This window comes from Somniosus microcephalus, unplaced genomic scaffold (genome assembly GCF_052327205.1).
Source record: "Somniosus microcephalus isolate GS21.2 unplaced genomic scaffold, FLI_Smic_1.0 unresolved_chr5, whole genome shotgun sequence".
Classification (NCBI taxonomy): Eukaryota; Metazoa; Chordata; class Chondrichthyes; order Squaliformes; family Somniosidae; genus Somniosus; species Somniosus microcephalus.
This window is the reverse complement of record NW_028225183.1, coordinates 31,245,013-31,317,101: the sequence shown is the minus strand read 5'-3', so window position 1 is coordinate 31,317,101 and position 72,089 is coordinate 31,245,013. Positions and strand designations below refer to the sequence as shown.

Here is a 72,089-nt window from a genome sequence, read left to right as displayed (position 1 = left end):
TTTCAAGCCAAATGTATGTTGAATGTTTAAATGCCTTAATCTAAATGTACACTCTCAGGAGCCGCAAGCCTAAATTTCGTTGTGCTGCACTTGTGCACTAACAATGACAATAAAAGTTGATTTGATTTGATTTGATAAAATTGCATTGGAATATAACTTCACAATATAATAGTCATTTGCAATGCAATAGCACATTGAAATTGAATAGCACCTTGCAACAAGATCGTCATTTGCAATGCAATAGCACATTGCATTGTAATATCAGTCTGCAATATTATAGTCATTTGCAATGCAATAGCTCATGGAAATGGAATATCACCTTGCAATATGATCAACATTTGCAATGCAATATAAAATTGCATTGGAATATATCTTTGCAATATAATAGTCATTTGCAATTTAATAGCACATTGCAATAGAATATCACTTTGCAATATCATAGTAATTTGCAATGCAATAGCACATTGAAATGGAATATCACCTTGCAATACGATCACCATTTGCAATGCAATATAAAATTGCATTGGCATATAAATTTGCAATATAATAGTCATTTGAAATACAATAGCACAACGCAATCGAATATCACTTTGCAATATAATAGTCATTTGCAATGCAATAGCAGATTGCAATGGAATATCACTTTGCAATTTAATGTTCACTTGCAATGCAATAGATCATTGCAATGGAATAATAATTGGCAATTTTATAATTGCAAAATACTGTGGATGCTGGAAATCTGAAATAACAACAGAAAATGCTGGAAATACTCAGCAGCCCAGGCAGCATCCGTGGAGAGAGAAACAGAGATAACATTTCAGGTCTGGGACCCTTCATCAGAACTGGAAAAAGCTGGAGATGTAACAGATATTAAGCAGGTACAGAGACAGGGGGGAGGGTTAGCAGGGGAGGAAGAAATAGAAAGAACATCCTGTACTTGTGTAAGAGGCAGGAAAGATAAAATGTTGCAAATGGAAATGGCAAAAATCATACTGCATGAAAAATGGGGGCAGGGTTAATTATCTGAAATTGTTGAACTCAATGTTGAGTCCGGCAGGCTGCAAAGTGCCCAATCGAAAGATGAGGTGCTGTTCCTCGAGCTTACGTTGAGCTTCATTGGAACAATGCAATAGCCTGAGGACAGAGAGATCAGAGTGGGAGTGAAGCGGTGAATTGAATTAACAGGCAACCAGAAGCTCAGGTCAACCATATGGACTGAACGGAGGTGTTCTGCAAAGTGGTCGCCCAATCTGCATTTGGTCTCCCCAATGTAGAGGACAAATGTAAAAAGTCACACAACACCAGGTTATAGTCCAACAGCTTTATTTGAAATCACAAGCTTTCGGAACGCTGCTCCTTCTTCAGGTGAAGTGGAGAAATGCATAAAGACACAGCTTATATAGTCAGAGAATCATGTCTGATGTTTACAGGTAACCTTTCCAACTGCCATTAATCAAAACTCGGCAGAGAGATAATCACAGCAGTCAAAGGTGTGAATGGTGTTCAAACAGGTCAGTCAGGGAAACATTACATCAAAGAACAATGAGGTGGGGTCACAAGGGGTCAAATATTGCAGATGCTGGGGTCTGTATGAAAAACAAAAAAACAGACAATAAACATTTTTTTTTTTGGCTGGAAATCACAGCAGGTCCGGCCGCATCCGTGTAGAGAGAACAAGCCAATGTCGACTCGAGTCTGGATGACCCTGCATCAGGTGGGGTTACATGTAGCGTGACATGAAACCAAGATGTCTGTTGAGGCCGTCCTCATGGGTGCGGAACTTGGCTATCAGTTTCTGCTCGACGATTTTGCGTTGTCGTGTGTCTCTAAGGCCACCTTGGAGAATGCTTACCCGAAGATCGGAGGCTGAATGTCCTTGACTGCTGAAGTGTTCCCCGACTGGGAGGGAACAGTCCTGCCTGGTGATTGTTGCGCGGTGTCCGTTCATCTGTTGTCGCAGTGTCTGCATGGTCTCGCCGATGTACCATGCTCCGGGGCATCCTTTCCTGCAACGTATGAGGTAGACAACGTTGGCCGAGTCACATGAGTATGTACCATTTACCTGGTGGGTGGTGTCCTCACGTGTGATGATGGTATCTGTGTTGATGATCTGGCATGTCTTGCAGAGGTTGCTGTGGCAGGGTTGTGTGGTGTCGTGGTTGTTGTTCTCCTGAAAGCTGGGTAATTTGCTGCGAACGATGGTCTGTTTGAGGTTAGGCGGCTGTTTGAAAGCGAGTAGTGGAGGCGTGGGGATGGCCTAAGCGAGGTGTTCGTCGTCATCGATGACATGTTGAAGGCTGTGAAGAACATGGCGTAGTCTCTCCGCTCCGGGGAAGTACTGGACGACGAAGGGTACTCTGTTGGTTGTGTCCTGTGTTTGTCTTCTGAGGAGGCCTCTGCGATTTTTCGCTGTGGCCCATCGGAACTGTCGATCGACGAGTCGAGCATCATATCCCGTTCTTACAAGGGCATCTTTCAGTGTCTGTAGGTGTCCATCGCGTTCCTCCTCGTCTGAGCAGATCCTGTGTATTTGCAGGGCTTGTCCATAGGGGATGGCTTCTTTAACGTGGTTAGGGTGGAAGCTGGAGAAGTGAAGCATCGTGAGGTTGTCCGTGGGCTTGCGGTAGAGTGAAGTGCTGAGGTGTCCGTCTTTGATGGAGATTCGTGTGTCCAGGAATGAGATTGATTCTGAGGAGTAGTCCATGGTGAGTTTGATGGTGGGATGGAACTTGTTGATGTTATCGTGTAGTCTTTTCAGTGATTCTTCGCCGTGGGTCCATAGGAAGAAAATGTCGTCGATGTATCTGGTGTATAGCGTTGGTTGGAGATCCTGTGCAGTGAAGAAGTCTTGCTCGAACTTGTGCATGAACATGTTTGCGTATTGGGGTGTGAATTTGGTCCCCGTGGCTGTTGGGGACCAAATTCGCACCCCAATGCGCAAACATCTTCATGCACAAGTTCGAGCAAGACTTCTTCGCTGCACAGGATCTCCAACCAATGCTATACACCAGATACATCGACGACATTTTCTTCCTATGGATCCACGGCGAAGAACAACTGAAAAGACTACACGATAACATCAACAAGTTCCATCCCACCATCAAACTCACCATGGACGACTCCTCAGAATCAATCTCATTCCTGGACACACGAATCTCCATCAAAGATGGACACCTCAGCACTTCACTCTACCGCAAGCCCACGGACAACCTCACGATGCTTCACTTCTCCAGCTTCCAACCTAACCACGTTAAAGAAGCCATCCCCTATGGACAAGCCCTGCGAATACACAGGATCTGCTCAGACGAGGAGGAACGCGATGGACACCTACAGACTCTGAAAGACGCCCTTGTAAGAACGGGATATGACGCTCGACTCGCCGATCGACAGTTCCAATGGGCCACAGCGAAAAATCGCATAGACCTCCTCAGAAGACAAACACGGGACACAACCAACAGAGTACCCTTCGTCGTCCAGTACTTCCCCGGAGCGGAGAAACTACGCCATGTTCTTCGCAGCCTTCAACATGTCATCGATGACGACGAACACCTCGCTAAGGCCATCCCCACGCCTCCACTACTCGCTTTCAAACAGCCGCCTAACCTCAAACAGACCATCGTTCGCAGCAAATTACCCAGCTTTCAGGAGAACAACGACCACGACACCACACAACCCTGCCACAGCAACCTCTGCAAGACATGCCAGATCATCAACACAGATACCATCATCACACGTGAGGACACCACCCACCAGGTACATGGTACATACTCATGTGACTCGGCCAACGTTGTCTACCTCATACGTTGCAGGAAAGGATGCCCCGGAGCATGGTACATCGGCGAGAACATGCAGACACTGCGACAACGGATGAACGGACACCGCGCAGCAATCACCAGGCAGGAGTGTTCCCTCCCAGTCGCGGAACACTTCAGCAGTCAAGGACATTCAGCCTCCGATCTTCGGGTAAGCATTCTCCAAGGTGGCCTTCGAGACACACGACAACGCAAAATCGTCGAGCAGAAACTGATAGCCAAGTTCCGCACCCATGAGGACGGCCTCAACAGAGATCTTGGGTTCATGTCATGCTAGATGTAACCCCACCTGATGCAGGGTCATCCAGACTCGAGTCGACATTGGCTTGTTCTCTCTACATGGATGCGGCCGGACCTGCTGTGATTTCCAGCCAAAAAAAAAAATGTTTTTTGTCTGTTTTTTTGTTTTTCATACAGACCCCAGCATCTGCAATATTTGACCCCTTGTGACCCCACCTCATTGTTCTTTGATGTAATGTTTCCCTGACTGACCTGTTTGGACACCATTCACACCTTTGACTGCTGTGATTGTCTCTCTGCCGAGGTGTGATTAATGGCAGTTGGAAAGGTTACCTGTAAACATCTGACATGATTCTCTGACTATATAAGCTGTGTCTTTATGCATTTCTCCACTTCACCTGAAGAAGGAGCAGCGCTCCGAAAGCTTGTGATTTCAAATAAAGCTGTTGGACTATAACCTGGTGTTGTGTGACTTTTTACATTTGTCCACCCCAGTCCAACTCCGGCATCTCCACACCAATGTAGAGGAGACCGCATCATGAACAGCGAATACAGTATGTTGCAAGAAGTACAAGTAAATCGCTGTTTCACCTGGAAGGGGTGTGTGGGGCCCTGGACAGTGGGAAGGGAGGAGGTAAAAGGGCATGTGCTGCAGCTCCTGCGCTTGCACGGGAAGGTGCCAGGTGATGGAGCAGGGCTTTTGGGTGTGATTGAGGAGTGGACCAGGGTGTCACGGAGGGAGTGGTCCCTTCGGAATGCTGAAAGGGGAGGTGAGGGGAAGAGGTGCTTGGTGGTGGGATCACGTTGGAGGTGGCGGAAATGGCGGAGGATGATCGGTTGAATGTGGAGGCTGGTGGGGTGAAAGCTAAGGCAAGGGGAACCCTACCGTGGTTCTGGGAGGGAGGTGCAGGGCTGAGAGCAGAAGTGCGGGAAATAGAATGGACATGGTCAAGGGCCATATAAACCATGGTAGAGGGGAATCCTCGGTTGAGGAAAAAGGAAGACATGTCAGAAGCACTAGTATGGAAGGTGGCATCGTCAGAACAGATGCGGCGGAGACAGAGAAACTGGGAGAATGGAATAGAGTACTTACAGGAAGCGGGGTGGGAGGAAGTGTAGTCCAGGTAGCTGTGGGAGTCGGTGGGCTGTTAGTGGATGTTTGTTGAAAGCCGATCGCCGGAAATGGAGAGGGAGAAGTCAAGGAAGGGAAGGGAAGAGTCAGGGATGGACCATGTGAAGGTGAGGGTAGGGTGGAAATTGCAAGTAAAGTGAATGAACTTATCTAGTTCAGGGCGGGAGCAGGAAACGCCACCAATGCAGTCATCGATGTATCAGAAAAAGAGGGGAGGGAGGGGACCTGAGTAGGAGTGGAACAAATTTTATACTCATTTGCAATCGAAAAGCTCTTCGCAATGGAATAATGGTTCGCAATATGATCGTCATTTGCAATGCAATATGACATTGCAATGGAATAGAACATTGCAGTGAAATATTACCTCGAAGTATAATACACATTTGCAATGCAATAGCGCATTGAAATGCATAATCGACTTGAAATAACATCGTCATTTGCAGTGTACTTTAAAATTGCATTGGAATATAACTTTTGAATATACAAGTCATTTCCAATGCAATAGAACATTGCAATGGAATGTCGCTTTGCAATATGATATTCTTTTAAAATGCAATAGGACTTTGCAATGGAACATGACTTTGCAATATTGTTGTCATTTGCAATGCAATTGCACATTGCAATGGAATAGCACTGCAATATAATCGTCATTTGCAATGCAATAGAACATTGCAATGGACTATTAGCTTGCAATATAATAGTCATTTGCAATACAATAGCACATTGCAATGGAATACTAGACTGCAACATGATTGCCATTTGAAATGCAATAGGCCATTGCAATGGAAGATCACTTTGCAACTTAGTAGTCCTTTGTAATGCAACAGAAAATTGCAATGGAATATCGCTTGGCAATATAATATTCAGATGCAATACAATAGCACATTGCAAGGGAATCTTGCCTTGCAAAGTGATTGTAATTTGCAATGCAATAGAACATTGCAATGGAGTATCAATTTACAATATAATAGTCATTTGCAATGCAATAGAACATTGCAATAGCATAGTAGTTTGCAATGTAATAGTCATTTGCAATGCAATAGAAAATTGCAATGGAAAATTAACCTGCAATATTATATTCATCTGCAATGAAATAGCACATTGCAATGGAATATCCCTTAGCAATATGATTGTCATTTGCAATGCAATAGGACTTTGCAATGGAACATCACTTTGCAATACAATAGTCATTTGCAACATAATAGAACATTGCACTGGAATATTACCTCGCAATATAATAGTTACATGCAATGCATTAGCACATTGACATGGAATATCGCCTTGCACTTGATCATCATTTGCAATGGACAAATCATTGCAATGGAAAAGCACTTTGCAATATAATAGGAATTTGCAATGCAATAGAACATTGCAATGGAATTTGACTGCAATGTTATTGTCAATTGCAGTGTGATAGAACATTGGTATGGATTTTTAATTTGCGATACAATAGTCATTGCAATGTCATGGAACATTGCAACAGAATATCAGTTTGCAATATAATCGTCATGTGCAAAGCAATATTACATTGCAATGGAATATATCTTCGCAATATAATAGTTATTGCAATGCAATGCAAAATTGCAATATCAGTTTGCAATATGATTGTAATTTGCAATGCAATAGTATTTTGCAATGGAACATCGCTTGGCAATATAGTAGATATTTGCAGTGCAGTAGAATTTTGCAATGGAATGTCACTTTGCAATATAATAATAATCTGCAATGTAATACATCATTGCAGTGTAATATCACTTTGCAATATAACAGTCATTTGCAAGGCAATTCCACATTGCAATGGAATATTACTTAGGCAATATAATAGTCATTTTCAATGCAATAGGACATTGTAGTGGACGATTAACTTGCAATATAATAGTCATTTGCAATGCAAGGGAACATTGCAATGGACTATCAACTTATAATATTTTCATTTGCAATGCAATAGCACAATGGAATAGACTATCACTGCAACATAAACATTATCTGCAATGCAACAGAACATTGCCATGGAATATCACCTTGCAATATTTTAATCAGTTGCAATGCCACAGCACATTGCAATGGAATATTGCGTTGCAATGTGAACGTCATTTACAAAGCAAGAGAACATTGCAATGGAATATCAGTTTGCAATATATTAGTAATTTGCAATGCAATGTAACATTGCAATGGAATATCGCTCTGCAACATAATCGTCAATTTCAATGTAGTAGAACATTGCAATGGAACATCGCTTTGCAACATAATAAGTCATTTACAATGCAATAGCACATTGCAAGATCACTTTGCAATATAATTCAATTCCAATGCAATAGCACATTGCAATATAATATCACTTTGCAATATAATTGACATTTGCAATGCAATAGAACATTGCAATGGAATAGCACTTTCCAATATAATATTCATTTGTAATGCAAAAAGTTATTGCAAATGGAATATCACTTTGCAATATAATAGTATTTAATGTAAAATAACATTGAAATGCAATATAGTTTTGAAATATAATAGTCATTTGCAATGCAATAGCATATTGCAATGGAATATCGCTTTGCAATATAATAGTTATTTGCAATGCAATAGAACATTGCAATGGAATACTGCTTTGTACTTTGATCGTCATTGGCAATGCAATACAACATTGCAATGGAATGTCGCTTTGCAATATGATATTCTTTTAAAATGCAATAGGACTTTGCAATGGAACATGACTTTGCAATATTGTTGTCATTTGCAATGCAATTGCACATTGCAATGGAATAGCACTGCAATATAATCGTCATTTGCAATGCAATAGAACATTGCAATGGACTATTAGCTTGCAATATAATAGTCATTTGCAATACAATAGCACATTGCAATGGAATACTAAACTGCAACATGATTGCCATTTGAAATGCAATAGGCCATTGCAATGGAAGATCACTTTGCAACTTAGTAGTCCTTTGTAATGCAACAGAAAATTGCAATGGAATATCGCTTGGCAATATAATATTCAGATGCAATACAATAGCACATTGCAAGGGAATCTTGCCTTGCAAAGTGATTGTAATTTGCAATGCAATAGAACATTGCAATGGAGTATCAATTTACAATATAATAGTCATTTGCAATGCAATAGAACATTGCAATAGCATAGTAGTTTGCAATGTAATAGTCATTTGCAATGCAATAGAAAATTGCAATGGAAAATTAACCTGCAATATTATATTCATCTGCAATGAAATAGCACATTGCAATGGAATATCCCTTAGCAATATGATTGTCATTTGCAATGCAATAGGACTTTGCAATGGAACATCACTTTGCAATACAATAGTCATTTGCAACATAATAGAACATTGCACTGGAATATTACCTCGCAATATAATAGTTACATGCAATGCATTAGCACATTGACATGGAATATCGCCTTGCACTTGATCATCATTTGCAATGGACAAATCATTGCAATGGAAAAGCACTTTGCAATATAATAGGAATTTGCAATGCAATAGAACATTGCAATGGAATTTGACTGCAATGTTATTGTCAATTGCAGTGTGATAGAACATTGGTATGGATTTTTAATTTGCGATACAATAGTCATTGCAATGTCATGGAACATTGCAACAGAATATCAGTTTGCAATATAATCGTCATGTGCAAAGCAATATTACATTGCAATGGAATATATCTTCGCAATATAATAGTTATTGCAATGCAATGCAAAATTGCAATATCAGTTTGCAATATGATTGTAATTTGCAATGCAATAGTATTTTGCAATGGAACATCGCTTGGCAATATAGTAGATATTTGCAGTGCAGTAGAATTTTGCAATGGAATGTCACTTTGCAATATAATAATAATCTGCAATGTAATACATCATTGCAGTGTAATATCACTTTGCAATATAACAGTCATTTGCAAGGCAATTCCACATTGCAATGGAATATTACTTAGGCAATATAATAGTCATTTTCAATGCAATAGGACATTGTAGTGGACGATTAACTTGCAATATAATAGTCATTTGCAATGCAAGGGAACATTGCAATGGACTATCAACTTATAATATTTTCATTTGCAATGCAATAGCACAATGGAATAGACTATCACTGCAACATAAACATTATCTGCAATGCAACAGAACATTGCCATGGAATATCACCTTGCAATATTTTAATCAGTTGCAATGCCACAGCACATTGCAATGGAATATTGCGTTGCAATGTGAACGTCATTTACAAAGCAAGAGAACATTGCAATGGAATATCAGTTTGCAATATATTAGTAATTTGCAATGCAATGTAACATTGCAATGGAATATCGCTCTGCAACATAATCGTCAATTTCAATGTAGTAGAACATTGCAATGGAACATCGCTTTGCAACATAATAAGTCATTTACAATGCAATAGCACATTGCAAGATCACTTTGCAATATAATTCAATTCCAATGCAATAGCACATTGCAATATAATATCACTTTGCAATATAATTGACATTTGCAATGCAATAGAACATTGCAATGGAATAGCACTTTCCAATATAATATTCATTTGTAATGCAAAAAGTTATTGCAAATGGAATATCACTTTGCAATATAATAGTATTTAATGTAAAATAACATTGAAATGCAATATAGTTTTGAAATATAATAGTCATTTGCAATGCAATAGCATATTGCAATGGAATATCGCTTTGCAATATAATAGTTATTTGCAATGCAATAGAACATTGCAATGGAATACTGCTTTGTACTTTGATCGTCATTGGCAATGCAATACAACATTGCAATGGAATAGCACTTTCCAATATAATATTCATTTGCAATGCAATAGACATTGCAATGGAATGTTAACTTGCAATATTATATTCATTTGCAATGCAATAGCACATTGCAATGGAAGTGCAGTTGGCAACACAGTAGTCATTTGCAAAACAGCAGAACGTTGCAATGAAATATCACTGCAAAACAATCGTCATTTTCAATGCAATAGAACATTGCAATAGAATATTTCTTTGTAACAGAATAGTCATTGCAGTGCAATGGTATATTGCAATGGAATTTTAGTTTGCAATATCAATGTATTTTGCAATTCAATAGAACATTGTAATGAAATGTCACTTTGCAGTATAACAGTCATTTGCAATGCAACTGCACATTGCAATGGAATATCACTTTCCAATAAAATAGACATTTGCAATACAATTGCACATAGCAATTGAATATCACTTTGCAATATGATCGTCATTTGCAATGCAAAAGCACATTGCAATGGAATATTGCTTGGCAATATCATCGTCATTTGCAATGCAATAGGACTTTGCAATGGAGCATCACTTAGCTATACAATAGTCATTTGCAATATAATCGAATATTGAAATGGAATATCGCCTTGAATATCGATCCGCGCATTGTTTCAATACCTGTGTTAGAAGGCGCTGGTATAACTGTTGAGTTTGTAGTGAACACGAAGCAGGCAGGATAGTGTTGGCCAGCTTCAGCACCACTGACACTAATTCAGGACGCACGTTATCATACAATATATCCCCAGGTCGGGTGAACACCAGCCCACTAGCAGGTCCCTTTGTCATGGGGGGGCATGTCAGTGGTTCGCGCTCCGGGGAGGATGGTGTCACGGAAGCCAGTGGGGGTGGGGGTGTGGGTGGGGCGGGGTGTGGGTGGGGCACCCCAGTAGCATTCAATCACAGGAGGTTTCCCGGGATCCTCGTATTGTTCTGTAATCCTGAAAGTTTCACATCTCTGGGGTGTACGTACATAAGGGGTCCCAACGCCCGGCATTATTCTGGCAGCATATCCTGCCCTTCCTTCCTGTGATTTTACTGGTACAGACCCCCTTGTGTGTTTTGTGTGGACCAGTAGTCATCTCACAGAAAAAGGGGGCTCCCGGCCGGTCGACGCTGAACCCCAGCACCATGGAGGGTGTTGTTTGTTGGCTGAACAGTAACCCTATCATTCCCAAGATAAGCCACCCCATCGTTATTCTATACCACCGCCATGCATAAGGAGTCCAGTTCATTTAGCATTCTCGGCACTAGCTTGTGGTAACTAACAGGCTCTCCCTCTCTCACCCTCTGTCTGCCTCCAAGCCCCTTTCGGTCTGCCCTGCTATTAGCCGTGGGCGCAAGGCTCAGAGCGGTGTTAAGGCTACTGCATACCTGGCATTGCGGCAGAGGCGGTGGCGTTGTGACAGTAGCTCAATATAACTTACTTGACTTTTCGTAATTCGGTGAGGGTTAGCAGCCATCAGACGGGAATGTGTGAAGACAGGTTGCACTGCCCTCCTTCGGAGGCAGGAGGGCCTATAAAATGGAGTGGATATCCCCTCGGGAACGTCCTCCAGTCCCGACACCAGCAGTTCCCAAAGAGCAGCTGTGTGTCGGAACCGGTCTATCTCCTCTGTGCGGGGTAGGGTAAATAAAAGATTCTGAGTTTTGTTGGGATGTATAACGAGGGGTCCGGTAGTGCTACGAAAAAAGGGAGATAATCGGAACTCTGGAGTGAAGGGGTGAGTTCCGAGGAAGGTTAGAGTCGTATAGTAGTGAGAGTTCGCAGGATCTCTGGTTAAGTCAAAAAACTGGACTGCAGAAAGGTCGACATCCCCGGAAGTGGTGGCAGTACTGAGGTCGGGCCCGCTCATCTGTAAGAAAGAGACAGGTAAAATAGCGACCCGAAGAATCGAATTAGTTCTTCGAAATCCGGCCCTGATCAAATATAGGGGAGAAAAGAGAGGTCAATACTCGTTATTATTTCCTTTTAATCATAGGGTCCCCAAGAGATGAGGAAATCTCTTCCCCGGGCTCCATCACTGGCTTGCTCTGGCTCCAGTGCCTCCATTTTTCATCCAATTTTTCCTGTAGGCAAACGGTGGATCCTGTACTTAGGAGGCTCTGGAAGGGCCGATCCCACCGTGGCTCAAAGGTACCTGGAACCGGTCGCTGAACTATCACCCACTGTCCTACACGAGGGGGCGCTTCCCAAATTCCCCTTTGTCTTTTGGCATCATGTGCCTCCTGTAAGTGTTGAACCCGAAAGTGGGTGGCATGATTTGCCTCACTGATCAGGCATAGATATGTCAGGAGAGTTGTCTGGAATTGGGAAGTGTCCCCGTACCCTGACGAGGTGCGTCATGTGGTGACACCATAGCTCGACCTGTCATTAGTCCAAACGCGGTTAAGCCAGTGCCTTTGGCTGGCGTGGCTCGTAAGCCACAATAAATGGCGGGGAGGACTGCGTGCCACCCCTTTCTGGTCTGTAAATTGGCCTTCGTCACAGACTGAATTAAAGTGCGGCTCATCCGTTCCACCATTCCTGAGGATTGTGGATGGGATGTTGACCAGTTGTCAAACACCCAGGAGGGCTAAAGCCTGTTTAATGGCCTTGCCGGTGAAGTCGGTTCCCTCGTCGGAATCTATCTGGTAAGGCACCCCCCCATCGGGGAATGTCTTCCATCGCTAGGATTTTCGCAGCTGCTTCGGCTATATTACTCCTAGTGGGGAAAGCCTCGGCCCAACGGTTAAAAAGATCGATGACTACAAGGACATGGTTATACCCGCCGCTGGGGGGTAGGAGTCCTTTGAAATCCATTTGTAACTGCGTCCAGGGTCCCCTGGGACACCGGGCGTGCCCCCTACGTATACATATGTGACTCCCGATTCCCGTTTGGAGGCAAGGTAGACATAGGCGCCCATACTCGTGGAACTTTCTGGCCATGCTGGGCCACCACCAGGTGTCAGCTATAATCTAATATAACTTATACCCTCCGAAATGCACGGGCTCGTGGGAAGATTGTATCAGGGCATGTTGAATCGATGTAGGAACCACGTACTGGGCCTCGTGACGCCAAAACCCACTAGTGTCCGTTGAGCTTCTGATCGGAGCGCGGATTGTCGGTGGGCCTCGTGTTAGGGACCGTGGAGCCTCACTGGATCCATCACTGCTCTACCACAGTCTAATTTGTGAGTGGCCCATGTAAGTGTGTAAGCCTCGCAAACTCTCCCCAATGGTCCTTCCTCCGCCCATGTGCACTTAACCGGGTGGAGGGCTTGGACTCTGCATTGACCCACCATATATGAACTCATAGCGACAGTTGCCGGGGAAGTGGAACACTCCGATGGAGGATCACCCTTTCTCCACTAACCCCAGTTATCTGAATGCTTTGAGCTAAGGTGGGAAATTCTGTGTCAGTTATCGACACCGATGCCCCCGTGCCTAAAATGGCGCAGTACTGCCGGCCTCCTAACAGTACATTTAGACACGGGCGTTTGGACTTCGATTCCCCGGCCGTGGAGACCGTCACGTCCTAGTAGCTGGCGAGGAGGGCTCGGAACGCCTCCATCTCTTGGTGAGACAAGCCTCTCTTGGGTATTCCCTGGGGGGCCTAAAGCGGGCCGGTTCGATCTCTGCCCCTCTCTCCCTCCACCCTGTCGGTAACAGTCGGCCTGTTGAAGCACTGTCCGCCCGCAATTAGTAAACCATCTCTCGGCTGGTGCATTCCTTAGCCAGGTGGGCCGGTGCATTATAATTGTAACAGAGTCGAGCCTCTTGTATGACTGCTACAGGTTCTGTTTTAATGCCCGGGGCTGCTATGGTGGACCATAGTACTGATTTGTACTGGTCCAACCTCCCCCAGAACCGATTCCCATGTCCCAGGAATTTGCAACCCTCCCCCTTGCACCATTCCTCCAGCAACGTATTCATCTGAAATATCCTTCTATTTCTACTCTGACTAGCACGTGGCACTGGTAGCAATCCTGAGATTACTAACTTTGCGGTTCAATTTTTATTTACCTCCTAACTCCCTATATTCAGCTTTTTGGACCTCGTCGCGTTTTTACCTATAAAATTGTTACCTATATGCTCCACGACAATTGGCTGTTCATCCTCCCCTTCCAAAATGTTCCGCAGCCAATCTGAGACATCTTTGACCCTTGCACCAGGGAGGCAACATACCATCCCGGAGTCACGTTTGCGGCCACAGAAACAGAAAGTTTAAGAAGTGAAATAGATATTGGTAAAACTAGCCAGTCTGCAGAATATAACGCTTTTTGTGAACCAACACAATTTAAAAATGCCGCAATAACTTGCAGCGGTGGGATTCGAAGCCTCGCCTCAGAAAAAATGAGAGCCTAAAATCCATTTCGTTACACCATTCGGCCACGCTATCAGAGAAACAGTATTAGCGTCTGAAACTAGTGACTGGTGATTCAAAAGTGGCATTGTGTTTCAAAGGGTAACAAAGGAAATTCAAGTAGTCGACGGCAAACTCTCTTCTGATATTGCAACACACTAGATCAGACGAAACTACTTGTTCACAGGGCAACACCCATAAATAGATGGATGTTTGAACACACCAATTGCAAATTTAATTCAAAATTGATCCCGAAAGCAACAGTACGAACAAAACTAGAGATATCTGGTCATTATCACGTTGTTGCCTTTCGGAGCTTGCTGTGCGCAATATGGCTGCGGCTTTTCCTGCATTACAACAGGGATTACACTTTAAAGTACTTCTTTGGCTGTACAGCGCTTTGGGCCGTGTTCAGGTCGTGAATGGCGCTAAAGTAATACAAGTTTGAGCAGAGCGTGCGAGCCTGAGGGGAAACAGTGAAAGAGGACAGCAAATGAAAGTGGGAGAACCGGCGGCAGAGAGTCAGCGAGAGCGGACAGAACGAGCCTGAGGGAAGAAAGAACCAACGGTAGAAAGCAAGAAAAATAATCAATTCCATATGGAAATATTTGAGAATTTTGCCAATTGTGGGAATAACTTTCCGAGTAAAGGCGTCATCTTTTCATCTTTGCTCAAATGCTCTCTCTGAACTGAACTATTCCGGCCGCATTGAGCCTGAAATTTACCATAATTAGAAGAGGAGAGAATAATATGGGATATTTGACCTCCTAATCACAATTTCCGCAGACTAATGGAATTTAATCCAGTATGATCCACTGCGCCACTCTGCTAGCGGTTGGTGCAGGAGCCTGGCTGGTGTTTAGGGTCCGATGCTCCACAGTGCTGCGTGTTAGCGAGACAAATTACAGTATCCAGGCTGTGTTGAAAGGTATAGCCTGGCCCGCAAACAGCCCAGAGACCCGGATCCCGCAGCAACTGTGTTGGCAGCCTCACATGGCTGCACAATATCACAAGGACATTCAGAATTACACCACCCACAATGGGACAGACACAGACAACCAGCAAGGGTCTTGTTAGCCACACAGAGGGAGCGACAGAGAAAGACATCGAAGAAACCAGAAGGAGAGAGAGACAAACAGACTGAATAACATGAGGGGGAGACCGAGACTGAGGGAAAGACCGAGACTGCGAGAGAAACAGAGAGGGATGTAGACAGACAGGGAAACGGAGACTGAGATGAAGAGGCAGTCTTGCATGAAGGTGCTTTCTGCTGTGTAAAGAAATTCCCTGTTGTGTAAAGATGTCCCCTGTTATATAAACGTGTTCTCTGTTGTGTAAAAATGTTCGCTGTTGTGTAACGGTTTTCCCTGTTGTTTAGAGATGTTGTCTGCTTTGTAAAGATGTCCGCTATTGAGTAATATGTTTCCTGTTGTGTAAAGGTTCTCCGTGTTGTGTAACGGTGTTCCCTCTTGTGTGAAGCTATTCCCTGTTGTGTAAAGGACAAGAGCACCATCTGGTGCTGGAGAGGCGGCGCTGCAGGAATGCGTGGAGAGAAAGAGGAAGGGCAAGGCTGCTGCAAGTATGCAGCATTTGCAACTTATGTTGGTGCATATAAATTGATTCGAAATTTGGGTTGTAGGTTATTGTGTTTATTGCAAGAAGGAAGTTGCTGTAAGTAAAGCGTAAAGTGCGATAAAAATATCTGCCGCACTGAGCCTGAAATTTACCATAATTATAAGAGGAGAGAGCAATAGGGAATATTTGCCCTCCTAATCACAAGTGTTTCAGACTAATGGTATGAAAAACACATCTGACTAACATCCTGAACACAGAGTCCTGATCCCCCCAAGTTTTTTTACATTGAAGAATGGATCATCTTTTAACAATTTCTTAATGTAATGTCTGGATAGGTTAGATTGAAAGAATATATTCGTGTTATATTAAGCGGATTGGAGCACAGGAGCAAATGGGAGGTGCTGCTGAACGTTTTGAAGGGCGAACGGGGAAATGACAGAGAGATGGTGGGTGTGAGAGTGACAGCAATGGGGGGCGCGGTCGATTGATTGCAAGAAATGGAAGAAACACAAATGTAAAAGTGCTGTATATCTGAATAAGTGAGGTGTGGAGAAGAGTGAGAAAACTGCCTGAATTCAGTTTCTTGGGTGACGGTGTATCTAATGTTCGCTGCTGGGCTCAGGCCAATTATGGACCAGGGGAAATTCTTCAAATCGAATCTGCCTTCTAACAACCACTAAAAGACAGTCATGAAGAAATGGCATGATACGAACAAGCCTCCCTGTCTGCATGGTTAACTGCTCTGGATGAAGCAGCGAAATTTATAAAAGCCACAATATCGAGCAGCGGTGGGATTTGAACCCATGTTTCCGCAGGGACGAAAACCTGAATCCAGCTCCTTCAACCGCTCGCCTTGGCTACCACATAAACTACCCGCGGTTTTGAAACTAGTAACTGATGATTGAACTGTGTCTTTGTCTTGATAAATAAAGGGGAAATAAAAGGAATTTAAATTAGTAGACGGCAGAATCTCTTCTGATGCAACCCACTAGATCAGAAGAAGCAACGTGTTCACCGGGCAACACTAATACATAGATGTTTGTTGGAGCACAAAGATTGTAAATTTAATTCATAACTTATCCCAAAATCAACAGCACGAATAAAACAGTTGAGCTGATCATTATCACATTGCTGCTTGTGGGAGATTTTGTGTGCAAATTGGCTGCGGCGTTTCCAACATTGCAAAATAAAAACACTTCAAAATACTTCATTGGTTGTAAAGCGCTGTGGGTCGTCCTGAGGTGGAGAAAGGCACTAAGGCAATACAAGTCTGAGAAAAGCGTGCGAGCCTGAGGAAAACAGTGCAAGAGGACAAAAAATAAACTGTGGAGAACCGACGGTAGAGAGTCAGTGAGAGCAGAGAAAGAGAGCCTGAGGGAAGAAAGAAACAACGGTAGAAAAAATGAAAAATTATCATTTCCATATGAAAATATTTGAGAAATTAGCCAATTGTGGTATTAAAATTCTGAGGATAGGCGGCACATTTTGAGCTTCCTGCTAGCTCTCTCTCAACTGACTTATTCCTGCCGCATTGAGCCAGAAATTTGGCATAATTATAAGAGCAGAGAATAATAGGGAATATTTGCCCTACAAATCACACGTTCTCAGACTAATGGAATAGAAACACATATGACACTCATCCTGAACACAGAGCCCATCTCAACACCTAATTATACAGAAGGGATCTTCTCTGATCCTTGCCTGAATATAACTTTCACTGTCTGGATAGGTTAATTTGAAATAAAGTATTATTGTTATATTGTATCAGGGCGTCCAGAGGCGCTGAGGGCGAGGGTCTACCAATGAGAATGTCATCTACTTATTGAAGACAGGCAGGATCTTGCATTTGGGTATCAGCCAATGCCGGCTGGAGAGCCTTTTCCAGGCTCTCGTGAAAAATAGTAGGGGCATTGTGAAATCCCTGAGGCAAACAGGTCCATGTATATTGAATGGACCGTACAGTGAAAGTGAAACACTCTTGGGATCCAGGAGCCAACGGACATGTCCTAAATCCGTTTCGGATGTCCAGCGCCGAATATGGACAGGGCTGGGTGGAGGCCGTTATAAAAAAGTGGCGGGATTCCCCACTAAGGCATGGAGCTTGGGCGTGACCCGATTTAGAGCCGTATAATCAATGGTCATTCTCCGGAATCCATCTGGTTTCTGCACTGGCCATACCGGTTTGTAATAAGTCTGCTATTATTGGCTCAACTGCCCGTTAAGCTTCTGATCGGAGGGGGTCCCTAAATTCACTCTGCTACAGTCTAATTTGTGGTTGGCCCATGTGAGATGGTAAGTCTAGCAAACTCCCCCACATGACCTTATTTCCACCCATGAGAGAGAAAAAGTCGCACAGACTCTCCCATCATCGCCCTTTCTCTGCTTATGGTGAGAAGGTAAGTCGGTCGGGATTCGAACATGCGCGGGGAAGTCCCAGCGGATTTATGAGTCAATTTCCTGAACCACTCGGCCACGACAGCCCCGACGATCGCTTAGAGCCACACAGCTTCGCATTTGCTGCAAAATGGGTGCCTCTGCTGTGAAATATCTGGTATATAATCAGTGGGTTCCTGTGGAATAATTCCAATTGCAAAGTATTGCTCGTCTGTTTCTGTGGCGGAATGGGCTAGCACGTTCGGCTGCTAACTGAAAAGTTGTTGGTTCGAGCCCACCCAGGGACGTGAGTAGCTTTTAATTTTCGCAAACATATCTATTGTATAAAAATGGAATCTTTGATTCCGTGAAAGGAACAGTGGTGAGCTTGCTGCTGCTGCCTTCCTGCTTAGAATGGGAACAATCGCTTCATCGATCAGTCTTCTGCCAGGCAGCCTGGATATTCTACTTCCCTTATACCAATATTACTAGTGCAGCGTTCTTGCCATGAAAGTCAAGTTGGAAAATCGGCCACAGTAGATAATCCATTCTGAAAAACCTTTTCTACACTTTCCTCAGTTTTACAATTACATGGATAAGAACGGAAAGCTTGAAGCAATAGCAATTGCCAGACAACTTCAGCTTCCTTGCATCGCCCCGCACCCTGATCACGTGACAACACCCATTCAATCAAAAACAGCGGCGCGAGAACGCCCCCATTTGAATATGTCCATTCAGGGCCTGAGGAATGAGCTGCTCCGTCACAATCAGCTCCAGTAAGTTGGAGGACTCGGTTGTGAGCGGTTGACTTGTTCCTGTCGCTGGCGCCGCGGCCGAGAAGCGGCAATGTCTTGTTTTAAGCCAAACGCTAGAGTTATGAATTTCCAATCACAAAATCTTTGACGCGAGCTGATTTGGTTGCTGCGTTTGAATGCGGTTTAGTGACTCGCACGGGCCTTGTGCTTTTCTTTTTGCAGTGTGTGATCGGTTAACGTTTTGAGACTGAAATGAAGTGCAATGTCTGATTCAAATTGCTGCTTCATATGGCGTTCGGCCAAATTGAGGCAATTCGACACTACGAATGGGATTCAAATTGCCTTTTCTCTCGTGTGCTGCTTTTGTCCCTTTATACGGCCACGTGCCTGTCAGAGAATATGGTTGGAGAATAAATCTGCGGCTGCATTCTATTTCCTGCTGCTTGTCTATCCAGTTAAACATTGTTTGCTGTGGTGAAAAGAAATCAGCAGATTGTACGAAGGTAGAACAGTTAAATTATTTCAGTGCTTGACTGGGCGGATGCTGAGAGATTGTGTACCCTGACTGTGGAGTCCTGAACTAGGGGTCAACGTTTCAGAATAAGGGGCCGGCCGGTTAGGATTGAGATGAGGAGAAATTGCTTCATTCTAAGAGTTGTGTATCTTTTGAATTTTCCACCGCAGAAGGCTCTGGCTTTTCAGTCGTTGAGTACATTCATAACCGAGATGGATTTGTACATTACGGAAATCAAGGTATATGGGGTTCGGTAGGTAATTTTCAGTTGAGGTAGAGGATCAGCTACGATCTTATTGAAAGGCGGAGCAGGATCGATGGCCGCATGGCCAAATCCTGCTCCTATTCCTTTTGATCTAATGTACCGATCTTGGCCGGCGGGGTTGAGAACTGTGGCCGGTCTGGCTTAGTTCATTAATAAGCATCGCAGTAGGAAGTAGCATAAACTGGAAAATGGCTGCTCGGACGACATGCATTTTCTTCAATGGGTTACCAAATAAATATTTTCGACGGTTAAAATTGCTATCACGGTTTCAAGAGCATTAAACAATGTAGTATTTCACCTGTGGTCTAGGCCTCTCGTGATGCCGTGATGTAATAATGGGGTGAAGTGCTTGTTTTACTTTCTGCTTGAATCTTTGTTTGATTGTAGACTTGATTGTGTCTCGGGAACCGAAAGGCAGCGGTTAAATTGCAGTAAAAACGGGTCATATGGGACGACGTTCTCATTTCCATATGTTGAACAGAATCGAATCTCCGCGGGGAAACACCAATGGATTTGCAAGTCCATCGTCTTAACCACTCGGCCACGACTACCGCGTTAGGCAGTTGGACACACGCACCTTCACCTTTGCTGCAAAATCGGTGCCTCTGCTGTGAACGCTCTGTTACATAATCACTTGGGTTCCTGTGGAATAATTCCAATTGCAAAAGTTTTTTTTAGCTGTCCCTGTGGCGCAATAGGCCAGCGCATTCGGCTGTTAATTGAAAGGTTGGTGGCTCGAGCCCATCCAGAGACGTAACCAGGTTTTACTTTTTGCAAACATATCTATCTATTGTATATAAATGGGGTCTTTGATTCCGTTAAAAGAACAGTGGTGAGCAAACTGCTGCTGCCTTCCTGCTTCCAATGGGAACAATGGCTTCATCGATCAGTCTTCTGCCAGGCAGCCTGGATTTTCTACTTCCCTTATACCAGTATTCCAAGTGCAGAGTTCTTGTCATGAAAATCCAGCAGGAAAATCGGCCACAGTAGACAATCCATTCTGAAAACACTTTTCTATACTTTCCTCAGTTATACACTTACATGGATTAGAACGGAAAGCTTGAAACAATAACAATTGCCAGACAACTTCAGCTCCCTTGCATCGCTCCACACCCTGATCACGTGACAACAACCAACCAATCACATACAGCGGCTCGAGAACTCCCCATTTGAATGTGTCCAATCAGGGCCTGAAGATTGAGCTGCTCCGTCACAATCAGCTCCAGTAGTTTGGAGGACTCCGTTGTGAGCAGATGACTTGTTCCTGTCACTGGCGCTGCGGCCGAGAAGCGAGCAGCCCCTGCAATCTCTTGTTTTCAGTCGAATTCTAGAAGTATGAATTTCTAATCACAAAATCTTTGAAGCGAGCTGTTTTGGTTGCTACGTTCGAATGCGGTTTAGTGACTCTCACGGGCCTTGTGCTTTTCTTTTTGCGTGCGGTTTGCAGTGAGTGATCGCTTAACGTTTTGAGACTGAAACGAAGTGCAATGCCTGATTCAAATTGCTGCTTCATATGGCGTTCGGCAAAATTGAGGCAATTCGACACCAGGAACTGGATTCAACTCGCCTTTTCTCTCATGTGCTGCTTTTGTCCCTTTATACGGCCGCGTGTGTGTCAGAGAATGTGGTTGGAGAATAAATCTGAGGCTGCATTCTATTTCCTGCTGGTTGTCCATCCACTTAAACATTGTTTTCTGTGGTGAAATGAAATCAGCAAACTGTTCGAAGGAAGAACATATTAATTCTTTCAGTGCTTGACTGAGCGGATGCTGAGACGCTATTTACCCTGGCTGTGGAGTCCTGATCTAGGGGACAAAGTTTCAGAATAAGGGGCCGGCCATTTAGGATTGAGTTGAGGAGAAATTGCTTAATTTTAATGATTGTGTATCTTTGGGATTCTCTACAGCAGAGAGCTGTGGCTGTTCATTCGTAGAGTACATTCCTAACCTAGATGGATTTTTACATTACGGAAATCATTCTATATGGGACTAGGTCGGTAATTTTCAGTTGAGGTAGAGGATCAGCCATGATCTTATTGAATGGCGGAGCAGGATCGAGTGCCGCATGGCCAAATCCTGCTCCTATTTCTTATGACCTAATGTACCGATCTTGGCCGGCGGGGTTGAGAACAGTGGCTCGTCTGGCTTAGTTCATTAAATAAACATCGCAGTAGGAAGCAGCTTCAACTGGAAGATGGCTGCGCGGACGACGTGCATTTTCTTCAATGGGTTGCAAAATAAATATTTTCGATGGTTAAAATTGCTTTCACGGTTTCAAGAGCATTAAACAACATAGTATTCGCCTGCGGCCGAGGTCTCTATTGATGCCGTGATGTGCTTGTCATACTTTCTGCTGGAATTGTTGTTTGATTATAGCTTTGAGTCTCGGCACAGAATTAAGTAAACACGGATCATTTGGGACGACGTCCACGGTGCCGTAGTCGGCAGAATTTGAACCTGCGCGGGGAAACCCCAACTGGATTTTTAGTTCATCGCCTTAACCACTCGGGCATGAGAACGCTGACGGTGGATTGGACCCACGCAGCTTCTCATTTGCTGCAAAATAGGTGCCTCTGCTGTGAGCGCTCTGCCATATAATCACTTGGGAGGCTGTGGAATAATTCCAATTGCAAACAATTTTTCATCTGTCCCTGTGGCGCAATGGTGCCAGCGCTGTTCGCCTGTTAACTAGAAAGGTTGGTGGTTCGAGCCCACCCAGGAACGAAAGCGTATTTTAATTTTTGCAAACATATCTATTGTAGAAAAATGGAGTCTTTGATTCCGTGAAATGGACAGTGGTGAGCATACTGCTGCTGCCTTCCTGCTTCCAATGGGAACAATCGCTTCAGCGATCAGTCTTCTGCCAGGCAGACTGGATATTCTACTTCGGTTACACCAATATTCCAAGTGCAGCGTTCTTGCCATGAAAATCAAGTTGGAAATTCGGCCACAGTAGATCATCCATTCTGAAAACACTTTTATACACTTTCCACAGTTTTACACTTACATGGACAAGAATGGAATGCTTGAAGCAATAACAATTGCCAGGCAACTTCAGCTTCCTTGCATCGCCCCACACCCTGATCATGTGTCAACAACCATTCAATCTCTTACAGTGGCGAGAGAACACCCCCATCTGAGTGTGTCCAATCAGGGCATGAGGATTGAGCTGCTCCGTCACAATCAGCTCCAGTACGTTGGAGGACTCGGTTGTGAGCGGATGACTTCTTCCTGTCGCTGGGGCCGCGACCGAGAAGCGAGCAGCCCCTGCAATCTCTTGTTTTCAGCCAAATGCTAGAGGTATGAATTTGTAATCACAAAATCTTTGACAACTGATTTGGCTGCTGTATTTGAATGTGTTTTAGTGACTCGCACCGGCCTTGTGCTTTTCTTTTTGCGTACGGTTTGCATTGTGTGATCGCTTAACGTTTTGAAACTGAAATTTAATGCAATGTCTGATTCAAATTGTTGCTCCATATGGCATTTGGTCAAATGAAGGCAATTCGACACTACGAACGGGATTTAAATCGCGTTTCCTCTGGTGTGCTGCTTTTGCTCTTTACAGGGCCGCGTGCGTGTCAGGGAATGTGGTTGGAGAAAAGATCTGCGGCTGCATTGTATTTCCTGCTGGTTGTCCATCCAGTTAAACATTGTTTTCTGTGGTGAAATGAAATCAGCAGACTCGACGAAGGAAGAACATGTAAATTATTTCCAGGCTTGACTTAGCCGATGCTTAGAGGTTGTTTACCCTTGCTGTGGAGTCCTGAACTAGGGGTCAAAGTTTCAGAATAAGGGGCCAGCCATTTAGGATTGAGAGGAGGAGAAATTGCTTCATTCTAAGGGTTGAGTGTCTTTGGAATCTTCTACCGCAGTGGGCTGTGGAAGTCTGAGTACATTCCTAACAGAGATCGATTTTTCATTACGGAAATCAAGGTATATGGGGCTAGGTCGGTAATTTTCAGTTGAGGTAGAGGATCAGCCATGATCTTATTGAATGGCGGAGCAGGATCGAGTGCCGCATGGCCAAATCCTGCTCCTCTTTCTTATATTGTAAAGAACCGATTTCGGCCGGCGGGGTTGAGAACTGTGGTTGGTCTGGCTTAGTTCATTAATAATCATCGCAGTAGGTAGTAGGATGAACTGGATAATGGCTGCGCGGACGACGTGCATTTTCTTCAATGGGTTGCAAAATAAATATTTTCGACGGTTAAAATTGCTTTCACGGTTTCAAGAGAATTAAACAATGTAGTATTTCTCTTGTGGCCCAGGCCTCTCATGATGCCTTTATGTAATAATGGAGTGAAGTGCTTGTTTAACTTTCTGCTTGAATCGTTGTTTGATTGTAGCTTTGAATGTGTCTCAGGAACCGAAAGGCAGCGGTTAAAATGCAGTAAAAACGGGTCACTTGGGAAGAGGTCCTCATTTCCGTAGTCGGCAGGATTCGAATCTGCAGAGGGAAACCCCAATGGATTTTAAATCCATCGCATTAACCACTCGGCCTCGACTACCCCGATAGTCGATTGGACCCAAGCACCTTCTCATTTGCTGCAAAATCGGTGCCTCTGCTGTGAATGCTCTGTTACATAAGCACTTGGGTTCCTGTGAAGTAATTCCAATTCCAATTGCAAAGCGCTTTTGATCTGTCTCTGTTGCGCAATAAGCCAGTGCGTTCGGCCGTTAATTAAAAGATTGGTGGCTCGAGCCCATCCAGAGACGTGACCAGGTTTTACTTTTTACAAATATATCTATTGTATAAAAATGGAGTCTTTGATTCCGTGAAAGGAACAGTGGTGAGCATGCTGCTGCTGCCTTCCTGCTTCCAATGGGAACAATCGCTTCATCGATCCGTCTTCTGCCAGGCAGCCTGGATATTCTACTTCCCTTATACCAATATTCCAAGTGCAGATTTCTTGCCATGAAAATCCAGCAGGAATATCGGCCACAGTAGATAATCCATTCTGAAAACACTTTTCTATACTTTCCTCAGTTATACACTTACATGGATTAGAACGGAAACCTTGAAACAATAACAATTGCCTGACAACTTCAGCTTCCTTGCATCGCTCCGCACCCTGATCACGTGGCAACAACCAACCAATCACATACAGCGGCGCAAGAACGCCCCCATTTGAATGTGTCCAATCAGGTCCTGAGGATTGAGCGCTCGGTTAGCGTCAGCTCCAGCAGGTTGAAGGACTCGGTTTTGAGCGGATGATTTGTTCCTATCGCCGGCGCTGCGGCCGAGAAGCGAGCAGCCCCTGCAATCTCTTCTTTTCAGCCAAATTCTAGAGGTATGAATTTCTAATCACAAAATCTTTGAAGCGAGCTGATTTGGTTGCTCTGTTTGAATGCACTTTAGTGACTGTCACGGGCCTTGTCCTTTTCCTTTTGCGTGCGGTTTTCAGTGTGTGATCGCTTAACGTTTTGAGACTGAAATGAAGTGCAATGTTTGATTCAAATTGCTGCTTCATATGGCGTTCGGCCAAATTGAGGCAATTAGACACTACGGACGGGAGTCTAATCGCCTTTTCTCTCGTGTGCTGCTTTTGTCCCTTTATACGGCCGCGTGCGTGTCAGAGAATGTGGGAGGAGAAGAAATCTGTGGCAGCTTGTCCATCCAGTTAAACATTGTTTTCTGTGGTGACATGAAATCAGCAGACTGTACGAAGGAAGAACATATATATTCTTTCAGGGCTTGACTGTGCGGATGCTGACAGGCTGTTTACCCTTTTTTTTTTATTTCATTGATGGGATGTGGGCGTCGCTGGCCGGCTAGGCCTGCATGTAGTACCAATCCCTAATTGCCCTTGAGAAGATGGTGGTGAGCCGCCTTCTTGAACAGCTGCAGTCCTTATGGTGTAGGTATAACCACAATGCTGTTAGGAAGGGAGTTCCAGGATTTTGCCCAGCGACAGTGAAGGAACGGTGATACAGGTCCAAGTCAGGATGGTGTGTGGCTTGGAGGGGAGCTTGTAGGTGGTGATCTTTCCATGTGTCTGCTGCCCTTGTCCTTCTAAGTGGTAGAGGTCGCGGGTTTGGAAGGTGCTGTTGAAGGAGCTTTGGCGTGTTGCTGCAGTGCATCTTGTAGATGGTACACACTGCAGCCACAGTGCACCGGTGGTGGAGGGGATGAATTTTGAAGGTGGTGGATGGAGTGCCAATCAAGCGGGCTGCTTTATCCTGAATGGTGTCGAGCATCTTGAGTGTTGTTGGAGCTGCACTCATCCAGGCAAGTGGAGAGTATTCCATCACACTCCTGACTTGTGCCTTGCAGATGGTGGAAAGGCTTTGGGGAGTCAGAAGGTGAGACACCGACGCAGAATTCCCAGCCTCTAGCCTGCTCTTGCAGCCACAGTATTTATATGGCTGGTCCAGTTCAGCTTCTGATCAATGGTAACCCCCAGGATGTTGATAGGGGGGGATTCAGCAATGGTAATGCCATTGAATGTCAAGGGGAGATGGTCATTGCCTGGCACTTGTGTGGTGCGAATGTTACTTGCCACTTGTCAGCCCAAGTCTGAATTTTGTCCAGGTCTTGCTGCATATGGACACGGACTGCATCAGTATCTGACGAGTCTCGAATGGTGCTGAACAGTGTGCAATCATCAGCGAACTTCCCCACTTCTGACCTTATGATGGAGGGAAGGTCATTAATGAAAAAGCTGAAGTTGGTTGGGCCTAGGACACTGCCCCGAGGAACTCCTGCTGTGATGTCATGTGATTGAGATGAATGACCTCCAACAACCATAGCCAACTTCCTTTGTGCTAGGTATGATTCCAACCAATGGAGAGTTTTCCCCATGATTCCCATTGACTTCAGTTTAGCTAGGGCTCCTTGATGCTACACTTGATCAAATGCTGCCTTGATGTCAAGGGCAGTCACTCTCATCTTACCTCTTGAGTTCAGCTCTTTTGTCCATGTTTGGACCAAGGCTGTAATGAGGTCAGGAGCTGAGTGGCCCTGGCGGAACCCAAACTGGGCGTCAGTTAGCAGGTTATTGCTGAGTAAGTGCCGCTTGATAGCACTTTCGACGACACCTTCCATCACTTTGCTGATGATTGAGAGTAGACTGATGGGATGATAATTGGCCGGGTCGGATTTGTCCTGCTTTTTGTAGACAGGACATACTTGGGCAATTTTCCACATTGCCAGGTAGATGCCAGTGTTGTAGCTGTACTGGAACAGATTGGCTAGGGGCGCAGCTAGTTCTGGAGCACAAGTCTTCAGTACTATTGCCGGAATGTTGTCAGGGCCCATAGCCTTTGCAGTGTCCAGTGTCTTCAGCCGTTTCTTGATATCACGTGGAGTGGATTGAATGGGCTGAAGACTGGCATCTGTGATGCTGGGGACCTAAGTAGGAGGCCGAGTTGGATCATCCACTCAGCACTTCTGGCTGAAGAGAGTTGCAAATGCTTCAGCCTTGTCTTTTGCACTCACGTGCTGTGCTCCACCATCATTGAGGATGGGGATATTTTTGGAGCCTCATCCTCCTGTTAACTGTTTAATTGTCCACCACCACTCACGACTGGATGTGGTAAGACTGTGGAGCTTTGACTTGTTCCGAAGGTTGTGAGATCGCTTAGCTCTTTCTATCGCATATTGCTTCTGTTGTTGGGCATGCAGGTAGACCAGTGTTGTAGCCTCACCAGGTTGCAACCTCATTTTTCGGTGTGCCTGGTGATTTTCCCGGCATGCTCTCCTGCATTCTTCGTTAAACCAGGGTTGATCTCCCGGCTTGATGGTAATGGTAGAGTGAGGGATATTCCGGGCCATGAGGTTACAGATTGTGGTTGACTACAATTCTGCTGCTGCTGATGGCCAACAGCGCCTCATGGATGCCCAGTTTTGAGTTGCCGGTTCTGTTCGAAATCTATCCCATTTAGCACGGTGGTAGTGCCACACAACACGGTGGAGGGTATCTTCAACATGATGACGGGGCTTCGTCTCCACAAGGAGTGTGCGGTGGTCACTTCCACCAATGTTGTCATGGACAGATGCATCTGCAACAGGTTGATTGGTGAGGACGAGTTCAAGTAGCTTTTTCCCTCACCACCTGTCGCAGACCCAGTCTGGCAGCTATATCCGTTAGGATTCGGCCAGCTCAGTCAGTTGAGGTGCTACCGAGCCACTCTTGGTGATGGACTTTGAAGTCCCCCACCCAGAGGATATTTTGTGCCCTTGCCACTTTCAGACCTTCTTCCAATTGGTTTTCAACATGAAGGAGTACTGATTCATCAGCTGAGGGAGGGTGTTAGGTGGTAATTAGCAGGAGGTTTCCTTGCCCATGTTTGAATTGATGCCATGAGACCTCATGGGGTCCTGAGTCAATGTTGCGGTCTCCCAGGGCTACTCCCTCCCGACTGTATACCACTGTGCCACCACCTCTGGTGGGTCTGTCCTGCCAGTGGGACAGGGCATACCCAGCGATGGTGATGGTGGTGTCTGGGACATTGGTTTTAAGGTAAAATTCGGTAATTATGACTATGTCAGGCTGTTGCTTGACTAGTCTGTGGGACAGCTCTCCCAATTTTGGCACAAGCCCCCAGATGTTGGTAAGGAGGACTTTGCAGGGTCGACAGGGCTGGGTTTGCCGTTGTTATTGTCGTTTCCGGTGCCGAAATCGATGCCGGGTGGTCCAACCGGTTTTATTCTTATTCTTTTTTGTAGCAGTTGTTTACAGCTGAGTGGCTTGCTAGGCCATTTCAGAGGGCATTAAGAGTCAACCACATTGCTGTGGGTGTGGAGTCACATGTGGGCCAGACCAGGTAAGGACGGCAGATTTCCTTCTCTAAAGGACATTACTGAACCAGATGGGTTTTATGCAACAGTCGACAATGGTATCATGGTCGCCTTTACTAAGTCTAACATTTTAATTCCAGAATTAAATTTAAATTCCTCCAGCTGCCGTGGTGGGATTTGAACCCATATGCCTCAAAGCATTTCGATCGAGTTTCATGGCTTCCAAATCCAGTGACATAACCACGACGCCACCGATATTTCATCGCAATGCTATATATTTCATTGCAAATTACTACGATATTGTTTAGTGCTATTCCATTCTGATGTCCCATTGCAATGCTAATGACTGTTATATTGAAAAATGATATTCCACTAAAATTTTCTATTGCATTGCAAATGACTGCGATATTATTAATTGGCATTCCATTGCCATGTCCTATTGCACTGCAAATGAATATTATATTGCAAATTGATATTCCATCGCAATGCTCTATTTCATTACAAATGACTACGGTATTGTTAAGTGGTATTCCATTCTAATGTCCTATTGCATTGCTGATGACTGTTATATTGCAAAATTCTATTGCACTGCAAATGACTATTATATTGCTAAGTGATATTCCATTACAATGTGCTGTTGAATTGCAATGCTGATTTTATTGAAAAATCGATATTGCATTGTAATGTTCTCTTGCACTGCAAATGACTATTATGTTGCAAAGTGATATTCCACTGCTATGTTCCATTGCATTACAAATGACTACGATATTTTTAAGTGGTATTCCATTGTAATGTGCTATTTCATTGCTAATGACTGCTATACTTCAAAATGATATTCCATTGCAATGTTCTATTGCATTGCAAATGACTATATTATTCCAAAATGATATTCCATTGCAATGTGCTATTGCATTTTAAGTGACAATTATATTGCTAAGTGATATTCCATTGCAATATGCTACTGCATTGCAAATGACTACGATATATTAAGTTGTATTCCATTGTAATGTCCTATTCCATTGCTAATGACTGTTATATTGCAAAATGATATTCCATTGCAATGTTCTACTGCACTACAAATGACTTTATATTCAAAATTAATATTCCATTGCATTGTGCCATTGCTTTTCAAATGATTATTACATTGCTAAGTGATATTCCATTGCAATATGCTTTTGCATTGCAAATGACATTTAAATTGCAAAGAGATATACCATTGCAATGTTCTATTGCATTTCAAATGACGGTTAAATTGCAAAGCGATATTCCATTGCAGTAATCTATTGCATTGCAAATTACTATGATATTGCAAAGTGATATTCCATTGCTATGTCCTATTGCTTTTCAAATGACAGTTGTATTGCAAAATCTTATTACATTCCAATGTGCTATTGCATTGCAAATGACTATTATATAGCAAAGATATATTCCATCATAATATACTATTGCATTGCAAATGACGTTTATATTGCAAAGCAATATTCCATTGCAATGTTCAATTGCATTGCAAATGACTACGATATATTAATGGCCCAGAAATTCGGGTCAGAGGCTTCCCGCGGGTGCAAGCCCCCGATGTGCACTTACCTTGTGTGCCGGCTGTTGAGCTGCGGGTCCCCATGGAATTCCGATCCTGGGCCTGGTCCAGCAGCCAGTGCGCAGGGCTTGCGTATCCCAGGGTCGCAGTTAGTTCGATGCATCCCCTGGGATCACGTGGGCCATGGGCAGCCAATCGGAGCAGGTAATGCTTCATTCATAATCTGACAGGAAGAACTGTCAAGACTTATAAATACTATGCCGCCAAAATAGCACTAAACATTCAAATACATTTTAAAAAAACATCTCATTTTTTAAATAAACTATAAATTACATGAAATAACTATTTTAAACAATAATTTAAATTTTTGAAAAAAGTAATTTTATATTCTAACGGAGCTAAATATAAACTTACCTTCCGTTAAAGTATTTAAAAATAATAAACCTGTGGAAAAAGGTTTAATTATAATTTTTCATCACTTACCTTTTAAAAAGCAGGCCGTATGCCACTTTTTACATTTTTAAATCCTGTAGGTTTTCGACCCAGGGAAAACGAGTAAAAAAACGTAAGTTTGATGCGCACGCGCAGCCTCCCCCGCGCACGCATTCGACCTCTGAACCCCTTCCTTCAGAGGAATGGAAGTGCCGGTTTCCCGCGCATGCTCAGTGCATGCAGGAAACTGGCACTTCCATCGGGCCTACGGGTGAGTACCCCGTGCGTACTCACTCGTGGAGACCCGAATTTCTGGGCCATTAAGTGGTATTCCATTGTAATGTCCTATTGCATTGCTAATGACTGTTATATTTCAAAATGATATTCCATTGCAATGTTCTATTGCATTGCAAATGACTATGATATTCCATTGCAATTTGCAATTGCATTTCAAATGACTATTACATTGCTAAGTGATATTCCATTGCAATGTGCTTTTACATTGCTTATGACTATTATATTGCAAAGAGAGATTCCATTGCAATGTTCTATTGCATTGCAAATGACGATTATATTACAAAGCGATATTCCATTGCAATGTGCTATTGCATTGCACATGACGATTATATTGCAAAGAGATATCCCATTACATTCTTCTATTGCATTGCATATGACTATCATAATGCAAAGAGATATTCTATTGCAATATTCTATTGCATTGCAAATGACTATTACATTGCAAAATGATATTCCATTGCTATATGCTATAGCATTGCAAATGATTACGATATTTTAAAGTGGTATTCCATTGTAATATTCTATTGCTTTGCTAATGATTGTTATATTGCAGTGTGATATTCAATTGCATTGTGCTTTAGCATTGTAAATGACTATTATATTGCAATGTGATATTCCATTGCAAGGTTCTACTGCATTGCAAATTACTATTATATTCCAAAATGATATTCCATTGCAATGTGACTATTATAAGAACATAAGAAGAACATAAGAAAAAGGAGCAGGAGTAGGCCAATCGGCCCCTCGAGCCTGCTCCGCCTTTCAATAAGATCATGGCTGATCTGATCCTAACCGCCAATCCACTATCACAGAAACATCTCCTGAATCTAACAGAATTAGACACACTAATTAGGATCCAGATCAGGCTACACAGCCCATGGGCGCGCTCCGCTACCCACAGGGCCATGACCGATCCGAACCTAGACTCATGTCCAAATTCCTGCCCGCTCCCCGTAACCCTTAATTCCCTTTGCTTCTAGGAAACTGTCTATTTCTGTTTTAAATTTATGTAATGATGTAGCTTCTACAGCTTTTTGGGGCAGCATATTCCATGGACTTACCACCCTCTGAGTGAAGTAGTTCCTCCTCATCTCAGTTTTGAAAGAGCAGCCCCTTATTCTAAGACTATGCCCCCTAGTTCTAGTTTCACCCATCATCGGGAACATCCTCCCCGCATCCACCCGATCCAACCCCGTCACAATCTTATATGTTTCAATAAGATCGCTTCTCATTCTTCTGAACTCCAATGAGTAGAGTCCCAATCTACTCAACCTCTCCTCATATGTCCATCCCCTCATCCCCGGGATTAACCGAGTGAACCTTCTTTGTACTGACTCGAGTGCAAGTATGTCCTTTCTTAAGTATGGACACCAAAACTGTACGCAGTATTCCAGGTGCGGTCTCACCAATACCTTGTACAACTGAAGCAATACCTCCCTATTTTTATATTCTATCCCCCTAGCAATGAAAGCCAACATTCCATTGGCCTTCTTAATCACTTGCTGTACCTGCATACTAACCTTTTGAGTTTCGTGCACCAGGACCCCCAGATCCCTTTGTACTTCAGTACTTTCAGTTTCTTGCCATTAAGATAATAACTTGCTCTACGATTTTTCCTGCCAAAGTGCAAAACCTCACACTTTCCAGCATTGTATTCCATCTGCCAAATCTCTGCCCACTTACTTAGCCTGCCGATGTCCCCTTGCAGGTTTTTAATGTCCTCCTCACTCACTACTTTCACTCCCATCTTAGCATCATCTGCAAATTTTATATGTTACACTCGGTCCCCTCCTCCAAATCGTTAATATAGATTGTAAAGAGTTGGGGACCCAGCACTGGCCCCTGCAGAACACCACTAGTTACTGATTGCCAGTCTGAGAATGAACCATTTATCCCAACTCTCTGCCTTCTGTTAGATAGCCAATCCTCTATCCATGCCAGAATATTACCCCCAATCCCGTGATTTTTTATCTTAAGCAATAATCTTTTGTGTGGCACCTTGTCAAATGCCTTTTGGAAGACTAAATACACTACGTCCACTGGTTCCCCTTTATCCACCCTATACGTTACTTCCTCAAAGAACTCCAGCAAATTTGTCAAACATGACTTCCCCTTCGTAAAGCCATGCTGACTTTGTCCAATTAAATTATGATTATCCAAATGTCCTGTTACTGTCTCCTTAATAATGGACTCCAAAATTTTACCTACCACAAATGTTAGACTAACCGGTCTATAAATTCCAGCCTTCTGTCTACTGCCCTTTTTAAATAAGGGTGTTACATTAGCAGTTTTCCAGTCTGCCGGGACCTTTGCCGAGTCCAGGGAGTTTTGGAAAATTATTACCAATGCATCCACAATCCCTACTGCCACTTCCCTCAAGAGCCTAGGATGTAAGCCATCAGGTCCAGGTGATTTATCCGCCTTGAGTCCCATTATTTTACCGAGTACCACTTCCTTAGTGATTTTGATCGTGTTTAGCTCCTCCCCCCCTGTAGCCCCCTGTTTGTCCAGTGTTGGGATATTCTTAGTGTCTTCTACTGTAAACACTGATATAAAATATTCATTCAGTGTTTTTGCCATCTCCATATTTCCCACCATTAATTTCCCGGTCTCATCCTCTAAGGGACCAACATTTACTTTAGCCACCCTTTTTCTTTTTATATAACTATAAAAGCTCTTACTATCTGTTATTATATTTTTTGCTAATTTACTTTCATTATCTATATTCCCTTTCTTAATCCATCTTTTTGTTATTTCTTGCTGTCTTTTAAAGTTTTCCCAATCCTCTATCCTCCCACTAGATTTGGCTACCTTATATGCCCTTGTTTTTAGTCGAATACTATCCTTAATTTCTTTACTTAGCCACGGATGGCTGTCTTTTCTTTTACTCCCTTTTCTTCTCAGTGGAATATATATTTTTTGGAAGTTGTAAAATAACTCCTTAAATGTACACCACTGATCATGTATCGTCTTACCCTTTAATCTATTTTCCCAATCCACTCGACTCAACTCCGCTCTCATACCTTCATAATCTCCTTTATTCAAGCTTAGCACGCTTGTTTGAGATCCATCCTTTTCACCCTCTAATTGAATATGGAATTCAACCATGTTATGGTCACTCATTCCAAGGGGATCCTTTACTAGGACATTTTTATTTAATCCTGTCTCGTTACACAGGACCAGATCTAAGGTTGCCTGCCCCCTGGTCGGTTCAGTTACATACTGCTCAAGAAACCCATCCCTAATACACTCAATGAACTCATCCTCAAGGCAGCCCTGCCCAATTTGATTTGTCCAATTAATATGGTAGTTAAAATACCCCATAATTATAAATGCTCCCCTATTACAAGCCTCAACTATTTCCTGATTGATACTCCGTCCAACAGAGTTGCAAATGTTCGAAGGCCTATAGACTATGCCCACTAGTGTTTTTTTTCCCTTATTATTCCTTACCTCCACCCAAACTGTTTCATTATCCTGATCTTTTGACCCAATATCATTTCTGTGTATTACAGTGATTCCTTCCTTTATTAACATAGCCACCCCACCTCCCCTCCCTTCCTGCCTGTCCTTCCTGATCGTTAAATAACCTGGTATGTTTAGTTCCCAGGCATTGTCACCTGCAGCCATTTTTCTGTAATGGCCACAAGATCATACCCATATGTAGTTATTTGTGCCATTAACTCGTCTATTTTGTTATGAATGCTACGTGCATTCAGATAGAGAACTTTCAAATATGTTTTGTGACTTCCTGCTTTTGCCCTTTTTATTACCTTAACTTTTACTCCATACCTTCTGCCCCTTCCTGACACGCTCTGGTTTTTAATTTCCCCACTACTACCTAAGTCTATGACCTTCTCTGTTGTCATTTTTATTATTTGCTCTCTCGGAACCTCCCCCCCACTAGTTAGTTTAAAGCCCTCTCTACAGCCGTAGTTATATGATCCGCCAGGACTCTAGTCCCAGCACTGGCCAAGTGAAGCCCATCCCAATGGAACAGTTCCCTCCTGCCCCAGTACTAGTGCCAGTGTCCCAGGAAGCAAAACCCATTTCTCCCACACCAGTCTTTGAGCCACGCATTTAAATCTCTAATTTTATTTGTCCTAGCCAAATTCGCTCGTGGCTCAGGTAATAAGAGATTATTACCCTTGTGGTTCTGCTTTTTAATTTGGCCCCTAGCTGCTGAAGCTCCCTCAGCAGAACCTCCTTCCTTTTCCTATCTATGTCGTTGGTATCAACATGGACCACGACAACTGGATCCTCCCCCTCCCACTCAAAGTTTCTCTCTAGTCCAGAGGAGATGTCCTTAACCCTGGCACCGGGCATTCAACACAGCCTTCGGGACTCTCGCTCTCGGCTGCAAAGAACTCAATATACAGCAAAGATATATTACATCCTAATATTCTATTGCATTGCAACTTATGATTATATTGCAAAGTGATATTCCATTACAATGTGCTATTGCATTGCAAATGGGGGTTATACTGCAAAGCGATATTACATTACAATGTGATATTGCATTGCAAATGACTATTACATTATAACGGGAATTTCCATTGCAATATTCTATTGCATTGAAATAGACTATTATATTCCAAAATGAAATTCCATTTCAACGTTCTATTGCTTTTCAAATGACAATTATATTGCTAAGTGGTATTCCATTGCAATATTCTATTGCATTGCATATGACGGTTATATTGCAAAGCGATATTCCATTGCAATGTGCTATTGCATTGCAAATGATGATCATATTGTGTAGCGATAATCCATTACAATGTGCTATTGCATTGCAGATGACTATGATATTGCCAACAGATATTCCATTCCAATATTTTTTGCATTGCAAATGACTATTGTATTGCAAAATGAAATTCCATTGCAACGTGCTATTGCATTGCAAATGATTACGATATCTTAAAATGGTATTGCATTGTAATCACAGAAACCCCACAATGCAAATAGAGGCCATTTCGGCCCATCAAGCCATATCCCACCCGATTCCCGTAACCCCTACACCAACACATATCCCCGTATATTTTAATCTCCCTAACACTAATGGTCAATTTATCATGGCCAATCAACCTAATCCACACATCTTTGGACTGTGGGAAGAAACCGGAGCACCCGGAGAAACCCCACACAAACATGGGGAGAATGTGCAAACTTCACACAGACAGTCACCCGAGGCAGGATTCGAACCCGCGTCCCTGGCGCTGTGAGGCAACAGGGCTAACCACTATGCCACTTTGCTGTCCTATTGCATTGCTAATGATTCTTATATTACAGTGTGATATTTCATTCCAAGGTTCTACTGCATTGCAAATGACTATTATATACTGGGGATACTCTCAGGACTCTCGGGAGCTGCAAGCCTACATTTCGTTGTACTGCACTTGTGCACTAACAATGACAATAAAATGACAATAAAAGTTGATTTGATTTTGATTTGATTTGATTTGAAAATGATATTCCATTGTAACGTGGTATTGCATTGCAAATGACTTTTATGTAGCAAATATATATTCCGTCCTAATAATCTATTGCCTTGCAAATTAGGATTATATTGCAAAGTGATATTCCATTACAATGTGCTATTGCATTGCAAATGATTATTATTTTATAACGGGATTTTCCATTGCAATGTTCTACTGCTTGCCAATGACTTTATTTTCCAAAATGATATTCCATTGCAATGTGCTATTGCATTTCAAATGAAAATTATATTGCTAACTGATATTCCATTGCAATGTGCTATTGCATTGCAAATGACTATCATTTTGTTAAATGGTATTCCATTGTAATGTCCTATTGCATTGCAAATGATTGTTATATTGCAAAATAATAGTCCATTGCAATGTACTACTGCATTGAAAATGACTAGTGTATTGCAAAGTGATAAACTATCGCAATGAAATATTGCATTACAAATGACTACGATATTTTTATGTGGTGTTGTGTATGTACCTTTAAGAGAAGAACTGATTTATACTGCAATACCGGCAGTGACCACACCTGTATAAAAAGCCATAGCAGGCTTCTGTACTTCAGTCTTAAGTTTACCCTCTGTTCAGTAAATACCTGTTTCATTGTTCTCCTGCAGTCCGTGTATTATTGATACTCGGACACTACAAGTGGTGTTCCATTGTAATGTCCTATTTCATTGCAAATGATTGTTATATTGCAAAATGATAGTCCATTCTAATGTCCTGTTGCATTGATAATGACAGTTATAGTAAATTGATTATCCATTTCAATGTTCTATTGCATTACAAATGACTACGATATTGTTAAGTGGTGTTCCATTGTAATGTGCTATTTCATTGCTAATGACTGTTATATTGCAAAATGATTTTCCATTGCAATGTTCCATTGCACGGCAAATGACTATTATATTCCATTGCAAAGTGCTGTTGCATCGCAAATGATGATTTTATTGCAAAGCGATATTCCATTGCAATGTTCTATTGCATTGCAAATGACTACAATATTTTTGAGTGGTATTCCATTGTAATAACCTACTGCATTCCTAATGATTGTTGTATTGTAAAATGAGATTCCATTACAAGGTTCTGTTGCATGGCAAATTACAATTATATTGCAAAGTGATATGCCAGTGCAATGTGCTATTGCATTGCAAATGTCTATCATATTGCAAAGTTAATTTCCATCTCTATGTTCTATTGCATTGCAAATGTCTATTACAATAAAATTGATGTTCCATTGTAATGTCTTGCTGCATTGCAAAGGATTACGTGATTGTTATGTGACGAACATAGAGCAAAGTCAGATTCCATTGCAAAGGCAGACTCCACTCCAAAACACTATTATATTGCCAAGGGATATTCAATTGCATTGTTCTGTTGCATCGCAAATGACAATAATATTCAAAATGATGTTTCATTGCAATGTTCTGTTGCATTGCAAGCGACCATTATATTGCAAGGTGATATTACATTGCTTTCTGCTATTGCACCTCAAATGAATAATATATTACGAAGGAATATTCCATTGCAAAGTGCAATTTCATTGCAAATGACTATTGTAATGCAAAGCCTGCTTCCATTGCAAAGGAAGTTTCCACTACAAAGCACTATTATATTGCAAAATGATATTCCATTGCAATGTTCTATTGCATTGCAAATGACTACGATATTGTTAAGTGTTATTCCATTGTAATGTCCTATTGCATTGCGAATGACCGTCATATTGCAAAATGATATTCCATTGCAATGTTCTGTACCACTGCAAATGACTTTTATATTGCAAAGTGATATTCCATTGCAATGTGCTATTGCGTTGCAAATAATGATTCTATGGCTGAAATAAAGAATAGATTTGCCTTTCTAATCTAGGCTTTATTAACTTAAAAATCCGGTAGCACATCTTCAACACCCAGTCCCAACTAAAGGCTGGAAAGAACTGAATTTAAGATGGCCACCACAAATCACATGACATCAACTACCAATGAGATTACAGCATATATCTCAAGGCAGGAAGCAAACAACCAATCACAATACTTCTTACTAAACATAAAGAATAATCATCACATTCACCACTCCTTTTAAAAAATACTCCAACCTAAATAACCTTTACAATTTATAATTAATTATTTACAACTAAAACTATGCACAGACAAAATAAAACTATTCAACATGACACAATACTAAGTGAGCAACAACAAATAATAACATTGCACATAAGTATTAAGTATCTCTCAACTAAAACAATATAATATAATATTTCAACAATTTTAAAACATTACTATCAATTTAAAAGTCCATTTTCAATTGGTCGACCGGATATCTTGTTCGTGTCGACCTTCTTAACCTTGGTGAAATTCCTTGCCCTCCCACACCAGGAGACACAGAAGTATCTCCTGCAGGAAGGCTATCCATATCCCGATTTTCAACGGTTTCCGGATTAGAAATCCCATCAGGAGGTAAACTGGGACGGTCATGAACATCCATCGAGGGCTGACTAATAGAAGTATAATTATCTGCAGTCGCATTGGAAATATTCGTAGTATCTGTAACAGCATCCACATTATCTGAATCATGACTATTGTTAATATCCTCAGAAGAGGGCTGGCCACCACAAGGAGCCAAGTCTTCAATTGAAACGGTACTTTCTTTCCCATCTTGGAATCGAATATGAGCATATTGGGAATTTGCCTCCAACAGCTCCACCTCCTCCACTAAAGGATCATATTTTGACAATCTAACATGGCATCGAAGCAGCACAGGTCCCTGCATAGTAAGCCATGAAGGTACCGAATATCCTGTAGTAGATCTCTGCGGATAGTTAAAGAGCCTTTCATGGGGGGTCACATTAGTAGCCATTGAAAGCAATGATCTAATGGAATGCAGGGCGTCAGGCAGTACCATTTCCCACTGTGTATTCTTAAGGTTCCGGGATGTCAAAGCCAACATAACTGCCTTCCAGATCACCCCATTGTATCATTCGCACTGTCCATTACCCTGGGGATTATACGGGGTAGTTCTGCTAGTAGAAATTCCCCGACTCTGGAGGAATTCCTTCAACTGGGAAGACATAAAAGAACTTCACTGATCCGAATGGATATACGCAAGCATCCCAAAGATGACAAAAAGTTGAGTCAGACATTTGATAACTGTAGCAGCTGATACATCTGCGCAAGGAAAAGCAAAAGGGAACCTTGAAAACTCATCCACAACAGTAAATATATATCGGTTTTGAGCAGTTGAAGGAAGAGGCCCCTTGAAATCGACGCTCAAACGTTCAAAAGGAGAAGTAGCCTTTATAAGATGAGCTTGTTGAGGCCGAAAGAAATTCGGTTTACACTGAGCACAGATAGAACATGATGAAGTCATCCGCTTGACGTCTTCAACTGAAAAGGGCAAATTCTTACTGCGTACGAAGTGTATCATCCTCGTAACCCCAGGATGGCATAAGGCATTGTGAAGATTAATAAGCGTATCTCCGTGAATCACAGAACAATAAGCCCTCGACAGCGCATCAGCAGCAACATTATCCTTCCCCAGACGATAAACTATATCAAAATGGTAACATGCCAACTCAATCCTCCACCTCATTATTTTATCATTCTTAATCTTTCCAAAATGTTTGACATCAAACATAAAGGACACAGACTTTTGATCAGTTACCAACGTAAAATGTCGCACCGATAAATAATGTCTCCATTTACGCAGTGCTTCTACTATTGCATACGCCTCTTTCTCCAATGAAGAATGCCTTTTTTCACTATTGTTCAAGGTACGTTAGAAAAAGGCCACAGGTCTTCCATTTTGGTTCAGAGTGTGGTAAACCACTGTTTGTATTCCACTGTGTACATGCCTGGACATGCCGCGGCTCACTCCTCCCACAAGTCCTAATATAAAGGTGACTGCTCCCCAGCCCTTTGTATTCTGGACCGGTCGACCACTCGAGGCAGACCTTCATTCTTTTGTTAATAATAGCCTTTAGTTACTCTCTTAACTCTCAGTCTTTTATGAGTAATTGATAGCGCATCAATTTAATTAACAAAATTTTTATAATGGAGAAGATCCTCACACCAGCATGCCTGGACTTAGATCACCGGGAGGCGGACTCATCCACCAAGTTTGCTCACTGGCTTAAGTGTTTCGAAAAATTCCTGACCGCCTCCGCAGCAATCAAATTGGACGAGGACAAACTGGATGTCCTGACCTCCAAAGTGAACCACCGAGTGTACTCGGTCATCCAAGATGCGACCTCGTACGCAGACGCTATCAAGCTCCTCAAAGACCAGTACACGCGCCCAGTGAACGAAGTGTACGCCAGGCACCTTCTGGGGAGTCGTAAACAGCAACCTGGGGAATCGACCGTGGAATACCTTCAGGCACTGTCTGTGCTTGGCAGGGCCTGTGGTTGTAAGGATGTAAATGCCGCCGTGTACACAGAGGAACTTATCCGGGATGCTTTTGTAGCGGGCCACAGATCCAATTACACCCGACAGCGACTGTTGGAGCAGAGTGACCTCGACCTCAACAAGGCCTCTGAACTCGCACTATCATTGGATGCAGCCTACCCCAGCAAAACACCCCAGAGAGCGCTGCCCGGCGAAAAACGCGATCTGCTCGGGCTGCGGGAAGAAGGGACACTACGCTAGCATCTGCAGGGCGAAAGCCACCCCGAACCCCAGCAACACCACGTGTGGGCCATGCGGGCCGCCATCTTGGGACTCCCCGGCCATGTGTGAACCACCAGTACAGCAGCCATTTTGGACGCCTCCAGCCACATGGGGATCATGGACACCGCCATCTTGGATGACAGCCGGAATGCAGCAGGCCCCCAACACCGCCTCATCTGATACACCGACCCCTACGCTGGCATCCATTACACTGGACCAAGCGAGACCGCACCAGCTGGCCAGTTCCACAATGGACATTAAGGTGAATGGTCACGATACAATCTGCCTTTTTGACTCTGGGAGCACGGAGAGCTTCATCCACCCCGACACGGTGCGGCGTTGCTCTCTCCCAGTCCTGCCTGCGCACCAGCGGATTTCTATGGCCTCGGAGTCCCAGTCGGTGGACATCGGTGGCTACTGCATGGTGACACTCATAGTAGACGGGACTGTGTACGATCATTTTAAACTTCTGGTCCTGCCCGACCTCTGCGCTGCTGTCCTGCTGGGGTTAGACTTTCAGTGCCACCTTAAAAGTGTTACGATGGCGTACGGTGGACCCCTACCCCCACTCACAGTCCGCAGCCAGCAGCTTCCAAATTGCCCGCAGCGCACCAGGTGCAACCTCTCCACACTCAGAGTCACCCCCCTCCCCCACTGTTTGCTAACCTCACCCCCGACTGTAAGCCCATCGCCACAAAGAGCAGGCGATACAGTGCCGGGGACAGGGTTTTCATTAAAACCGAAGTGGAGCAGCTCCTGAAGGAAGGGATTATTGAGGGCAGCACCAGCCCCTGGCGAGCCCAGGTCATGGTCGTTAAGACCGGCGAGAAGCAGCGCCTGGTCATCGACGACAGCCAGACAATAAATCGCTACACCCTGCTGGACGCCTATCCACTCCCCCGCATAGCTGATATGGTCAACCAGATCGCGCAGTACCACGTCTTCTCGACCATTGACCTGAAATCAGCTTACCACCAGCTCCCTATCCGCCCTGAGGACCGCCAGTATATTGCCTTTGAGGCAAACGGCCGCCTCTATCACTTCCTTAGGGTTCCCTTTGGCGTCACCAACGGGGTCTCTGTCTTCAAAAGGGAGATGGACCGGATGGTAGATCAAAATGCGTTGCAGGCCACTTTCCCATATCTGGACAATGTGACCATCTGCGGCCGTGACTTGCAGGACCATGACGCAAACCTCGAAAAATTCCTCCACACCGCCCAACTCCTGAACCTGACATATAACAAGGAGAAGTGCATATTCCGCACAAACCGCCTCGCCATCCTTGGCTGTGTTGTGGAACACGGAGTCATTACCCGACCCCGATCGGATGCGTCCCCTTATGAAACTCCCACTGCCCCACTGCCTCAAGGCCCTGAAGAGGTGCCTAGGGTTTTTCTCCTATTACGCCCAGTGGGTCCCCTACTATGCGGACAAGGCCCGTCCGCTGATCAAGTCCACCTCTTTTCCCTTGATGGCAGAGGCCCGCTTAGCCTTCCACCATATCAAGGAGGACATTGCCAAAGCCACCATGCACGCAGTGGATGAATCCATCCCCTTCCAGGTGGAAAGCGACGCATCCGACTTTGCCCTGGCAGCTACCCTCAATCAGGCGGGGAGACCCATGGCCTTCTTTTCACGAACACTCCAAGGCCCGGCAACCAGACACTCCGCTGTTGAGAAGGAGGCCCAGGCGATTGTGGAGGCTATGCATCATTGGAGGCACTACCTGGCCGGGAAACGATTTACCCTGCTCACTGACCAGCGTTCAGTTGCTTTCATGTTTAACAACAAGCAGAGGGGCAAAATCAAAAATGACAAGATCTTGAGGTGGAGAATCGAACTTTCCACCTACAATTACGAGATCTTGTACCGGCCCGGGAAGCTCAATGAACCCCCGGATGCGCTATCGCATGGCACCTGCGCCAGCACGCAGATCGATAGACTGCGGGCCCTTCACAATGACCTCTGCCACCCGGGGGTCACCAGGTTCTTCCACTTCATCAAGGCCCGCAACCTGCCTTACTCTATTGAGGAGGTCAGGACCATGACCAGGAACTGCCAAGTCTGCGCTGAGTGCAAACCGCACTTTTATAGACCAGACAGGGCCCACCTGATAAAAGCCACTCGCCCCTTCGAGCGCCTGAGTGTTGATTTTAAAGGGCCTCTCCCCTCCTCCGACCGCAATGTATACTTCCTCAATATTATTGATGAGTACTCCCGTTTCCCGTTCGCCATCCCCTGCCCGGACATGACCAGTGCCACGGTCATTAAATGTCTGAACGACCTCTTCACCCTGTTCGGTTTCCCCAGCTATATCCATAGCGACCGGGGCTCATCGTTTCTGAGCGACAAACTCCGTCAGTTCCTGCTAACTAGGGGTATTGCCACAAGCAGGACCACCAGTTACAACCCCCGGGGGAACGGACAGGTGGAAAGAGAAAATGCGACAGTTTGGAAGGCCGCCCTGCTAGCCTTAAAGTCTAGGGGCCTTCCAACCTCCCGCTGGCAGGATGTGCTCCCCGATGCGCTCCACTCTATTCGGTCACTGCTCTGCACTGCCACTAACGCCACCCCTCATGAGAAAATGTTTGTCTTCCCAAGGAAGTCCACATCGGGGACATCGCTACCGCCGTGGCTGACGTCCCCAGGGCCGGTCCTACTGAGAAGACACGTGAGGACCCATAAAACGGAACCCCTGGTCGAGAGGGTCGAGCTCCTCCACGCCAACCCCCAGTATGCTTACATTGCATACCCGGACGGGCGGGAGGACCAAGTCTCCATAAGAGACCTTGCACCCTCGGGGGCAGCAGTAACCCACTACTCACTACCACCCCCCCCACGATCCGATATCCAGCCCCAGCAGATGGCAGGCCTGGGCCCCGCGACCCGCTTGACATCTACGAGGACGACACGCCGGTGCCACAGCCTACGCAGGACTCGACGCCGGAAGCTCCACTACCCCTGCCGTCGCCACGCCGATCACAGCAGCAGAAAAGACCTCTGGAGAGACTCCAATACACTAACTTTTAATACACTTCACCCCGCCGGACTCAATTTTAAACAAGGGGTGAATGTGGTAAACCACTGTTTGTATTCCACTGTGTACATGCCTGGACATGCCTCGGCTGAGTCCTCCCACAAGTCCTAGTATAAAGCTGACTGCTCCCCAGCCCTTTGTATTCTGGACCGGTCGACCACTCGAGGCAGACCTTCATTCTTTTGTTAATAAAAGCCTTTAGTTACTCTCTTAACTCTCAGTCTTTTATGAGTAATTGATAGCGCATCTCAGAGTAGCCCCAATTGCAAAATCAGAACCGTCTGTCTCAATCACAAAAGGAACCTGCTCATCAATAGAATGCACAACTGCTCCAAGGATATCCTTTTTAAAATTATCAAAACACGTCCTGGCCTCCCATGATAGAGGATATGTCGTCACCCGAATAAGAGGCTGGATCTTCTGTGAAAAATTTGCAATCCAATTAGAATAGTAAGAAAACAGTCCAACAACTCGTTGCAAAGCCTTAGAATTAGTAGGACAAGGTAAATCAATCAATGGTCGCAGACGTTCTGGGTCTGGTTTAATCTTGTTTCCTGAGATAATGTACCCCAGTAGATTTACCTCAGTGGTCGAAAAGGTACACTTCTCTTTATTGAAAGTTAAACCAACTTTTTCCGCAGCTTGAAGGAATCTTTCTAAATTAGAATCATGCTCCACCCTTCAGTTGCCACACACCGTGATGTCATCTAAATATGAAAAGGTGTCAGAGAGAGAGTTATCACTTATAAAAGCATCCATTGCCCGTTGAAAACAAGCAACACCATTAGTAACACCAAATGGTATTCGGCAAAACTGATACAGCTTTCCACCAGCCTCAAAGGCCGGATATGGTTGATCCTTCTTAACAATAGGAATCTGATGATAAGCACTCTTTAGGTCAATAGTGCTAAAAACCTTATACTGTGATACTTTATTGATAAGCTCATCAATCTTAGGCAAAGGGTACGCATCTAATTGAGTATACCTATTAATAGTTTGGGAATAGTCTATCACCATTCGTTTCTTATGTCTCTCGTTAGTCGTGACAACTACCTGTGCCCGCCAAGGCGAACAACTAGGTTCAATGATTCCTTCCAATAAGAGACGTTGAACTTCAGAATTAATAAATTATCTATCCTGACTGCTATACCTTCTTGACTTGGTAGCAATTGGCTTACAATCCGGCATCAAATTGGAAAAAAGTGATAATGGAGAAATGGATAAAGAGGTTAATCCACAAATAGATAAAGGTGGCTTAGTCCCTCCAAATGAAAGACTGAGACTCTCGTATAACTGAAGCACATCATGACCAATCAAAATATCTGCACAGAGATTAGGCAAAACAGATAGGCGTACATCAGTATACGTATTACCTAGAAGAATCAATTTCACAAGGCAACAACCAGCTACTTGTGAAGTGAGAGTCGTCTGAGCCATACACACCTGATAGGAAACAGGCGAAATTTTCAAATGCTTCTTCTTTGCAAACTGAAGACTTATAAAACTCTCAGTACTGCCCGTATCTATAAGGGCCTTCACTTCCAAACCATTAACTTGGACCGTAACTATAGCTTTGTTTATGCCATGAGCAAATGCAGCAGAAATTGATGCAATAAACGCCCTATCTAAAGGCTGAATAGTCACAGAGGAGGTAATTGAACCTGATGATTTACACACACGTGCGTAATGACCTCTCTTGCTGCATTTACTACACACAGCCTCCCGAGCAGGACAATTCAGACGAGGGTGCCGGACGTTCCCACAAAAATAACACTTCTGAATCCTAGAGGCAACAGCCGCTGAAGTAGAAACTGTTTCAGAATCTAGTAAACCACTCCTATTAAGTTCACATAATTCCTTTTCATCCGGAACTGCCGAAACCACAGTCACAGGCTGATTAAAAAGAGCAAAAGAATCCGAACTTCTCTGAGCCACATCCAATGTAGAAGCTTGCTCAAAAGCACTCTTAAGATCAAAAGTCTTATTTTCTAACAACCGCTGATGAATTGATCTAGACAGTAATCCAATAAAAAAAGCATCCCGTACCGATTCTTCCTTATATTTTCAGCCGTCACAGCCTTATAATTACAGTTAACACTAAGGCACCGAAGTGCTTGTAAATAAGTATCCAAAGATTCTCCCACCTGCTGTCTACGGGCAGATAGAAGGTGACGTGCAAATACCTCATTCTTTGGTTTAACAAAAATCTTTTCCAATGTAGAAATAGCCACTTCGTAAGTTTTACAGCCCAAAATATACTTATACACATCCGGAGCAATGTAGTTGATCAGCATATTCAGCTTATTTAGAGACTCTTGATCCAACACGCCCAAAAAGTTTTTAAATGTACAATACCAATGTTTCCATTTATCATCCACTCCTGCCGAATTAGGGTCAGCATTGAATCGTTCTGTTTGAAGATATCGCTCCATTCTGACATAAAGTTAATAAATTGAAATAAAGAATAGATTTGCCTTTCTAATCTAGGCTTTATTAACTTAAAAATCCGGTAGCACATCTTCAACACCCAGACCCAACTAAAGGCTGGAAAGAACTGAATTTAAGATGGCCACCACAAATCACATGACATCAACTACCAATGAGATTACAGCATATATCCCAAGGCAGGAAACAAACAAGCAATCACAATACTTCTTACTAAACATAAAGAATAATCACCACAAAGACAAAGCGATATTCCATTGCAATGTTCTATTGCATTGCAAATGACTACGATATTTTAAAGGGGTATTCCATTGTAATGTCGTATTGCATTACTAATGATTGTATATTGCAAAATGATATTCCATTGCAATGTTCTATTGCACTGCAAAGCAATATTATATTAGAAAGTGATATTCCAGTATAAAGTGCTTTTGCACTGCAAATGTCTATTACATTGCAAAGTGATATACCATCTCAATGTACTAATGCATTGCAGAAAAGATACAAAAAGCTAATTGAAAAGTGATACTTATATCTGTAGGATTACAATATAAGAGGGTGAAATGATGCCACAGCGATATAAAGCACTGGTTAGACCACAGCTGCGGTACTGTGTTCAATTCTTGGCATCACAGCTTAGGAATGTAGTATTAGGCTTAAAAAGTGAAGCGTAGATTTACCAGAAGGAGACATAGAGTCCAAGGGGCAAATTACAACGGGATATTGCACAAACTCGGGTTTTTTTCCCTGGAATTTAGAAGCTTAAGTGGTGATTTGATTGAAGTATTCACGATATAAAGTGGAAATGCTGGTGCAGATAGCGAGAAGCTATTTCTGATGATTGACCCATCTGGGAGTAGGGGCCATAGCCTCAACGTTAGATCCAAGCCTTTCAGGAGAGAAGTTTGCGTTACAGAAATTTGTAACACACTTCCGCAAACAGCAATTAAAGCTGGGCCAATTGTCAATTTTAAACTTGAGATTGAGAGATGTTTGTTAACCAAAGGTATTAAGGGATTTGGAGCAAAGGAATGCAAACGGATGACGATCGATGATTTAATTAAATGGCAGAAATGCTCCAGGCAGTAAAGGGCCTGCTCCTGTTGTTATAGGATCAAAGCACGACTGTAAAATTCAATATCGCGATCTGAAAGCAGCACCCGAACAGGGACTTGAATACTGGACCCTCAGATTAAAAGTCTGAAGCTCTACCGACTGAGCTATCCGGTCTCTTGCAATTCAAAGATCAAAAAATACTTTCATTGGCTGCAGTGCATCATTGCATCTCCGACAAATTCAATTTACTTGTCTATAATCCAGCCTGCACAGCACATTTCTGCCACAAATCCAGACTGACTGCCTCAGAACACCATCACTTGAGAAATATTAACCCACCCACAAAAGACATGCTCGTTAGCAGCGGCGTCAGATGTGACAAGTGCCGTCCCTCAGATATCTGTATTAGATCATCAACTGTTCACCGTATTTATGATTGACCTGGGTGGAGCAATGCAGCACTGTAGATCGTATTTTGAAGATCGCACTAAGTTAGACGGTCCGCTCGTAGTGCAGTTGGGAAATGGAGGAAACCAAATGGACAGAGACAGACACAGTAAGCCGGCTAAACAAAGGCAAATCGAGTTTACTGCAAGCAAGTGTGACACCATCCACTTTGGAACAAAGTAAGATAGTTCTGATTATTTTCTAAATAATGGGAAGCTATTAACTTTTGAGGAGCAATGAGGTTTATGAGTCCCAGTTCACAAATTATTATTAGCTTGTTGACATGGAGCAAAAGACATTTGATAAAGTCCCGCAGATGGGACATTGGGCTAAATTTGAAACGCATGTAATTGAAGGCAAATTATTGACCTCGTTAGGAAATTGGTGGCACGACAGGTGACAAAGTTTACAGATGATGATCAGGTACATTAAATGGCAGAATATGACGAGTGGTGTCTCTGATTGATCACTTTTGGGAACTCAACTAATCACCGATTTCATTAACGACTTACTTGATGGGATTGAGAGCCACACATCCAAGTTTGAGGATGACAAAAAAGATAGGCGGCATGAAAATCAGTTGAGATGGAAGCAAGACATTTGACCAGACATTCATAGATTAAGTGAATGTGTAATTTTCTGGCAAATTTATTTAAATATTAGCAAGTGTGACGTGATTCACTACCGATCTTTATAGGAGTATTTAGAATACACTCCTTATAATGTTAAGCTGGAAACAGTTGATATCCAAATAGACTTGTGTCCCTGTACATATATCATTAAATGGTCATGGACAGGTACAGAAATGAATCAAAAAGCTAATTGAAAAGTGATACTTATATCTGTAGGATTACAATATAAGAGGGTGAAATGATGCCACAGCTATACAAAGCACTGGTTAGGCCACAGCTGCGGTACTGTGTTCAATTCTTGGCATCACAGCTTGGGAATGTATTATTAGGCTTAAAAAGTGAAGGAGACATAGAGTCCAAGGGACAAATTACAACGGGATATTGCACAAACTCGGGTTTTTTTCCTGGAATTTAGAAGCTTAAGTGGTGATTTGATTGAAGTATTCACGATATTAAGAGGAAATGCCAGTGCAGATAGCGAGAAGCTATTTCGGAGGATTGACCCAGCTGGGAGAAGGGGCCACAGCCTCAACATTAGATCCAAGCGTTTCAGGAGAGAAGTTTGAGTGACAGAAATTTGTAACACACTTCCGGAAACAACAATTAAAGCTGGGCCAATTGTCAATTTTAAACTTGAGATTGAGAGATGTCAGTTAAAGGATCTGGAGCAAAGGAATACAAACGGGTATCGATCGATGATTTAATTAAATGGCAGAAAGGCTCCAGGCATGGAATGCCCTGCCCCTGTTGTTATTTTCTTTGTTAAATGATCAAAGTGCGAATGTAGAGTTGAGTATCGCGATTTAAAAGCAGCACCAGACCATGGACTTGAACCCTGAGATCCTCAGATTAAAAGTCTGATGTTCTACTGACTGAGCTATCCGGGCTTTTGCGATTCTAAACTCACAAAAGTACATTCATTGGCTGCAGTGCATCATTGCATCTCCGACAAATTCAATTTACTTGTCCATAATCCAACCTGTACAGCACATTTCTCCCACAAATCCAGATTGACTGCCTCAGACCGCCATCACTTCAGAAACATTAACCCACCCACAAAAGACACGCTCGTTAGCAGCGGAGTCAGATGTGACAAGCACTGTCCCCCAGATATCTGTATTAGATCATCAACTGTTCACCGTATTTATGACTGACTTGGATGGAGCAATGTAGATCATATTTTGAAGATCGCACTAAGTTAGACGGTCCGCTCGCAGTGCAGTTGGGAAATGGAGGTAACCAAGTGGACAGAGACAGACACAGTAAGCCGGCAAAACAAAGGCAAATCGAGTTCAATGTGCGCAAGTGTGACACTAGCCACTTTGGAACCAAGTAAGATAGCTCTGAGTATTTTCTAAATAATGGGAAAATATTAACTGTTGAGGAGCAAAGAGGTTTATGAGTCCCAGTTCACAAATTATTATTAGCTTGTCGACATGGAGCAAATACATTTGATAAAGTCCCGCATATGGGACATTGGGCTAAATTTGAAACGCATGTAATTGAAGGCAAATTATTAACCTGGTTAGGAAATTGGTGGCACGGCATGAGACAAAGTTTGCAGATGATGATCGGGTACATTAATTGGCAGAATATGACGAGCGGTGTCTCTGATTGATCACTTTTGGGAACTCAACTAATCACCGATTTCATTAACGACTTACTTGATGGGATTGAGAGCCACACATCCAAGTTTGAGGATGACAAAAAGATAGGCGGCATTATAATCAGTTGAGATGGAAGCAAGAAATTTGACCAGATATTCATAGATTAAGTGAATGTGCAATTTTCTGGCAAATTGATTTAAATATTAGCAAGTGTGACGTGATCCACTATCAATCTTTATAGGAGCATTTAGAATACACTCCTTATAATTTTAAGATTGATACAGTTGAGATCCAAATAGACTTGTGTCCCTGTACATATATCATTAAATGGTCATGGACAGGTACAGAAAAGATTCAAAAAGCTAATTGAAAAGTGATACTTATATCTGTAGGATTACAATATAAGAGGGTGAAATAATGCCACAGCTATGCAAAGCACTGGTTAGGCCACAGCTGCAGTACTGTGTTCAATTCTCGGCATCACAGCTTGGGAATGTATTATTAGCTTAAAAAGTAGAGGAGACATAGAGTCCAAGGGACAAATTACAACGGGATATTGCACAAACTCGGGGTTTTTTCCTGGAACTTAGAAGCTTAAGTGGTGATTTGATTGAAGTATTCACGATATTAAGAGGAAATGCTAGTGTAGATAGCGAGAAGCTAGTTCTGATGATTGACACATCTGGGAGAAGGGGCCATAGCCTCAACATTAGATCCAAGCGTTTCAGGAGAGAAGTTTGTGTGACAGAAATTTGTAACATACTTCCGAAAATAACAATTAAAACTGGGTCAATTGTCAATTTTAAACTTGAGATTGAGAGATGTTTGTTAACCAAAGGTATTAAGGGATCTGGAGCAAAGGAATATCGATCGATGATTTAATTAAATGGCAGAAAGGCTCCAGGCATGAAATGGCCTGCTCCTGTTGTTATTTTCTTTGTTAAATGATCAAAGTGCGAATGTAAAGTTGAGTATCGCGATTTAAAAGCAGCGCCCGAACAGGGACTTGAACCCTGGACCCTCAGATTAAAAGTCTGATGCTCTACTGACTGAGCTATCCGGGCTCTTGCAATGCCAAGCTCACAAAAGTACTTTCATTGGCTGCAGTGCATCATTGCATCTCCGACAAATTCAATTTACTTGTCCATAATCCAACCTGTACAGCACATTTCTCCCACAAATCCGGATTGACTGCCTCAGACCACCATCACTTCAGAAATATTAACACACCCACAAAAGACACGCTCGTTAGCAGCGGAGTCAGATGTGACAAGTGCCGTCCCCCAGATATCTGTATTAGATCATCAAATGTTCACCGTATTTATGACTGACTTGGATGGAGCAATGGAGCACTGTACATCATATTTTGAAGATCGCACTAAGTTAGACGGTCCGCTTTTAGTGCAGTTGGGAAATGGAGGTAACCAAACGGACAGAGACAGACACAGTAAGCCGGCAAAACAAAGGCAAATCGAGTTCAATGTACGCAAGTGTGACACCAGCCACTTTGGAACAAAGTAAGATAGTTCTGAGTATTTTCTAAATAATGGGAAGCTATTAACTGTTGAGGAGCAAAGAGGTTTATGAGTCCCAGTTCACAAATTATTATTTGCTTGTAGACATGGAGCAAAGACATTTGAAAAAGTCCCGCATATGGGACATTGGGCTAAATTTGAAACGCATGTAATTGAAGGCAAATTATTAACCTGGTTAGGAAATTGGTGGCACGGCAGGAGACAAAGTTTGCAGATGATGATCAGGTACATTAATTGGCAGATTATGACGAGTGGTGTCTCTGATTGATCACTTTTGGGAACTCAACTAATCACCGATTTCATTAACGACTTACTTGATGGGATTGAGAGCCACACATCCAAGTTTGAGGATGACAAAAAAGATAGGCGGCATGAAAATCAGTTGAGATGGAAGCAAGACATTTGACCAGATATTCATAGATTAAGTGAATGTGTAATTTTCTGGCAAATTGATTTAAATATTAGCAAGTGTGACGTGATTCACTACCGATCTTTATAGGAGTATTTAGAATACACTCCTTATAATGTTAAGCTGGAAACAGTTGATATCCAAATAGACTTGTGTCCCTGTACATATATCATTAAATGGTCATGGACAGGTACAGAAATGAATCAAAAAGCTAATTGAAAAGTGCTACTTATATCTGCAGGATTACAATATAAGAGGGTGAAATGATGCCACAGCTATACAAAGCACTGGTTAGGCCACAGCTGCGGTACTGTGTTCAATTCTCGGCATCACAGCTTGGGAATGTATTATTAGGCTTAAAAAGTGAAGGAGACATAGAGTCCAAGGGACAAATTACAACGGGATATTGCACAAATTCGGTTTTTTTTCCTGGAATTTAGAAGCTTAAGTGGTGATTTGATTGAAGTATTCACGATATTAAGAGGAAATGCTAGTGTAGATAGCGAGAAGCTATTTCTGATGATTGACCCATCTGGGAGAAGGGGCCATAGCCTCAACATTAGATCCAAGCGTTTCAGGAGAGAAGTTTGTGTGACAGAAATTTGTAACACACTTCCGCAGACAGTAATTAAAGCTGGGCCAATTGTCAATTTTAAACTTGAGATTGAGAGATGTTTGTTAACCAAAGGTATTAAGGGATCTGGAGCAAAGGAATGCAAACGGATATCGATCGATGATTTAATTAAATGGCAGAAAGGCTCCAGGCATGAAATGGCCTGCTCCTGTTGTTATTTTCTTTGTTAAATGATCAAAGTGCGAATGTAAAGTTGAGTATCGCGATTTAAAAGCAGCGCCCGAACAGGGACTTGAACCCTGGACCCTCAGATTAAAAGTCTGATGCTCTACTGACTGAGCTATCCGGGCTCTTGCAATGCCAAGCTCACAAAAGTACTTTCATTGGCTGCAGTGCATCATTGCATCTCCGACAAATTCAATTTACTTGTCCATAATCCAACCTGTACAGCACATTTCTCCCACAAATCCGGATTGACTGCCTCAGACCACCATCACTTCAGAAATATTAACACACCCACAAAAGACACGCTCGTTAGCAGCGGAGTCAGATGTGACAAGCGCCGTCCCCCAGATATCTGTATTAGATCATCAAATGTTCACCGTATTTATGACTGACTTGGATGGAGCAATGGAGCACTGTACATCATATTTTGAAGATCGCACTAAGTTAGACGGTCCGCTTGTAGTGCAGTTGGGAAATGGAGGTAACCAAACGGACAGAGACAGACACAGTAAGCCGGCAAAACAAAGGCAAATCGAGTTCAATGTACGCAAGTGTGACACCAGCCACTTTGGAACAAAGTAAGATAGTTCTGAGTATTTTCTAAATAATGGGAAGCTATTAACTGTTGAGGAGCAAAGAGGTTTATGAGTCCCAGTTCAAAAATTATTATTTGCTTGTAGACATGGAGCAAAGACATTTGAAAAAGTCCCGCCTATGGGACATTGGGCTAAATTTGAGACGCATGTAATTGAAGGCAAATTATTAACCTGGTTAGGAAATTGGTGGCACGGCAGGAGACAAAGTTTGCAGATAATGATCAGGTACATTAATTGGCAGATTATGACGAGTGGTGTCTCTGATTGATCACTTTTGGGAACTCAACTAATCACCGATTTCATTAACGACTTACGTGATGGGATTGAGAGCCACGGGGATGGGATACTGAGTGGAACTATAGTAGGGTGTGATGTACAGACAAATATAGAGGAAAAAACAAGTGAGCCCGGAAGGCAGAAGTAATATGTAACAGCACAACGGAGTATGGCAAGGCTGGATGGCATTTATTTTAATGCAAGGAGTCTTGCGAGTAAGGCAGATGAATTGAAGTTGTTGCTATCACAGAGACATGTTTGAGGGAGGGGCAGGAATGGCAGCTCAATATTGCAGGGTATAGAATCTTCAGGCGAGACAGAGGGGGGAGTAAAAGAGGAGGGGGTGTTGCAATATTAACCAATGATTCAATTACTGCTGTATGGATTGATGACGAGTTAGCAGTTTCCTGCAATTAGGCCATATTGGTAGAACTTAAAAAGAAAAAGGGTCAAGCACTTTGCTGGAATGTACTCCAGGCCCCCAAACAGTCAGGGGGAGATACAGTAACAGATATGTAGGCAAATCTCAGAGAAGTGTAGAAATAATAGGATAATAATAGTAGGGGATTTCAACTTCCCGAATATTAACTGGGATAGTCAGAATGTGAAAGGCTTAGAGGGTGCAGAATTCTTAAAGTGCATCCAGTACAGCTTTTTGAGCCAGCATGTAGAAAGTTCTACAAAAGAGGGGGCGGCACTGGACCTAATTCTAGGGATTGTAGCCGGGCAAATGTTAGAAGTGCAAGTAGGAGGGCATGTTGGTGACAGTGACCATAATTCGGTGAGATTTAAGGTAGTCATGGAAAAGGACAAAGATGGACCAGAAATATAAGTTCCAAATTGGGAGAAGGCCCATTTTTAATGAGAAATAGCAGGATCTGGCAAAAGTGGACTGGGATCAGCTACTTGTAGGAAAATCCACATCAGAGCAGTGGGAGTATTTCAGAAAGTAAATAGAGAGAGTACAACGCCAAAAAGTTCCCGTAAAGATCAAGGGTGGGACCAAGAATCCTAAGGAACCCTGGATGTCAAGGGATATACAGGTATGGATTAGGAAAAAACGGGAGGCTTTTGGGAGGTACAAAGAACTAAGAACAATGGAAGCCCTAGAGGAATATAGAAGGGGCAGGGGTCTAATTAAAAAATAAATTAGGAAAGCGAAGAGGGGACATGTAACAACACTGGCGGGCAAAGTAAAGGACAATCCCAAGGTGTTTTATAAATATATTAATGGCAAGATGTAAACTGGAAAGAGAGGACCCCATTAGGGACCAAAGTGCCAATCTGTGTGTAGAGCCGGAAGATGTAGGTAAGCATTTAAATGAATATTTTGCAGCGGTGTTCATTACGGAGATGATCGATGTAGGCATAGTTATCAGGCAGTGGGATTGTGATATACTTGAACAAATTATTATCGAGCGATTTTAGCGGCCTTAAAAGTGGCTAATTCCCCAGGTACAGACGAGTTGTATCCCAGGCTGCGGTGTGAGGCAAGGCAGGAAGTTGCAGGGGCTCTGACACAAATTTTCAGAACCTCTCTGCCCACAGGCGAGGTGCCAGAGGGCTGCAGAATAGATAACGTATTACCATTATTCAAGAAGGTTAGTAGGGATAAAACAGGGAATTAAAGGGCAGTGAGCCGAACATCAGTGGTGGAGAAAATATTGAAAAAATTCTGAGCGACAGAATTAGTCTCCACTTGGAGAGGGAAGGAGTAATCAAGAATAGTCAGCATGGCATTGTCAGGAAGAGATCATGTCTAACCAAGTTGATTGAAATTCTCGAGGGAGTGAATAGGTGTGTGGATGAGGGTAGTGCAGCTGAAGTACTCTACATGGGCTTAAGTCAGGATTTTGACCAAGTCGCACATGGGGGACTGGTAAAGAAAGTAAGAGCCCATGCGATCCACGTCAGTTTGGCACACTGGATACAAAATTGGGTTAGTGGCAGGAGGCAGATGGTGATGGTCGAAGTTTGCTTTTGTGACTGGAAGCCTGTGTCCAGTGGTGTAACACAGGGATCGGTGCTGGGTCCTTTGCTGTTCGTACTGTACATTCATGATTTAGATATGAATGTAGGAGGTATGATCAGTAAGTTTGCAGATTAGACGAGAATTGGTGGAGTGATAAATAGCGAGGAGGGAAGCCTCAGGCTACAGGATGAGTTGGTTAGATGGTCAAAACATTGGCAAATGTAATTTAACACTGAAAAGTGTGAGGTGATGAATTTTGGGCGGACTAACAAAGCAAGGGAGTATACAATGAATGGTAGGACACTTAGAAGGACAGAGGATCAGAGAGACCTTGGTGTGCATGTACATACATCCCGGAAGGCTGCAGGACAGGTAAATATGGTGGTTAAAAAGGACTATGGGAAACTTGCTTACATTAGCCGAGGCATAGAATATAAGAACAGGGGGGTTATGATGGAGCTGTACAAAACACTAGTTAGGCCACAGCTGGAAGACTCTTTGCAGTTCTAGTCGCCACACTAAAGGAAGGATGTGATTACTTCGGAAAGGGGCAGAGGAGATTAACCAGGATGTTACCTGGGCTGGAGAGCTTCAGCTATGAAGAGAGACTGGACAGGCTAGGATTGTTTTCCTTAGAGCAGAGAAGGCTGAGGGTGCAGCTGATTGAGGTGTACCAAATTTAAGGGGCATAGATAGGGCAGATAGAAATTAACATTCGCCTTATTAGAGGGTTCAATAACTGAGGTAGAGAGAGATGGCAACAGAGGTAGAGATAGATGCGGCAGAGGTAGAGAGAGATGGAGAGAAATTTAGAGAGAGATGGAGGGAGACGTTGAGAGAAATTAAGTAAAAGATAGAGAGAGAGAAAGTAGAGGTACAGAAAGATGGATGAAGAGGTAGAGGGAGATGGAAACAGAGGTAGAGCGAGATGGAGGGTGAGGTAAAGAGAGATGGAAGGAGATGTAGAGAAAGATGGACAAAGCGTTACAGAACGGTGAATGAAGAGTTAGAGAGATGGACACAGTGGTAGATCCAGGTGGAGGAACAGTTGGACAGAGATGGAGGAAGAGATAGATAGCGATGGAGAAAGAGGAAGAAGTAGATGGAGGAAGAGGTAGAGAGAGATGGCGGGAGTGGTATAGAGAGATGGAGAAAGAGGTAGAGATAGGTGGAGAAAAAGATAGAGAGAGGTGGAGGAAGATGTAGAGGGAAATGGATGGAGAGGATAAACAGGCGGATAAAGATATAGTGCGAGCTGGTAGAAGAGGTAGATAGCGATGGAGAGAGAGCTAGAGGTAGATGGAGAAATTGGTAGAGAGAGATGGAGGATGTGCTAGATAATGATGCAGAAAGAGGTAGAGTTATATGGTGAGAGCGATGGCGGGAGAGGTAGAGAGAGATGGAGACAGAGGTAGAGAGAGATGGAGGCAGGATTAGGGAATCATGGAGGGAGAGGTAGTGAGAGAAGGAAGGAGAAGTAGAGAGAGATGGAGGAAGAGGTAGAGAGAGATGGATGAAGTTGTAGAGAGAGATGGAGGGAAAGGTAGAGAGAGATGAAGGAACTGATAGAGAGGGGTGGAAGAAGAGTTAGTGAGTGATGTAGAAAGATGTAAATGCTGAGAGATAGACGGAGTTGTGGAAGCAGAGAGTTGGGGATGTAGATAACGCTATGGAGGAAGCAGTAAGAGGAACGAGTTGAAGATGTAGAGAGGCAGATACGGGGGTTACATTGGACGATCGTGAGAATATTTGTGCATATTCAACCCGGGGAACCTCGCTGCCTGTCTCCCATTTTGGAACTTAGCAAAGATTCAAACTCCAGTTTCCCCTCTAAACTCCTCGGGTTCCAAGAGTATGTAGGGAAGGTGAAAGATCAGAACCCTCCTTCAGTGCAGAGACGACAGAATCCAACCCATCTCTCCACAAGTCCAGAAGTAGAACAGTGTCGAGAAAATAACACTCTACTTGTACAAAAAATAATCAGACTGCTTCATTGCTTGGCCTTGTGAGCGCAAACAGAGAGATAACACTTCAAATCACAGCTCTGTCTAAACCCCCGGGTTAGGCGAATCGGTGAATTCTGGTCACGGAGCGGTCAGGAGATGTAAGAGATTAGACTGCGAGTTCATCGCATTTTACGATCATCCATACTCACTGGTCAGGCACTGTTAAAATCGGGGTGGGCTGTCTACCTGATAACTAAAGAGAGACAAAGAAGGTCGGCACACAGATTGAAGGTGACGGCTCTCTCTCTGACTTTCTCTCTGCTCTCTTGTCACTGGAGTCCCTCTGTACAGAATGTGTCTGCCCCAGTGACGAATCGAAATATGTAGAAGTGTTCTTCTGTATCTTATGCTGCTCTCCCAGTGTGGACACAGAGTAAGTAACACGTGTTCCATTGTAAAGTGTGCATCTGTCCCAGTGAAGAGTCCTACTGTATTGCAAGTGCCCCTGTGTACAGTTTTGGTCTCATCCAGTGTGGAGTCGGATTCTGTACCAATGTCCCTGTGTACAGTGTGTATCTCTTCCAGTGTGGAGTCGGACTCTGTACCAAATTACCTGTGTACAATATGTATCTATCCCAGTGTGGAGTCGGACTCTGTACCAATGTTCCTGCGTACAGTGTGTATCTCTCCCAGTGAGGAGTCGGACTGTGTAACAAATGATCCTGTCTACAGTATGCATGTCTCCCAGTGTGGAATCGGACTGTGTAAGAAGTGTCGCTGTCTTCAATTTGTGTCTCTCCCAATGTGAAGTCGGACACTGTAACAAATATTCCTACGTACAATCAGTGTCTCCCAGTGAGGTGTCGGACTCTGTAACAAGTAATCCTGTGTACAGTGTGTGTCTCTCCCAGTGAGGAGGCGGACTTTGTAACAAGTCTTCCTGTGTACCGTCTGTGTCTCCCAGTGAGGAGTTGGATTCTTTAACAGTTGGACCTGACTACAGTGTGTGTCTTTCCCAGTGTGGAGTTGTACTCTGAAATATGTGTCCCTGTGTACAGAGTGTGCCTCTCCCAGTGTGGAGTTGTACTCTGTAAATATCTGTCCCTGTGTACAGTGTGTGTCTTTCCCAGTGTGGAGTTGTACTCTGAAATATGTGTCCCTGTGTACAGAGTGTGCCTCTCCCAGTGTGGAGTCGGACTCTGTAAATATCTGTCCCTGTGTACAGTGTGTGTCTCTCCCAGTGAGGAGTCGGATTCTGTAATTATGTGTCCCTGTATACAGTGTGTGTCTCTCGAAGTGAGGGGCCGGTCGCTGTAACAAGTGGCCCTGTGCTGTGTATATAAATGTGACAGCTTGGTTCAGCTATGTCCTGATCTCGTTCTTGTTTAGAACTGGTGTTATGCTTTTCAGATTTTGAATACGTTTTCCTCTAATTTGTCTCCTAAACCCGGATGATCCGTTTATAGATCTAGGTCTCAAAATAACGTCCTATTATCTGAAACAAATCAAAATGGTGTCCCAATACACGGCATGATACAAAATGGTGGCGCAGTATCTTAAACAAAATGGTTTCCTAATTAATGTAGCAAGATGACGTCCCACTACCTACCACAAAAGGAAATGATGGCTCAGGAACTTAATCGAAATGGCATCCCACTATTACACGAAACAAAATGATCTCCCAGTGTCTTACTGAAACTGGCGTTCCAGTAAGTGATGCCGAACAAAATGGCGACCCAGACACTGACAGAAAATGGTCGCACTTTCTCCACCAGATGACAAACTGCCCGGAAACACAAGCTTTATTTTGAAACTATAGCGGAGCCTTTATACGGGATCACGTTTAGGAGTTCAAAGAGCTCACGGCCCCTGTTTGTAAAGTGCTGTTTACCGTGTTTTTGCAACATTGCAGACCATGCTGCTTTAAACTCAGGCTTTAACTTGTTTCAATCACAAGAGCCTGTGGTGGATGGTGGGGGTGGAGAAAATTGGAGCTCCAGGAACCTGTCCCCAACCCCCACAAATTTCGCAACGTCCCTGAAACATATTATGGGCTAAAAATCCAACTCCATCATCAAGTTTGCTGATGATACTACCGTTGTAGGCCTGATCACAGATGGAGACGAGACAGGCTACAGGGAGGAGGTAAGAGCTCTAGCAGAATGATGCAAATACAACAACCTCTCCCTCAACATCAGCAAAACAAAGGAGATGATCGTGGACTACAGGAAGCGGCAGGGGGAGGGACACACCCCAATTTACATCGAAGGGGCTGAGGTGGAGAGGGTCAGCAGCTTTAAATTTCTGGGTGTATTCATTACGGAGGACTTAACATGGTCAAATCACATCGACGTCGTAACAAAGAAGGCATGCCAATGCCTGTTCTTCCTCAGGAGACTGAAGAAATTTGGAATGACACCCCAGATTATCACCAACTTCAACCGGTGCACAATCAAGAGTATACTGTCCGGCTGCATCACTATCTGGCATGGCAACTGCACTGCCACAGACCGCAGGGCTCTACAGATGGTGGTGAAAGCTGCACAACATACTATAGGAATTAATCTACCTGCTGTCTAGAATATCTACCCCAAGAGGAGCTGGAGGAAGGCCCTTAGAATAAATACATTCACGAGCCACCAAAGCCACAACCACTTCGCCCTGCTCCCATCCGGTAAGAGATACCGAAGCGTATGGTCTTGCACCAGCAGGTTTCGAAACAGCTTCTAGCCTCTGGCCATAAGACTCATGAACGTGTAATTTATTATTTTTTGTTACTGTTGTTTTCTTTTATTATTACTGTATTTCTATTAGTATTTTATCATTGTTATGCCACATTTATTCCAATGTTGGGAGGACTTGTAAAAATGAACATTTCATTGTGCAGTACACACGTCTGCTGCATATATGACAAATAAAATTGAATTGAAATTGTAATTGAATTGAACTGGTGGTGGGCGGTCTACCTCCGAAAAGTATAGGCATCTACCTGATGCCGGGCCTCCTGCTTAAACTTGCGCATTGACGCTGTGAGTAGGAGGGTAATGAATGGCCCACAGATCCCAGGTACTCAGCCTGTGTGGAAGCTTACCTGGGATCACCTGGGCCTGGTTCTCCAATCAGAACACTGATTTTCATTCATTCATTTAAATTACTGCAATACTGCACACTGTGCTGAATGTTGTGAAATATATACTTTATTTATAGAAAAAAATCTGCAGCTTTAACATGCGCTAGGATTTCTTCTCATTAAATCTTTTAATGTTCATGGATGTCTTTTAATTAAGAAAAGCATTGTTTTTTCAATTCGGGTGCCCCCTCACACTATGGCATACACCGTCATACCCAACAGAAAATCCAGCGCTTTTATTAATAGTTCGAGAAATTATAGTCTAACAAGAACATTTTAACCAAAGCCCCGAAGCCAGGCTCCAGAGAGAAAACTAGGACCAGTGTAAATAAAGAGACAAAACTCAGGTGTGCATGTTTGGTGCAGCCTGTGGGGATGGCCTCGGCCAGTCTACGATGGAGAGAAAACTTCTTATCTAGTGATTCCTCGTCCAACGATTCATCTCTCTCTGCATCGTGTAATAGCAGCATTTCGACAAAATAAAATTCTTCAGGAATGGGAGAAAAAAAATGGACAAAAAAAATCAAAGTACTTAAAAACAACAGCGAGATACTGGATCCCTCACTCTCAGTCGGTTACATGGCGAATCTCTTCGCAACAGCATGTACAAACAAATCCCAGCTATACAACAAAACAAAGAATGTACAGAGGACAGAGAGAGCCAAGTTGAGAGAGAAAGAAAGATCCTGAGCACATAATGAAAACCACAGTCTGAGGGAGATGTGCCCCCTCACTGGAGAGAAAGGGGACGTGTTTGGGACTTGATGTACCCTGCCTCTCCCAGGTGAGCAGCTTGTAGACTGCAGGCTAGAGCTTCTTCCCTGAGTCTTTGTCCAGGTTGGGTTCAATCTGGTTGCCTTCTCTACTGCATGGGAAGGGTCCCGCTCAGAGTAATGATAACCAAGGCTTCCCATGGGGGATCAGAACTGAATTGTCCAGGAAAATCATGGTCCCTCTTTGCTGGGACGTGACATATTCCCACTGACTTGTTTTTGCTGATTTCATACACTTTCGATGCTCTCTAATTCCTTGTTGTGAGCATCCTTGCTGTTCTAAAAAGTTAAAAAACACTGATCGCACTGTTCCCCAGAAACTAGTCACTTCAGCCCCTTGGGGGCAAAGAACATGCCCCAGTGAATAACATCGATTGGAACCACAGTGCACACCAAACACGCACGCTGGAGCTGGAAGGAGCAAAGTGTGGACATAGAACGCACTCCTTCCAGATCCATCACCCCCCTCATTGCCCTCCCGTTCCCTCCCTGCCATCTCATCCCAATTCCCTTTCCCTCGTCTTCCCCAGGAGCAACTAAATGGAGTGAATTGATTGGGGTGGTTTGTTAGGGAGGATGAATGTAGCGTACATATCTGTCCCTGTTATTCTCTTTCTCCCATAGCACGTCTGTCCCTATATCTCATTTCTCTCTCACTCTCTTCATTTCTGTCCCACTGTATCTCGCTCTATCCATGTCTGTTCCTCTGTCTTTCTCCTTTTCCATTTCCGTCCCCTTGTCTCTCGACCTTTCCTTGTCTGTCTCTCTAACTCTCTGTTCCTCTCATCAGAACATAAAGAATACGAGCTGCAGTCCAGACGACCCCTAGATTATGCTCTGAAATTAAATAATGTCATGGTTGAACTTTTACATCAACTCAACTTTCCTGCCCTATCGTGATCTCTCTAGATTTCTTTTGTCCCCTAAGTCTATCGATCCCAGTCTTGAATATGCTCAAATACTAAGCTTCCACAGCCCTCTGGGTAAGCGAATTCCAAAGATTCACAATCGTGTGATTGAAGAACTTTCTTCTCAGCTTAGTCCTAAATGGCCATCTGTAAGAAATCAAACAACACCAGGTTAAAGTCCAACAGCTTTATTTGAAATCACAAGCTTTCGGAGCGCTGCTCCTTCTTCAGGTGAAGTGGAGAAATGCATAAAGACACAGCTTATATAGTCAGAGAATCATGTCAGATGTTTACAGGTAACCTTTCCAACTGCCATTTATCACACCTCGGCAGAGAGATAATCACAGCAGTCAAAGGTGTGAATGGTGTCCAAACAGGTCAGTCAGGGAAACATTACATGAAAGAACAATGAGGTGGGGTCACAAGGGGTCAAAACCTTTGACTGCTGTGATTATCTCTCTGCCGAGGTGTGATAAATGGCAGTTGGAAAGGTTACCTGTAAACACCTGACATGATTCCCTGACTATATAAGCTGTGTCTTTATGCATTTCTCCACTTCACCTGAAGAAGGAGCAGCGCTCCGAAAGCTTGTGATTTCAAATAAAGCTGTTGGACTATAACCTGGTGTTGTGTGATTTCTTACATTTGTCCACCCCAGTCCAACTCCGGCATCTCCACACCATGGCTAAATGGCCATCCGCTTATCATGAGACTGTGACCCCTGCTTCTTGACTCGCCAGCTAGGGGAATCATACTCGCAGCATCACCCTGTCAAGCAATTAATTATTTTATATATTACAATGAGATCACCTCTCATTCTTTTAAACTGTATGGAATATAGTCCTATTCTACAAAATATCACCGCATAGGAAAATCATCTCATCCCAGGAATCAGTTCAGCGAACATTTGCTGCACTTCCACTAAGGCAAGTGTATCTATTTTTAGTTAAGGAGACCAAAGCTGTACACATTACCCCAGGTGTTGTCTCACCACGGCCCTACATAATTGCGGTAATACTTCTTTACTCTTATACACCAATCTGTTTCTTTAAGAAATTTGATGTAGAGGTTCCCCCCTGATTTATTGAATGGAGGAGCAGGCTCGAGGGGCCGAATGGCCGAGATCTGCTCCTGTTCTTTCTGCTCTTAGTTGTTGCAGCTGCTGACAGAGGCTGGTCTTAAAATTAACACTCGAAAGACAAACTACCTGCAACCTGTTGTTCCCTTTCTCGGTATTAACAACACGGATGAATGACGCAGCCTCGATCAACATAAAGTAGACGTGAGCAAGTGACTGCCCCTGCCTGCTGCTACGACAGCCTTGCGATCTATTTTGCGTGGGTGGGCTTATTCCACAATTTTCCAGACGGCTATATGATTTGCTGAAGCTCCAGGATAAAGAACTCAAAGTAGCTTGACAGAAGCACACACCATATCAATTGAAAAATTGTTGACTTCAACAAAGTTCTCTTTGTCCACTTGAGTAATAACGAATTCAGTTGTCCGGTTATAATCATTCTATTCTTTAATTTCAGCTTTAAAATAAATTTACCAGAGGAGTATTGTCACAGATAGAGCTCGTGTGCCTAGACATGGTCATAGAGTAATACAGCACGGATAGAGGCCCTTCGGCCCATCGTGTCCGCGCCGGCCATCAAGCCCTGTCTAATCTAATCCCATATTCCAGCATTTGGTCCGTAGCCTTGTATGCTATGGCATTTCAAGTGCTCATCCAAATGCTTCTTAAATGTTGTGAGGGTTCCTGCCTCCACATCCCTTTCAGGCAGTGAGTTCCAGACTCCAACCACCCTCTGGGTAAAAAAGTTCTTTCTCAATTCCCCTCTAAACCTCCCGCCCTTTACCTTGAATCTATGCCCCCTAGTTATTGACCCCTCTACTAAGGGAAAAAGCTCCTCAGCATCCATCCTATCTATGCCCCTCATAATTTTGTACACCTCAATCATGTCCCCCCTCAGCCTCCTCTGCTCCAAGGAAAACAAACCCAATCTGCCCAGTCTCTCTTCATAGCTGAAGCGCTCCAGCCCTGGTAACATCCTGGTGAATCTCCTCTGCACCCTCTCTAACGCGATCACATCCTTCCTGTAGTGTGGCGACCAGAACTGCACACAGTATTCCAGCTGTGGCCTAACCAGTGTTTTATACAGCTCCATCATAACCTCCTTGCTCTTATATTCAATGCCTCGGCTAATGAAGGCAAGTATCCCATATGCCTTTTTTACCAACTTATCCACCTGTTCCGCCGCCTTCAGGGATCTGTGTACTTGCACACTCAGATCCCTCTGACCCTCCGTCTTGCCGAGGGCCTTTCCATTCATTGTGTATTCCCTCGCCTTGTTAGTCCCCCCAAAGTGCACCACCTCGCACTTTTCCGGGTTAAATTCCATTTGCCACTGTTCCGCCCATCTGACCAACCCATCTATATCGTCCTGCAGACTGAGGCTACCCTCCTCGCTATTTACCACCCTACCAATTTTTGTATCATCCGCGAACTTACTGATCATACCTTTTACATTCATATCCAAGTCATTAATGTAGGCCACAAACAGCAAGGGACCCAGCACCGATCCCTGTGGTACCCCACTGGCCACAGGCTTCCAGTCACAAAAACAACCTTCGACCATCACCCTCTGCCTTCTGCCACTAAGCCAGTTTTGTATCCAATGTGCCAAGGCACCCTGGATTCCAAATGCTCTTACCTTCTTGACCAGTCTCCTGTGCGGGAATTTATCGAAGGCCTTACTGAACGCCATGTATACCACATCTACTGCGTTACCCTCATCCACACACCTAGTCACCCCCTCAAAAAATTCAATGAAATTAGTCAGACATGATCTTCCCTTGACAAAGCCATGTTGACTATACCTGATTAATCCTTGCCTCTCCAAGTGGATACAAATTTTGTCCCTCAGAATTTTTTCCAATAATTCTCCTACCACTGATGTTAGGCTCACTGGCCTGCAGTTCACCGGTTTTTCCCTACTAACCTTCTTGAATAATGGTACTACATTAGCGGTTCTCCAGTCCTCTGGCACATCCCCTGTGGCCAGAGAGGTCCTGAACATATGTGTTAGAGCCCCCGCAATCACTTCCTTTGCCTCACACAGCAGCCTGGGATACATTTCATCCGGGCCTGGGGATTTATCCAATTTTAGGCCAGCTAAAACCGCCAATAACTCCTCCCTCTCGATGTTAATATGTTCGAGCATATCACAGTCCCCCTGCCCTATTTCTATGTCTACAACGTCCTTCTCCATAGTGAAAACAGACGCAAAAAATTCATTTAGAACCCCTCCTACATCTTCCGCCTCCACACACAGATTGCCACTTTTGTCCCTAATGGGCCCTATTTTTTCCCTAGTTATCCTCTTACTCTTAATATACTTATAAAACATCTTAGGATTTTCCTTTATTTTGCTCGCCAGTGCTTTTTCATGGCCCCTCCTTGATCTCCTAATTTCCTTTTTTAAGTATCCCCCTGCACTTTTTGTACTCCTCTCGGGCTTCCTCCGTCTTTAGACTTTTGTATCTACCAAAAGCCCTCCTTTTTTTCCTAATCCATTCTCGTATATCCTCTGACATCCAAGGTTCCCTGTGGTTTTTGGAACCACCCTTGACCTTTACGGGAACATGTGGCCATTGTATGATCTCAATCTCCCTTCTGAAAGCCTCCCATTGCTCCGATGCAGATTTTCCTACAAGTAGCTGATCCCAGTCCATTTTGGCCAGATCCTGCCTTATCCTATTAAAATCAGCCTTCCCCCAATTTAGAACCTTTATTTCCGGCCCATCCCTGTCCTTTTCCATGACCACCTTAAATCTTACCATATTATGGTCACTATCACCAAAGTGCTCACCTACTAGCACTTTTTCCACTTGGCCGGCCACATTCCCTAGAATTAGGTCCAGTACCGGCCCCTCTCTTGTAGGACTTTCTACATGCTGGCTCAGAAAGCTCTCCTGGATGCACTTTAAGAATTCTACTCCCTCTGAGCCTTTCACACTCTGACTATCCCAATTAATATTGGGGAAGTTGAAATCCCCCATTATAATTACCCTATTATTTGAACATTTCTCTAAGATTTGCCGACATATCTGTTCCTCTATCTCCCCCTGACTGTTTGGAGGCCTAGAGTACACTCCCAGCAAAGTGCTTGCCCCCGTTTTGTTTTTAAGCTCCACCCATATGGCCTCATTAGAGGAACCTGCTTATATATCATCCCTCCTTACTGCAGTAATTGACTCCTTAATTAATATTGCGACACCCCCTCCTCTTATACCTCCCCCTCTGTCTCGCCTGAAGATTCTGTACCCCAGAATATTGAGCTGCCAGTCTTGCCCCTCCCTCAACCATGTCTCCGTGATAGCAACAATATCCTACTCCCATGTGTTTATCAACACCTTCAGTTCATCCACCTTATTTGCAAGACTCCTTGCATCAAAATAGATGCCATTCGGCCTTGCCCTTATATATTTGCCCTGTCTACCAAGCTGACTTGTTTTTTTCTCTATATTTGGCAGCACATCACCCCCTATTTCAGCTCCCCTCTGTATCCCATTCCCCTGCCAAGTTAGTTTAAACCCCCCCCCAACAGTGCTAGAAAACCTCCCCGCAAGGATATTTGTCCCGCTCTGGCTCAGGTGCAACCCGTCCGACTTGTACAAGTCCCACCTTTCCCAGAAGCAGGCCCAGTGATCCAGGAAAGTAAAACCCTCCCCCCTACACCAACTCTTTAGCCACGCATTCATCTGCTCTATCCTCCCATTCCTATACTTACTACCACGTGGCACTGGGAGTAATCCAGAGATTACAACCTTCGAGGTCTTGCTCTTTAATCTGTTACCTAGCTCCCTAAATTCTTGATGCAGGACCTCATCCCCCTTCCTTCCTATGTCGTTGGTCCCAATGTGGACCACGACCTCTGCCTGCTCACCCTCCCCCTTAAGAATGCCCTGTAGCCGCTCAGTGACATCCCAGACCCTGGCTCCAGGGAGGCAACAAATCATCCTGGAGTCACGTTTGCGGCCACAGAAACGCCTACTGTTCCCCTTACGATAGAATCCCCTACCACTATTGCTCTCCCACTCTTTTTCCTCCCTTTCTGAGCAGCAGAAGCGTCCCTGGTGCCAGGAAGCTGGCTGCTGCTGCCTTCCCCTGGTGAGTCATCCCCCTCAACAGTATCCAACTTGTTATACTTGTTTGAAAGGGGGATGTCCGCAGGGGTTCCCTGCACTTCCTGCCTGCCTCTGTTGCTCCGCCTGATGGTCACCCCCTGTGCAGCCCTACCCTGAAGCATGAACAACTCGCTAAACGTGCTATCCACGACCCTCTCAGCATCACGCATGCTCCAAAATTCATCCACCCGCAGCTCGAGCGCCGCAATGCGGTCTACAAGTAGCTGCAGCTGGATGCATTTCCCGCACACATGGTCGTCAGGGACACTGGCAGCGTCCCTGACTTCCCACATGGAGCAAGAGGAGCAGAACACGGGTCTGAACTCTCCTGCCATGATTACTCCTTTAATTAATTAAAAAATGTATTCAATACCCCAGTTACAGGTATAATCTAGAGCGCTTTATTTACCAACTGTCCCCGCGACACCAGAGACCCCAGAAATTTAACACCACAGAAGTCAAGCTTGTATTGAAAAGAGAGTAATACTCACCAACCAATCACTTACCTGCTGCCTGGTGACGTCACACTCTGATAACTTTTTACCTCTCTCCCCGCTGCTGAGTTGGTAAGGCTCACCTCCTCTCTGCTGCTGCCCCCGAACTGGTCTCGGGCCTCGGTCTTTGTGCCGGTTTTTATACCGGGCTCACCTCCTCTCTGCTGCAGCCCCCGAACTGGTCTCGGGCCTCGGTCTTCACGCCGGTTTTTATACCGGGCTCACCTCCTCTCTGCTGCCGCCCCCGAACTGGTCTCGGGCCTCCGTCTTCGTGCCGGTTTTTAGACCGGGCTCACCTCCTCTCTGCTGCCGCCCCCGAACTGATCTTGGGCCTCGGTCTTCATGCCGGTTTTTATACCGGGATCACTTCCTCTCTGCTGCCGCCCCCGAACTGGTCTCGGGCCTCGGTCTTCGCGTCGGTTTTTATACCGGGCTCACCTCCGCTCTGCTACCGCCCCCGAACTGGTCTCGGGCCTCGGTCTTCACACCGGTTTTTATACCGGGCTCACCTCCTCTCTGCTGCCGCCCCCGAACTGGTCTCGTGCCTCGGTCTTCACGCCGGTTTTAATACCGGGCTCACCTCCTCTCTGCTGCCGCCCCTGAACTGGTCTCGGGCCTCGGTCTTCGCACCGGTTTTTATACAGGGCTCACCTCCTCTCTGCTGCCGCCCCCGAACTGGTCTCGGGCCTCGGTCTTTGCGCCGGTTTTTATACCTTTTCGTACCGCATGAACAAAGGACAAATCTTATATTTATACACGGTTTTCTTATCAGACTGGAAAAGCCATTGCCTAATATTGGTTGCTGCAAACTCCAGAGAGGCAAGTCTGCATTTTCTTCAATATACATCAACAACGTTCGAAGCAGAGGAAAACATCGTGGCCTTGCTGTGGTAAAATATCCAAGGCAGGTTGGTTGCAAACACAAGCTGTTGCTAAGGGAAATTCGTCTCTCTCTCTCTCCCTCTCTCTCACTCTCTCTCTCTCCCTCTGTCTCTCCAATGATTACAACAGCATCAGCCCACCCCCTATAGCGAAGGAACTAAATATTTCAGAAGCTGAATATCCGAGTGCCATGTGCCAACATGCCCTACTTTTAAAAAACTTTACCCAATGGGTTAGCTTACCTCTTAGCAAGGTGTTTTATTTCCCTCTTTGTCTGTAATAATCCTGGCTTCCCCTTAGTGCACTTGCTATCTCCTTACCTTTCCTTATATTTTCTATGTCACTCATTGATTTCCTCACACGACATAATGCAATGTCCACTACCCTAATGATATTATCTGGGATTTCACCAATCCCATCTGGAATTTTCTATCACATTGCAACTCCACACCATTCAGGATTTCCGAGCTTCCTAATTGCTGATTCTATTTGTTTATTATTTTGCAGCATATGCGAGGCTCTCGTCCTGTAGATTATGGATTTCAAACTGAGGGCTAGAGGTGGCAAATAATGTCGCTGGTGTAGGGATACTCCAATCGTCTCATTCAAAAACCTGCTCACTTGTAGGTGGGTCACATTATGATGGTGTGCCGTCACCAGTATTATTTATCATGTGTAAACACACAGAATCAGTGTCCCAGAATGAACCATCTTGCGAATCCAACAGTCTTAAAAGCAGCTCTGGTGATCTCACAGTATCTTTCCTTGCCTCTGTAGACTATATAAGTCCGTCCCTCTTCCTAGAGTATTTGACTCATCTTAAAATTGAGAGGTTCCTCGTCAATTTTAAACCCGCAGCCTGGAGTGCAATGTCTTGGTACCACGTCACACCTACAAGCGCAAGTTGTGCCGTTTATGATGCTGCATTCTACGTCAAGTTTTTTCAATTTCCGCAGTGCTTCATCAGATGACTTGAGTATTCTTCATATTGTTTATGTAGCCGCCCTTTTCCAGAGTCTCTGCTCACTTCGATAGACTCTACTATCCAGTACACTTCTCAAGGTTGACTCCGAATCTTTGCTGACCAGATAAATGCCACTCTCAGCGGTATGGTTTCATCATCCCTGCCTTCATTTCAGAGAACCAAAAATGCCATTCTCATCTGGCACACCATATTACAGTCTCTGTGGTAGTTCATTTGAACCAGTTCCTCAGCCTTTCTTCAGGAATAAACAGAGGGATTTGATTGCCCTCTATGTTGCCCTGCCCCTTCTGTACCACATCCATCACAAATATCGCATTAATTGTGAAGAACTCTCTTCACAAAAACTAGCTGACAGATTCAAGCTCATCTTTAACACAACCAGTTCCATTTCAAACCGCCCATCTTATATAAAACATTTCCTGATTCAATTACCTCTAGGTCTTTAACTGTTGGGTTGTTTTGCTGGATTGGACAGGTCGCGTTCTTTCTGGGAGCTAGAATGTCTTTTTTTGGTTCCACCAACGTTTTAGACTTGTAACGATCACCAGAAGCGTTTTCACTTGGCAAACGTATAGTTAATATAACTTATGAACGAAAAAAATTCTTATTTTAAAATAACCTGCTGTCATTGCCAGTTAAGCTTGTATTGAAATCATTCACAATATTCTTGAATTACTTGTAGGCCTAGTGTCATTCCATCTCTTTAATTGAAGCATATTAATTCCGTGACCAAGTTAGAGGTAGCGGAACAGGGTGTGTGCCCTTTCACCTGGTTCAGGTCAGATTCCTGCTTTCCAGCATACGGGACTCCAAATCTTCGCAAGGAGCCTGCTTTAGGGTACTTTCTCTATTGCAACCGAAATTCTGCTTTCGAGAGGCTATACCTCGGTTTATCTCTGATTCCAAACCTTACACCTTTGAGATCCTATGCCTCCTCATGCAGGTCGCTCCTTACCTGGAGCCATGCTTTGGTATTGAACTTGCAATTTATGGCCTCCTTGTAACCCACCGACTGCTTGTAGCTGATTTGCATACAACCATGGCCTCCTTGTCGAGACAGAGGCTGTCCTTTGCAGCCGTGAAATAGGTTCCCGAAGGCTGTGTTGCAAACCCGGTGCCAGGGTCAATGATATCTCCCCATGGTTGGAGAAGAACTTGGAGTGGGAGGGGAAGGATCCAATTGTTGTGCTCCAAGTAAGAACCAACGACTAGGTAGATCTAAGACTGATGTACCGCAGAGGGAGTTTGAGGAGAGAGGGTCTAAATTAATAATAAAAAGCACAAGGTCAAGAATCCCGAGATTACTAACTGAGCCACCTGCAAAATGGCATAGAGTCAAGCATATCATAGAGTGGTGTAGGAAGAACGGGTTTCAATTGATGGGACACTGTCACCAGTACTGGGGAAAATGGGGAGCTGCTCCGTAGGGATGGGCTTCACTTAAACCGGGCTGGGACTAGCATGCTGTTGAATCGAATAACTAGGGCTCTTGATAGGGCTTCAATATAACTAAATAGGAGGGGGAGGGTTCAGGCGAGGGAAAAATTGAAATCAAAAGAGTAATGTCAAGGCAATAGAGCAGTGCAGCGATTCAGGTACAAATACACAGAAGGCGACAGGATGCGGAAAAGTTTAACTGTAGCAGTGAAGCAGAGGATAAGGTCAGAGTAGGGAATAATGGCAAAATCATTAAATGAAGGCTCTTTATGTGAATGCACGAAACATTCATAACAAGATAGATGAACTAGTGGCACAAATAGTGATAAATGGCTTTGATCTAATAGCCATTACAGAGACGTGGGTCCAAGTTGAACAAGGTTGGGAGGTACATGTTCAAGGGTACTTGATGTTTTTAAAAGACAGGCCTAATGGATAAGGACGAGAAGTAGCCCGGATAATAAAGGATGACATAAGCATAGTAGAGCGAAAGGATCTCGGTTCTGAAGATCAGGGAGAATAATAAGTATGGGTGGATATAAGGAATAGTAAGAGGCAAAAAACAC

The 72,089-nt window shown here is 43.8% G+C and overlaps 2 non-coding genes and 1 pseudogene across 2 annotated transcripts; all 3 read right to left on the bottom strand.

Annotated features, from left to right (window-relative positions):
* Positions 1 to 26,633: 26,633 nt before the first annotated feature.
* On the bottom strand, positions 26,634 to 27,642 carry LOC147087787 (uncharacterized; annotated as a pseudogene).
* A 23,537-nt stretch (positions 27,643 to 51,179) lies between these two features.
* Positions 51,180 to 51,252, bottom strand: trnak-uuu (transfer RNA lysine (anticodon UUU)). Its single transcript has one exon. It is a non-coding gene; the product is annotated as a tRNA-Lys (tRNA).
* A 1,731-nt stretch (positions 51,253 to 52,983) lies between these two features.
* trnak-uuu (transfer RNA lysine (anticodon UUU)) lies at positions 52,984 to 53,056 on the bottom strand. Its single transcript has one exon. It is a non-coding gene; the product is annotated as a tRNA-Lys (tRNA).
* Positions 53,057 to 72,089: the final 19,033 nt, after the last annotated feature.